Source organism: Benincasa hispida, chromosome 10, assembly GCF_009727055.1.
Source record: "Benincasa hispida cultivar B227 chromosome 10, ASM972705v1, whole genome shotgun sequence".
In the NCBI taxonomy this organism is placed as follows: Eukaryota; Viridiplantae; Streptophyta; class Magnoliopsida; order Cucurbitales; family Cucurbitaceae; genus Benincasa; species Benincasa hispida.
Window position 1 is genome coordinate 50295769 of NC_052358.1, and position 64535 is coordinate 50360303.

At 31.5% G+C, this 64535-nt stretch overlaps 1 protein-coding gene and 1 pseudogene across 1 annotated transcript; one reads left to right on the forward strand and one right to left on the reverse strand.

The window, feature by feature from the left end:
* Positions 1-6132: 6132 nt before the first annotated feature.
* LOC120089220 (epoxide hydrolase 4-like) lies at positions 6133-16004 on the forward strand. The gene is made up of 4 exons (XM_039046630.1): positions 6133-6846; positions 9842-9928; positions 14278-14345; positions 15831-16004. The coding sequence occupies exons 1-4, from the start codon at positions 6223-6225 to the stop codon at positions 15958-15960; spliced, it is 909 nt and encodes a 302-aa protein (XP_038902558.1). The 5' UTR covers positions 6133-6222; the 3' UTR covers positions 15961-16004.
* Positions 16005-32908: 16904 nt separating this feature from the next.
* On the reverse strand, positions 32909-42631 carry LOC120089131 (annotated as a pseudogene).
* Between the last annotated feature and the right edge of the window lie 21904 nt (positions 42632-64535).

Consider the following 64535-nt stretch of genomic DNA (forward strand, 5'->3'; position numbering starts at 1 on the left):
AACATGCATCGCATATCGCGTTCACGTGATTTTAGTTGTCGAGTAATTGATCTGGTCAGTCGTATAGCCGCGCTGCCCCTATTCTAGATCTGGTCAGTCCTCCACCGGATCTACATGGGCTCTCCGTAACTATCTTCTTCGTCTTCCTTTTTGTGCTCCCAACAGGAAAAGAGAGAGATAGAGAAGATAAATGGGGATTTGTTGGGGTTCTCCTGTTGATAATCATACCTCTAATACCACTAGACATCTCAGTTCAGGTAATTTCAATAGGTTTTACTTGAATCCAATTCTATTTCAAATTTGTGCTTACCATCTGCAAGTTTTGCCCAAATAATTTTTCCCCTTTAGAGTTTGGAGTTCTTTGATGGGTTTCTTTTAATTTGTATTCTGAGTTATTTATGTTGTATATTGTTTGTCAATCTTTGAAGAGGAATTACTTTCTGGAACTCTTTTCCTTTATTCTCATATAGGTAATTATTTTTTTCATGTTTGGAGTTTCCTATCTTTCTAAATGTGTTTGGTTGGTTTTTCCATGAATTTTAAGTTATATATGATATGTATTGTTTTTCAATCTTTGAGGAGGAATTACTTTTCGAAACTCTTTACCATTCTTCCCATATGGGTAATTGTTTGCATCATGTTTGGAGTTTCCTAGCTTTTTAAGTATGTGTGGTTGGTTTTTTCCATTAAATTTTTATCTGAGACTAAGGGCTAAATGTAGATAATGATTATATTTTTTATGATTTGGAAAATTTTCCCTTATTTATATGACTAAAATTTGTGGCTATGACAATGGTATCTCAGACAACCAGTTAGACAACATCATCAACTATCAGCAACATCTCCAAGAACAGTCAATTCTCTGTAGCAAGTGGAGATGAAGTTTTTCCACATGAACAGATTTTGCCATCTTCAAAATTGAGGGAGTATAGCCTGGCAGAGCTCAAAGCTACAACCAAAAACTTCAGAGCTGAAGCAATGCTTGGTGAAGGAGGTTTTGGCAAGGTTTACAAAGGTTGGCTTGAGGAGAAGGGCCTTGGTAAAGGAGGTTATGTATAGATTAAATAATGTACTTTGTTGAGAGATTACTTATTAAAAAATTTGTCACTTTTGTGTTTGTTGAAAGTTGAGTTTTGTATACAAAAGCAATAGTTGAGATTTTATTTTATGCATGTACATGAGAAAGAGAAATATTGTTATAATTTGTGAGAAGTGTTTATATGAAAGGTCATAGTTGAACATATGGATTTTTAGTGAATATATTGAGTTGATAGATCTTAAATGTATAATGTTTATTTAGTTGATGTAATTGTATTGTTGGAATACAAGGCATAAAATGACAATATTGATTGGGGCATTTAATTTTTTTTTTAAAAAGACATATACTTGACACATAAAAAACGTCAAAGAGTTATCATATATGATATGTAATCAATGTCAAGAATCAATAAACTTGACATACCATCAATGTCAAGTGTATTATCTTTCTTGATACGAAAATTGTATCAAGAAAAATTTTTCTTGACATTTTTTCGGAGTCAAGTTATCACACTACACTTGACATTCGAATACTTGACGCTTTTATAAGTGTTAAGTATACCCTTTACTTGACATTGGAAAAATGTCAAGTAATCCAATTTCTGTAGTAGTGTGAAGTTTGATCTGCAAGATGCTACCTCATCCATGAGATCAAGTCTTGTCTGCCTGACTTTGCCTTAACTGCACAATCAAGTCCAGTTTGCCTTGCTTCGCTTCAACTGCGCGATCAAGTCTAATTTACCTAACTCTACATCCGGTCTGCCAAGTTTTTCCTTATATGCAAGATCATGTCTAGTTTGCTTTGCTTCATCACATCCATAAGATCGAAGTAAATGCATCACGAAAATCAAAGCCAGTAGAGCATTGAGCTTGAAACTGATAGATCGCTCAAGACAAGAACTTAAGCCAAATCTGATGGAATCCTCAGGTCGTGCACTAAAATCAAAACCAACGAAATGTTGAAATCGAAACTAGTAGAACACTAAACTTGAAACCGAAAAACATTCAAGTCAAGGAATCAAGTCAAATCCAACAGAATCCTTAGGTCGCGCACTAAAATCGAAGCCAATGGAACGTTGAGATCAAAGCCGGTGGAGCACTGAGCTTGAAACCGACGGAACGCTCAAGCCAAAGCCGACAAAATCCTCAAGTAGCAGATTAAGATCATGCTTACAAGAGGAATGCTAAAATCAAAGCCCCGAACTACCAACCGTTCTATTCTTTCCCCACTCTCCCCCCCCCCCAAAAAAAAAAAAAAACAAAAAACAAAAAAGGAGAGGGTCACTTTCCATGTTAAAGAAAAAAAAAAAGTAGGAAAGTAATAAATTGCCTAAGTGAATAAATATATAATAAATGTGGTATAGCTAGTGACCACCTCTGCAGGCTACACAGTCACCCACATAGAGCCTGTGTCTAACAGGAGTCGGATCGTTGTTGACAAAGCTGGCGACTACCTTTGCAAGCTACACAGTCACCCATATAGAGGTTGTGTCTAGCAAGAACTAAATCATTTTTGGCGAAATTGGCGATCACCCTTACAGGCTACACAATCACCCACATAGGGCCTGTGTCTAATAAGAGTTAGATCATTGTTGGCGGAGTTGGCGACCTCCCCTGCAGGCTACATAGTCACTCACATAGGGATTGTGTTTAGCAGAAGTCAGATCGTTGTTGGTGAAATTAGTGACCACCCCTGTAAGCAGGAATCAGATTGTTGTTGGTGAAATTAGTGATCACCCCAATAGGCTACATAATCACCTGCATAGGGCCTGCATCTATCAGGAATCAGATTGTTGTTGGCAAAGCTGACCACTACCCCTACACAGGCTACACAGTCACCCACATAGGGATTGTATTTAGAAAGAGTCAAATTGTTGTTGGCGAAACTAGTCACATAATCATCCACATAAGGTTGTATCTAGAGTTTAATCGGTTATGAGCAACTTTGATGGCGATCTCATTGCAAGGAGACAAGCAAGTCAAATATTCAAGGATATATCCACAAGGGATATACAAAAAAGTATGATTCTTAAAAAAAAAAAATATGAGAAAAAAAAGATTATTAAAAGAAAAAAAAAGAAAAAGGGAAAAATGTGGAACAAGAAAAAAAGGAAAAAGGAAAAAACGTAAAAAAAAAAAAAAGAAAAGAAAAAAAAAAAGAGAGAAGAAAGAAGAAAGAAAAATAAGAAAGAAAATGAGGAGAATAGAGTAGGAGGGGAAGAGAATAAAAAAGATGTATGTGGTGAGCCCTATTTATAGAGGTCAAGATGAATTCAAATTCCAAGTGTAGGCATTCAACCAAGAGAGAATTAGGGAATCAAGTGTTAGAGATCGAACCACATCGCATCAAATCAACACAAACACAAGTTCAACTCCACGAAACAAGTTTCTCTAGAAACCTCGTGCGAAAAGCGCTACTTTTTCGATTTTCCAATTTTTCTTGATTTCAACTTTATTTTCAATCCAAAACTTTCATTTTTAATGAAATTGAATTTGAAAAAAAAAAACCCACGAAAAAGAGTCTATATTTATTTTTAATCTTATTCAAACTTTTTCCATTAAATTTTAACATCATTTCACCTCAAAATTTAATTGATGTGAGTTTTTGTTTCGTTTACCATCCAAAACTTTCATTTTCACATCATTTTACCTTAAACTATTCATAAACTTTATATTATTTTGTAATTACTTTTTCATTTCTTTTTTATATTTTTGTTCTTGCATTGACATTTACACATATTTACAATATACATCTAAATGTTGTCTTGTTTTATAGAAATAATTATTAAAAACGCTCAAGTATAGTCTAATTAGCCATAATCAAAATTTTAGTAATTAATTATAACAATTTCTATCAATTTTCATAGAATTTCCTGAAATTTCAATCGACAATGATATTTACAAAAAATCGAGACCTTGATATTTCCATAGAAATTGATAGTTTGAACTTGGGATACAACCATATTGTTAAATTTTGAGCAATATCTTGAAATATCACTTGATATTTTGATGTCAACAAGGTTGACATACCAAACCTGGAGAATTTCATTTTTCCCTCTATTTCGATGAAAACTTCGAGATTTCAATATTTTGAAAAATGTTGAACGAAATGTCAAAAATATCAAACAACATGTCAATAGATTTGTGATTATGGAAGAAATCTTGTTGGTTGTATGATTTCTATTTCGTTTTTTTTTTTTTTTTTTTTTTTTTTTATTGTTTACCACTTATACATATCCATCCTTCTATTTTCACTTTTCACACCTCAATGGAATCCTATCTTGTACTCTCAAATTCCTTCCAATTCTCTCAAGTTCTCTCTCATTTTTATCAAATTCTCTCAAAGTTACTTCTTAAACTAGGAGTTTTAGCTTCTAATTTACTTTAATTTTCACTATTTAAGTTAACATTAAAGGTTATTTTATTTTTTATGGTACATATTATAATAAATAATTTATAATTATTTTGTATACAAATATTTCAATATTTTATGTCTCCTTCAAATTTATAATTGTTCGATATTTGATATTATTTTGTAATTATTTTTGTACTTCTTTTTTAAATTTCAGGTATCCCATTGACATTTGCAAAATATATCTAACCATTGTCTTGTTTTATAAAAATGATGATTAAAAATGGTTAATTATAGTCTAATTAAGTCACAATCAAAATTTCATGAATTCATTATAAGAATTTCCATTTATTTCCATTCATGTCCATAAAGTTTCTTGAAATTTTCATCAATATTTTCATAAAATCAGACCTCGATATTTTCATCAACATCGACATTTCAAATCTTGAATACAACACGTAACTATAAGGAGTGACGACAGAGCTCTTGGTTGATCTATGAGAGGAGTTAATAGATGAGTACGCTCATCGACGGAGCCATGTAGAGGCTTTTTACCCCTTGACTTACTATCTTTTAGAAATTTGAGTGTGTTATAGCGGTAAAGGGCACAACTTTGATTGTCAAGGTAATGGGTGTTCAAATCTTGTTTATGTACATATTTTATCATAGATAAATTTTTCAACCTAAATTTTCACTCTCATATCTCGACAACATTCTATTGAAAATATATTGTTAACTTTTTTCTTTTTACTTACTTTTTAATTTGTATTACCTAGTGTATATTTATTTTAAATAATTTCAGAGTTAAACTACAAGGTAGTTTTCTCATTTCTTGATATACGAATCATACCATTCACAAATAACTTTCAAATTTTTCTTAATCTTTTTAATTTTCATACTTTTAAATCTATGTAATAAATCATATTACTTTTATCGATAACACTTTTGCAGGGTCTATATTTATGTAAAGAGATATTTTAAAAGAAAAATAATAATAAAAACCACATAGTCATCATCTTAAAAAACAAAAAACAAAAAAACTTACTTCTGATTATGATAAATCTTAAATAGAAATCAATTTAGAAGAACTACGTGTAGATCATCCTAATTTAAGAACTAAGATTTATAAATATAATGATAATATTTAAGATCAAGTTCGTAAAGCATATTTACAATAATGTCCTTATCTGCTCATAATCATATTTTTCAATTCAAGAAATTTGGACCAATTTCAAAACATGAAAACTCGTAGAAGACAGTTGTAAAATGTATTGAATTAATTTATTTATGGAGCTATAAATATTTTATTTTTTTACATTTTTCTTGCAATTTTTTTAATTAAATACTGTTCCTATACAAAATTCTTGGCTCTGCCACTAAGTAGGCTTCTTCTTTCGATTTACATAATGTGATTTGAGACACGAGCAGAGTTTACATATTTTAGTAAGATGACATCTTTTTCTTGATATCGTGGGAAATGATTCTACACTACGATAATATGAATACTACTTCCATTTAAGTGATTGTCATGTCAACATCAAATTAAAAATAAGGTGGAATCTATTACTATTAAAAGAATAATTACGATACTACTAGATACTTTTGTGCAATTTTTTTTACACACAATTGTCCAATTGTTCAATTTCATCATAGGACACCTATTTTACACGTGTCATCAAAGTTTGTTAAATGCTCAACCCAAACCATTTGTTTTCTTGACTATTTCTCTGTAGTTTCTTCCTCTTCCAAAATTCCTCATTTGAGAATTCTTTGAATACACAAGAAAAAAAAAAAAAAAAAATCAAAACTTCTGAATTCCAGAGAATTCATCCATGGTCAACATCTTCCACATCTACGACCGGGTTGTTCGCTGGGTAATGAAAGCGGCCGGAGTCAGACCGGTACAGGTCCAGATCAAACCGGGAACCACCATGAATTTCTGGGTTCCGGCCGGAAACCCAAACAAAATCCACCAAAATCATCCTCCTCTGCTTCTCCTCCACGGATTCGCCGCCAATGCCATTATGACGTGGCAATTTCAAGTCCTGAATTTGGCCAAAAAATACGCCGTTTATGTACCGGACTTCATCTTTTTCGGCGAGTCTGTGACGGATCGGCCGGACAGGTCGCCGGAGTTTCAGGCGGAGTGTGTGGCGGAGGGGCTGAGGAAGCTGGGCGTGGAGAGGGGGTGCGTTTTGGTGGGGTTTAGCTATGGGGCGATGGTGGGGTTTAGGATGGCGGAGATGTATCCGGAATTGGTGGAGGCTATGGTGGTTACGGCGGCGCCGACGGTGTTGATGGAGTCGATCAGCCGTGAGTCTCTGGAAAAAATTGGGTTTAAGAGTTGGTCGGAATATTTGATTCCGGAGTCGGCGGAGGGTGTGAAATCGCTTCTTGAAATCGCTTCCTTTAAATTTCCGCGGGTTCCACGTTGGATTTTCAAACATTATTTGGAGGTATGTATAATAATCATTTATGCCCATTTGTTTCGTCGGTTTTGAAAATGAAGCTAATAGATTTTTTTTATCTCGAATTTTTAATATTTTTTATCTACTTTTTATCAATATTATAAAATTAAACTAAATTTTAAAAATTAAAAAAAAAAAAAAAAAAAAAACCCTTTCGGCAATCAATTCTCTTTTTTTTTTTTAAAAATAAAATTTTAAAAACTATTTTTTAATTTTCAAATTTTAGTTTGGTTTTCTAAACCATTAATAAAATGTAAATAACAAATAAATAAATTTAGAAGTGAAAATGGTGCCTATGTTTTTAATTTTTTTAAAAAAATAAAAAACTAAATGGTTACCCATCGAGTCATAGTTTTTAAAAATTTATTTAATTTTTGAAATCTGACTAAGAATACTATACTTGTATTTAAGTAAGATACAAATTATGGTAAGAAACTGACAAAAAAAATAAATAATTTTTTAAAAATAAAAAATAAAAGATAAAATGGTTATGAGACGGAGTCTTAACAATTTAGGCTCTATTTGGTAACCATTTTATTTTTTATTTTTATTTTTAAAATTAAGCCTATGTACACTATTTCCACATCCAAATTTATTTTTTTGTTATCACTTTTAATCAATAGTTTAAAAAATTAGGGGGCTTTCGCCTTACACGCGGACGCTACGAATACGATGAGAATTAGAAAAGATAACTTTCAAAAAGTTGATTTTGTTTTTTAAATTTAGCCATTGTACTTAATAAATTTGTAATTTATTGTAAAAAATCTAGATAAAATAGATTTAATTTTTAAAAACAAAACCAAAACATTAAATGATTACCGAACGAGCTTATTTTTTGTTTCGGTTTTAAAAAGTTAGGCTTGGTTTTTTTTCTTTTTTTTCTCTAACTCAACGGTATTTTTTAGTGGCCGAAGAAGTTAGGTTTGTTTTCTTTTTATTTTAATGATTTTAATCCTTATGGGGAATTTTCCCTTTTTTTTTTTTCAAAAACTTTATTTTAAAAAAATTATTAAGAATTAGATGCAACAACTATTTCAATAATAAATAAACGTAAATTTAAAATGCATTTAAACATAACCGTTACAATCTTTAGAATATTTAGTAATTTGTTTATAAATATTATTAATGCTCTTAAAAAGATTGACAAAAATAAAAATGAAATGGGTTTGTAAAGAGAAATTATATATATTGAAAACAATTTTTTTTTTCTAATGTGATTTTTTTAGCAGTTACCATTTTTAAAGTTTCGATTAGCATTGTATACATTTGAAAAAAAAAATGACAATTATAAAACTTTTTAAAAAAAGGTCAAATGAATATAATTTTATTTAATGAATAAGTAAAGCAAAAATTAAATCCAACATTTGTAAACATATTGCCAAGATTTGTAAACATGTTTTATTTCTGGTATGAAAATTACTAAGATTAAAATTGAACAAATAATTACTAAAATGGTATTTTAAAATATTTTTAATAGAAATTTACTATATTTAAAAAAAATTTAATAAGCTTCTAAATTTTCAATTTTATCTAATAAATTCACAAACTTTTAAAAGTTTACGAATAACTTAGACATAAATTTGAGTTTTATGTGTCTAATAAGACCTAGACTCGTAATTTTCTATACAATAAATTGGTAACTTTTAAAAAGATGTTAATATATTAGACACTAAATTTAAAGTTCAAAATCCTATTAGGTACAAAATTAAAAGTTTATAGACTTATTAGAAACTTTCAGAAGTTAATTAAAGCAAACTTGAAAGTTGAAGAACTAAAATAGTAAATTGACCAAAAAGAAAAAAAAATTAAACACAATGTATGTCAAAATTTTGGATTCTATAACATTTCTTTTTAATTAAGTACAACAAATGGGGTAGGGGAATTCAAACTTCTAACTTTAAGAAGATAGTACATATTTATTATTATTGAATTATGTTTGCTTTGGTAAATTCACGACTTTTTAGTACTTCTACTATAATACTTTATCAAAAGAAAAAAAAAAATCTAATCTAAGACGATTGTACTTTTGATTAGTCCATTAAGATACGGTAGATTGACTTTATAATTGCTTAACAAGTATTTCAAATGAAAAATAAAGTTTTTTAAACATTAAGAAAGTCAATTCAAATTTCCCTACTATATTATTTAAAAGTTGTTTGATTAATTAATTTTGAATCGGTTAATAAATTTGGCCGTGTATGTGTTATAGGTGATAGTAATTAAGGTCTTGTTTGATAACCATTATTTTTTGTTTTTAGTTTTTGAAAAGTAAGCTTAAAAACACTCATTTCATCTCTAACTTTTTTGCTTTTGTTATCTATTTTCCATCTATATTTTAAAAAACGAAGTCAGGTTTTGAAGACTAAAAACAATAATTCTTAAAACTTTTTAGAATTTGACTAAGAATTCAACTCTTTTACTAAAAAAAGATTAGTAAAAGATGAAAATCATAGAAAGAAATTGAGAAGAAACAAGTTTAACTTTCAAAAACCAAATAGTTATCATACGAGTTCTAACCTAGGTTCCGTTTAGTAATGAATTCATTTTCAACTTTTTGTTTTTGAAATATATGCTTATATACTCATTTCACAATTATGATATGTTTTTCACCTTTATCAAAGTAACCCTTGAATAATTCTTAGCTAAATTCTAAAACTCAAAACATTGCTTGATTGTTTAAAATATAGGTAGAAAGTTAACGAGAAAAACTAGTGTTTATAAGCTTTTTACTAAACATAAAATCAAACGTTAGATTCATGACTTTTTTTATACTATAAAGATTAAATGACACGAACGTAATCCTGACTCCAAATTAACTAAAAGGTGGAGACCCATGAGGTTGCCATCCCTAGTTATTAGAGCCAGCCTCAGCACATAGATTTAAAACTTTTTTTACTATGATGGAAAAATTAATTTAATATTCATCTAAAAAAATAATTTAATAATTTTTATACTTTAAAAGAAATGATGGGTGTGATTGCAGGCCATGGTTATGCACAAAAAAGAAAGAGCAGAACTCCTTCGAGAATTGGTTGCTGCAGATGATGTTATCATCTCTCAATATCCACAGGTTTTATAAAGTTTTTATTATAGAAAATAGAAGGAAAATTATTTTTTTTTTATAACCTCATCGAAATTCTAAAAAATTTCCTTCCTTTTATTACACTAATTAAGTTTCCAAATTTTACCATTAAAGTTTTTATTATAGAAAATAGAAGGATTTTTTTTTTTTTTTTTTTTAATAACCTCATCGAAATTCTAAAAAAATTCCTTTTATTACACTAATTAAGTTTCCAAATTTTACCATTTAAATTTTTATTTAATTACAAATTTAATCGAAACCTGCTTGTTTGGATCGTAGATATTTGTTCCGTGGTACGAGTATTAAATATCTAAAATTTAAATGTCTAGATTTTAAATATCAGAGATAACTAATGTTTGTGTTTGAATATGATAATTAACTTCTTAAAGTTAAATATTTTGTTTTTATTTATTTGGGTTGTTTTCAAATATAAAAAATAAACCAAAATATTTACAAATATAGCAAATGACATCATCTATTATTGATAAATACTGATAGATTATGATATTTTACTATATTGAAAAATATTTTCAACAGTTTGACATTTAAAACAATTTTCCTATTTATTTCCTATAAAGAAACTAAAACTAAATAATTACTTAATTAAATATAAAAAAATAATTAATATAGTATATAATATATTGTTATATTAATTATGAAGGAACCCCTGTGAAGAGGACCATAGCGGAAGCAAAGCATCCCAAGTCTCAATCGTTTTTTTAAAAGAAAACAATTTTACAGTACATGCATTTGGGGAAAATTTAAATCATATATTATGCCAAAAAAGTTAAACAAGAAAGGTTTAGAAAAACTTACGAAACGTTCTTCAAACACTATCACGAATGAGTCCTCACTAGTTTCTAGTGAGAATCTAGGAGGTGTGGACTCTAGAGTATTTTGGAATTGAGGGAGAATGAATGAGCAATTTTCTTTTTGTCATTTTTTTTTTCTTTTGTCGGTTTAAGAAAGAAAGACCTCTACCACTTCTTACATGAGTGGTGGAGAGAAAAAGATGAGAAGGGAGTTGTAACTCCCTCTCCTTAATTAATTTAAAATTAAATAATTAATAAATAATTTTAATTCACAATTAAAATTATAACAAATATATATAATAACCGATTTATTATATATTATGCAATCATATGTTATATCATATATAACACATAACATATATTTTAATATTGTATCATATACAATATATAACCTATAGTTTCTTTTCTCTCCCTTATGGTATTTAATATAAATCATATTTACATTAAATTTTAATTATATGAATCTAATTCATATAATTAACATTTAAATCATATTCAAACATTTAATTCCTCTAATAAATTCTTTATATTATAATGTATCAAATATATTATAGTAATTATATCATATACAATTACAAAAACTTAATTATATCATATATAATTAATTCCCTCAATTAATTTAAACAATTCAAATTAATCCAAAATTTGATTCGTATAAAATCCGATGAGCTACCGAAGGGACCTCATGGACCTGTAACTTGAAGCTCCAATAGTTCGTGAATAATTAATTAAACTTTTTAATTAAATTATTCACCATCCTTAATTGTCAGACACTCCACTAAAGACCGACAGCTGCATTCTTTGCACTATAGAGATATTTCTGTGTCCATTGGACATAACCAATCCACAGTATGACGACCTTTCACAAATTGCTCGTAAGTACAACTAGGTCAATTTACCGTTTTTCCCCTATAGTTACATCTGACTTCTTAAGTACCATTGGTTTCTCTAATGAACAATAAATCATAGTCCCACCATGACTAACTCCTCTCAGGCTAGGAGAGGGTGTGGCGCCATTGTGTTAAGCCCGGAACAGCCCTTAGGAGAACAATTTATCTACTTTCCCCAACATTGGGAAATGAGTGAATTCCATCATATGTAGTTGTGTTCCCAGCTTCCCATAGACGAATTCCCAAAATGGTAGGCATGTTGAGTCAACGATTTGGTCACTCTCACCCATACAAATCAAAGGACTGCCTTTATAGGCAGGAGTTCACAACTCATTTAGGATTCAGATCGTGTTACCTATGGTCATCCTGATGAAAATGGAAGTTTCTATTAAGAATGATGTTATATAATGAGACTACTTATTTCGTGGTCTGGTCTTATACAAACTCATTTTATATAGAATATCTCGCTCACATGTCTCCACATAAATGATTAGAATCATATCACTTGTAGCACTTTACAATAATTGTAACATCTACAAAGCGGGTCATATTCGTAGTGTCACTAGGATAAGGTATCCAGTCTTATCCATCTACTACAGACCATTTAGGTTATCACTTAAAACATCATCCATCTATATGTGTCTACATACATGTTTAAATTACGAGATAACTATGGAACTTAGTTTATTGATTTATGATTAATACAACAAAAGTTAGAATAAAATATCATATATTTTATTAAATAAACAATGAATTTATACATGACATTTACAAACTATAGGACTTTACAAGATTTGTGGCATCAAACACAACAAATTAATTTTATGTTAAACATTAATTAAAATTAATGAAATTATTTAATTTAGTTACGAAAAATAATTAAATAAATATAAATTAATTCGAATACTAATAATTAACAATAAAATTTTATATTAACGTTAAGGTAACATAAAATATTAAGCGTAAATATATTAGTTGTGATTTATTAAGTCTAAATCATATATTTATATTTAATATTTAATTAAAATTTATAGTAATAATTAATTAATAATTAGATTGTATTTTTACTATTTATTCTTAGACATAAAAATCATACATGTACGGAGAGTATTAGAAAATTCTTGTTAAATGAGTTTTAAATTTTTATAGAAAATAATATTTTAGATTTTAAAAAGTGAAATTCGAATATTAAATGCCTGCCAAAAAATTAATGATAAAATTGGTTAAACAACTACGTCCTGAAGGTCGATTTGGTTTAAGATTTTGTAAATGTCTGAATAAAGAAATTTTGGAAATAAGATATCTAGGAATCAAAGATGACTGGGTTTGGTTGTGCATGGAAAATATTATTAGAATTTTATGAACAAAATTTATGTTTGTATATTTAATTTATGAAATTAAGTATGATAATCTTATATAATTGTAATAGAATAATTAATTAAAAAATAAATATCATTCAATATATTGATAAAAGTTAATTAATTAAAAAAATAAATTTAATGATAAGTATTTGAAAGTTAAGTAATTTATAATTAAAAATTATTATTGATTCTTAATCAATTAAAATTAATCAATAAATGAACGCCATATAATTATAATATAATACTTAATCATTTTTTATAATTAATTAAGTTCAACATTAGTAATTTTAGTTTTAATTAAATAATATAAGAAAATATATTTTAATAAATAATACATTATATAAAAAGTAAAAAATGAGATAAAATTATGGTATGTTAATAAAGAATACTAAAAAAAGTTTTATGAAATTAAATTAAAATTAATTTCAATAAATAATTGTTTGATTATTAAAAAAAAGTAATTATTATCATTGAAAATAAATGTTCATACCACCTAAATTTAATTAGTTCTAGTTTACTAATTAAATATATTTAAGGTCTTCTTAGCTAATTAATGATTTGTTTATGTAAAAATAGTAATTACATTCATTTAATAAATTTTTATGGTAAAAATAAGTTAGGTAAATATTTTGGTAGATTATCATTGATGTATTAAAATAAATATTTATATTAATTTTGTTAAATTAATACTAATTAATTAAATAATTAACTATATTCTAAATGAAATTATATAAAAAAATAAATAATAGATGGATAAGGGAAAAGAGAAAGCCCACAATTTGGAATGGAATAAAAATCTCTTGTATGTGGGAAATGAAGATGTCTCATAATAACTTATTTCAAGTAAAGTCTTGAAACATGTGAAACAAACATGGGTTTTCTATATATGTATCAATTCTCATATAGAAAATCCTCCAACCAAATGACCCCTAAATGTTTAAAATAGAGTCTAATAATCAAAACGAGCATAATTCAATTGACACATAGTTTGAATCATTCGTCTCAATTATACTAAAAAAAAATTGGTCGAATAAAATTTTAAACTTTAAAAAATGGCTGATATGTCTTCTTACATATTTAGATTTGTGTCAAATTGATGTAATCTTTATTTTGAGTCAATTAAGTATAAAATTTGTTCTGTAAGGGATTTTTTTTTATTATTATTATAATTTAGCTCTCCTTGATTTTAAACTAGATTCGATGTAACTTTTAGAATGAAATTATTATCTTCTTCATAATTCACTCCTTTTTTATTTTCACAATTTATATTACAGAAGCTGCATGTTATATGGGGGAGAAACGACAATTTGTTTGATGTGCAAATTGCTTACAATATGATAGAGTAAGTTCTTTCTTTCTCAATTCTTATTTCAGTTGTTTTTTTCTTTATTAAGTTCACCATTTTTTTAAAAATTATTTTGATCATTGAAGAAATATAATTGATTAATGGCAATTTTATCGGTTCTTCTTCGGGTGTGTTTGGTTTAACTTTTTAAGTGTTTAATTTTAAAAATAAATTATTTTGAAAAAAATGAAGTGTTTGACAACTGCTCAAAATAACTCTTGAAGTGTATTTTAACTAAGTTTTATCGAAAGTGTTTAAATAGAAATGAATATTTTATTTTTTTAATATTCATTTCTATTTAAACTCTTTCCATTAGTCAATCCAAACATATTCTTCTTTTAACATATTCAAGACAACCAAATCCATAGTGCAAAACAAATCCAACCAAACCACCTTGAGTTTACCTTTTAATTGATTAGGTTTGGTTCTTTTTTCTTTAACAAAAGTTCAATTCATAAAGCTGAATTAAAACATATTTAAATAAAGAGATGTTTTCAAATATAGAAAAATTAACAAAAATATTTATAAATTATAGCAAAATATCAGTCTATTTGTGATAGACTCAAATAAACACAGATAGTAGTCTATTGCGGTTTATCACAAATAGACTCTGATAATTTACTATTAGTTGTAAATATTTTTAGCAATTTTGTCATTTAAAATAATTTTCCTTAAATAAATTATATTTGATTACTTGTCATCTTCCAAAACTAGATTTAAATTATTTTTAGACCTAAAACATTAAATGGTTTTTAATTAATCTTTTGAATGAACTTACTTAAATCTATTTTCCATAGGATAAATTATAATCAATATTTTCAAATTTTAGTTAGTTACATATATAGCACAAAATATGAGCTAAAATGTAGCGTAATGAGACTTGACGTGAATTTAGAAAGTAAGATTATATAACATTTTGCTTGCATATACAAATATTTTATTATAAGCAAGACTAGGGAGCGAGAGCAAGAAAAATAAGCGAGGGTAAGAAGTTAAATCCAGAAAATTGAGTGCGTCGAAAGCTAGGGCGGGAAAAACAAGCGAGAGCAAGGAACTAGAGTGAGAGAAAAGGTAAGGTTAGAAAACTTGATTTTGAGAAACCGGGTTAAATCTCATTTTGATGTGATTTTCAAGGACATTCATACAAATTTCTCATAAATTATTTTTTTATTAAACATGATAAACTTCTTGCTATATTATAAATAAAAAAAAAACAATTTAATAACATGGTATTTATGTAAATACCTCAATCAAATAATTTGTTATCTTTGACTTTGATCTTCTTAGAATCTAATCTTTCAATTTTGGTTGCTCAAACAAACTTATTCAACAAGAAATTTGGTAGAAATCCAATTATATCCAACCCAAGTTTGAATATTCCTATCAATCTCATTGTTGAAAAGTAATAAATGTGATATTTTCATTAATTATTATTTGGATATATTGAACTTGAAATTATAATTTGGTGCATAAATTACAAAGGGAATTTGGAGGAAAAGCAAGATTGGATTGCATAGAAAAAGCTGGTCATATTGTACCATTGGAGCGCCCATTCATCTATAACAAATGCCTTCAAAACTTTCTTCATTCCTTGTTGGAAGGCAAACCCTAAATATGATCAAATATAAACATTCACTTATTTGTACTTCATTTATGTTCTATGCTACTTTTCTAGTCTAAATTATGTTTCCTTAAATAAATATTTTGTCTATGAACTGAATTTAGTAATGTAAATATTTCGGTTCGTTTTAAGATAATTGTATTTCTTCATTTAGGTTGTTTCATTTGTTGCCAAGTATAACAATAATGTTGATCGAATATAGTTCTTATGATTAAGGTTTATAATCATAAAAAAGTTTGAGGTTCAATTTTCAAACTTTCACCCATTTTTTTCAACTAAAAAAAGAAAATGGTAAAATACATTTTCCGTCCCAGAGTTTTGTAAATGTTATGCTTTTATTCCTGAGTTTTAAGTTTGATTTCTATTTGACTCTTAGATTTCAAAATGTTACATTTTTGTTCTTGAACTGAGTTTAGTTTCCATGTGGTTCATAGTGTTTAAGATTTTATGCTCATGTCATTAACTTTTCATTAATGTTTATCTTTAGTTAATTTTTTTATTAATTAATTGAAAACAATTAATTATATTAACAGTTTCATTATTTTTGGTCATTATTAAAATTAATTAAAAAATCCTCAGCATAATAATTTTAAATTAACCAATTGAAAATTAACCGTTTGAAATCTAAAGACCAAATGGATATTATAGTCAAAACTTAAGGGACTAAAAATGAATTTTTCCTCAAAGAAAAAGTACCAAAAGATGGTGAGAGTGCACTAAAAAAATAAAAAAACCGAAGATCCAAACTAATCCAAATGGATCCAATAATTTCTTTTGGTTTTTTAATATAAAATTAGACATATTGGTTTGTATTGGGAGAAAACAATGAAAAATCAATCAAAATCGAACCGAACTAATGATATATATATACCCTTGAAAATAAACTCTTTATTAGGAATTTTCTAATATTTTAATTATTATGGTGCATGTATATTTGATGTTTAGATAAAAGATCAATTATTATCGAACATGTATGTTCTTTTATTTAGAAAAGTGGCAAGAAGAAAAATTAAAATGTTAAATTTCAATTTATATAGTAAAAAAAAGAATAGACCCAACTTTAATTTAAAATTAGCAAAAAAGACCGATTCAAAACAAAGTGGAAATAAAAATTAAAAAAAAATGGAAGAAAAAGAGAAAATGCCAAAAATCGAGAACCAAACCGATAATAAACCAATCTAAATAAAACCAATCCATTGGTGTTGTTTTTTATTAGACATTGGTTTGATCCATTATTTATATAATAGATTGGTTAAATTTGGTTCTTGATCAATCCTAAAATCGACAAAATCGAACAGATTATCACCCTAATGCATAAGATTAATTTTTCAAACTGATTGAGAGATAACAACTACTTTTATGTATTATCTTGTGTTGATACAAAGACCCACTCCGTGGTTAAGTAGGTTATGAGATAAAGAATACAATAGAAGAGAAATAAAGAGAGAGATTGCAAATACATAACCTAAGGTTTTAAAAGCTAAACTAATAATAGGAATGAAACAGGGAAAATATAAAATAACATAGAAAAGACTCATAAGATTTATGTCTTATTAGCCCCCCTCAAACAGGATTTTGGTATAAAAGGGCTGAGTGTATCACATTGATGATGACTTAGTGATAACGATTTTCAAAGACAATCAACAATGTGATGAATCTCTAGATGATAAGCGAGGATCTGATCACAAATGAAATAGGGATCTACTTCGATATGTTTTGTGCGAGCATAGAAGATGGAGATGGTACACAATGATGGCGGTACTAATTTTGTCATGCCATGTAGTCAATATGAATTTGAGAGGAAAACGTACAGTGCTCAGCAAATAGAGATCGAAGACAAATCATTTCGCACGCTACATGGGATAGAGCACGATACTCGGATTTAGTGCTAGAGCGAGCGACAACAACACGTTTCTTCAAAGACCAGGAAACCGACAAATGTCTGAGAAAGAAACAAACACCACCAACTAATTTGCAATCATTAGAATAAGATGCCCAATCAACATTCTAATAGCTTGTGATAGTGAGTTGTGAAGGAGGTTGAATAATAATACCAAGAGAATGAGTGTCCTGGAGGTACTTGGAGGATATGTTGGAGGGCTTGCGGCCAATGATTTATTGTGAGAGCTTGTCTTGAATTGATTCAGTTTGTTGACAATAAAGACAATGACTCGGCGAGCTAGTATGGAGCATACTGAGGAAGTTGCAATAGACGATTAGCCAATAGAGAACTGCCATTAAGGTGCAATTATTTGCTAGAAACCACATGCGAGGCAGTGGCATGGCATGGTTGAGATGCTGCAAATGAAGGTGAGTGGGAAGATCTTAAACATACTTGGAATGTGACAGAATAAGACTCGTGGAGGTGTGATGAACCTGGAGGCCAAGGAAGTGTCATGAGAGGTATGTTTCAGTCATAAAGGGTGAAATTAAGGTGATTCGTTAAACAAAATAGGAATATTTCATAGATAGTCCTGGCAATCACAAGAAATAATAAATAAAGCACCAACAACTAATTGAACAAATAACACACAGATGATACCTTAGGCTCTTCCTAGGGTCAAGGATTTCTTCTCAAGATTGATTAAAAAATCACCCAATAACAACAAGACAATATGCTGCTGAACACAGATTAAACTTCTTGCAATACGAACTCTTGAATCTCAGAGATTTTGTTGTTCGGCACACTACACAATCGTACTTCACCTTTTCACAAAAGCGGTGACCCTAGTAAGACAACATCTTACTCTTAAATAGACACATCAGAAGGAAGGAAAATAATCTTATTTAAATTTTAATAGATCATAAATAAGGAAAACATCCCAAAGAAATAATAGTGCAAAATATTTCAGATAAGAAAAAAATAATCTACAGAATCAGCATCTTGAGAGACATCTCTTGAGACAAATTCTGAGACAATCAACAAGATAGATATAACAACAACATGAACCAAGCAACCTTAAACAAAAAAATCAATTCCAAATTCCTAATAAAAGAGTTTTATTAAGTTTGAAGACATGATAAGGATGAACAAGATCAACATATCCTTGGGTCAAGCAATGAACACGTCTTCACATAGAGTTCCAATGAAGGAACATGTTATTTTGACATCAAACTGATAACATTTCTAGTTAATTATAAGAGTAAGAACCACAAAGATGGATGGTGGTTTAATGACGGGGGTTGAAAGTTATGCCATCATCCATACTAGGTTGTTGAAGGTATCTGATACAAAAACGCTAGCGATTTAGAATTTTGGGATGGGAACCCCTAATTCTCAATCACTAAAACTCCCCATTCAACTCGATTTCAACACTAGGGATTAGGTTAGACATGGATTGCATTAAGATCAAAGCTCTCAAGACAAAGAACAAGTTCTTTGACCCAAGATAGGATAATCAATCTTAGTTGAATGATTTTGGCATGCAACCCAATATATGAATTGTAAAAATTCAAAAAGCTCTCTTGGCTAATCTTGAAAGAAGCACAAAGGCCAAACTTAGTACGTCGTAAATTGCTAAAATAACCTAAAGGCAAGACTTTAATAGCCTTCCAAAGAAAACCCTAATGCCACATCATAGTTCATAATAAAATGACAACAACACCCTACTTAAAATATCATAGAAAGAATAAAATTGTAAAATATAAAAATTACATCCAAGTTATAAAATAGAATATAAATAATAATTTGATGCCTTGGACGATTCATATCATCCTTTCCTTTTTTCAAAGGATTCGTCCTTGAATCCAAATTGAAGCCTTGTAAAGCAGTTTTAAATTCATGAGAAGGAAATGATGTAACTTTTTTTGGACTTCTCTTGGATGATCTCCTTTGTAAAACAACGTTGTAGTCACGAGAAGTCAAAGATTGACATTGTCTTACATTTTTTCTAGTTTGGAAAGAACATCGACCTTTCAATAATCCTCATTCAATTTGTGACCATTAAGAGAGCTAGAGTCAATCTTTGAACTTTGCTTTGAAGTCAATGCTTTAACATCCTACAAAAATTCAGAACAAAAACTAGACAAACATGGTTGAAGCTCACCCATTCGAAAATAATCTCTTTAGCTAAAAAGATCTTGAATGTTTTGGTTTGAAAACAAGAAAGATCTAACCTCACAACTTTTCGAACTCATATTCTTGGCTTTTCTTTCATTTTTATCTATAGACTGACATTACTCATATGTTTTTGTCCCGATCTCATACCCTTTGCTTTCTAACTCACATACATCACATTATAATTATCTTGGAAGCAATGAAACTGTGGACAATGTATTTTTGCCAAGATATATTGTACCAAAAAGTATGGGATATAAATACAGTATCAAGAGACTAAAAATAGATTCTAGAAAGACTCAACCAACCTAAAGACTCTCTAACTACATAGACTAAGTATGTGTATACATTAACAGATACAGAGCAGGACCAATTGCTACTTTGAGATCTAATAGACTAGCAATATTAACACGAAGTATCCTAGTTTTAAGGTCACTACCATTTACTTTCGCTATCCCACCACTACACACACGTGCTTTTTTTTTAGGAAAAAGTGGTTCAATAGTGTAGTAAGATTACAATCATGTGATTCCTTACTATTTGATGACCTACTAGGCAAAACTCCATTTTTATGCATAGGTACAACATTGACAAGTTTCTTTTCACTACTTTTTATCTTATCAAATTGCTCATATATGGTAGATGAATTAATTTTTTCCACTAATTTATTGGCATTGGAATTGGGCTTAGATTTAGTGTACCATGAAGATCTTCTTTGGAATTGCCTTTTTATCTTGATGGCAATGCGTACATTTCTTCCAAATCCTCACAAGGTCGAGTCTCTTCTCAAATCAGCAAGCATATCGATAATCTTCTCATTAAGTTTGTTGTAGAATCGATCCATGATAGCTTCTCCATTCTCACACATATTAATCTTCAGTAACAAAAGCTTCTTTTCACAGTATTTTTCTATACTTTTGGTTCCTTGTCTCAAAGTTTCCAATCCGTGAAAAGACTTAGGAACAAAATGTTTCCTCATAAGAAGTTTAATTTCTTTTCATGAGGACATTTCTTGATTTTTATTCTTCCTTTTCTATAACATATTATTCCACCATGTTAGTGCATAATCTTCAAGTATAGGAACAATAGGTTTTATCTTTCCTTTTTCACTATAGTAATGTGATCAAATGTGTAACCAATTTCCTCCTCCCAAAGAAGATTTTCCTTTGGATTTGAAAAACTACCCAAGAATAATAGTGGCATGTTTTGGTCAACATTCATTTTTTGGAGCTCTTCTTTGTATCTACATGGCTACAAAAAAGAAAAAAGGTAGCATAAAGAAGAATTGTACCTTACAATCACTTCCTTACGTATTTCACTCAAAGATGTAACACTCCTTCACAAATATGAAAACTCTCTTAGAAAAGTATCTAAGAGTTTGCTATGTCAAGTGCTCACTACAACAGATCTGTCTTTCTATAACATTTTATTATAGCATTTCTATAATAATGCTATGAATGAAATCCAAAAGAGTTTGCTATGTCAAGTGCCCACTTTCCTCCCTCTCTCTCTTCTCATTTTTCTTTTTCCTCTCTTCTCCAGATTTTCCCCATCATTTTTCTTCTCTAATTTTTCTTTCCCCTCATTTCTCCTCACTTTTATTTTCTTTCTTTCTCCAGCTTCACCCCGTCACTTTTCCCTCTCATTTTCTCTGCATTCTTTTTCAATTCTTCCCCCATAGACGTGCATACAACCTCTAAACAACAATGTGGGTAGCTTCTCCATTAGCGACAGTAGAGATGATACTCAGCGAAAAAATGTAAGCACCAATCTTTTATACACATAGCCACAGGTTGACGAGTTCTTGAACAACAACAGTGTCAGGTCCCTCTTATTCTTTGACCTCTTTCTTCCCATTCATCCCACCATCCTCATTCTCTCATGAACTGTCATTGGGATTTTAGGGTTCATGACCTACACAGTTCCTTCCTAATCATCGTAAACTCCAAATTTCCCTGCTATGTTTTGATATTCAGATCCAACTGATTTCACTTTCTTTTGCGCTATTGATAGATTCTTCAAAATGACATCGATTAGCTCAATCCTTCAGCTGCACCTAAGAAGAGAAGGCACAAGCTTAAGCATCTCATACAGTTGCCCAACTCATTCTTCATGGTATGTCAATTCGTGTTAATCCTTTACCGTTGTTTGATTTGATCTTTTCTATAATAATGGTGTTTGAGTCGTTCTGTGAATTCCGAATGGAAGACGTGAAATGTCAGGGTTTCTTTAACATGTAAGTCTTCATCTTTTTTCATCTAGTATGGTTACTTGGCCTTTGATTTTTCCTTAAAAGCGTGGATGTTTGGTTGTTTTAAATGAGTGATGACATAAAATTCTTAGAAATGATAAACAGAACCATTGTATTCAGTCATTCACAAGCAGTCGTGGTATGTGGGATGGGTTGGTTTGAATTTAGATATTGCAATTGAGCATATTTGTCCTTATGTTGGGTTTTTTTACATTTTAGTTGATTATTCAATCTTGATTGAGAATAAGAGCATTTTGGCACCCCTGTTGCAGTATGTCAATTTTAACGTTGTCAATGAAACAAAGTTCAGTCTTTTTTGAAGTTTTTTTTTTTTTTTTTTTTTTTAAAAAAAGAATATATCTTTTTTATTTTTATATATATATATGAGTAACTAATATTTAATTCTTAAAGTATGTTAATAAACTTTCAATCCTTCAATAACAATTCTTAAAAGTGAATATTTACTAAAATTTCGTTCTTTAAGCTATTAGGGTTATTTAAAATTTCAATCCAATAACAATTCTCCAAGTCGAGATGGAAAAATCAGGTTAACCATTTGAATTCTACTCTTCTACTTCTTAAATTGGTTTGTTGATTTGAGAGCAACACTGAGGTTTTGATGTACTTTTGAGGTGAATTTCATTTCTATAGTTGATTTGAAATAGGATCTTGATGTTGATAGAAAATTTGAGATCCATGTTTGCTATTTTGCTTCCCATAAATCTTTTAAGCTAAATCTTCACACAATTTCATAACTACAAGTTGTTATGAATATTCAATCAATATTGATATTTGAATCAGATTTACCTTTGTTAGTGGTACATGATTGACTATGAGCTAGATCACCACTTGAACTAGTACTGATTATTCTTTTGTTGTCTGGTATGTCCATTAGTGTCACCTTTGTTCTCTTTTATCTCTTTCTAATTGAATTAAAATTTGAAACTAGATGTTATTTATCATGTTTTTTGAGTTATGAATTAAATAAGTAGTTGTTATGTTGGCTTGAATAATTTTATTTCAAATAGTCGTTTTGAATTCAAGTAATTAAACGTATTTGAGGTCTTTGATCTTGGTCATGAACTTCATTTTACCTAGTTTTGGTTTTCATAAACTTGATATTCTTCTTTATCAAATGAATAATCATCAATTCACAATCCATGTTCCTTTGTGCCCATTAAATTATTTAATAGAGTGGATTGGAAAATTGGAAAATTATTAAGATTAGGAAATAGTCCAAAAATCATCAATTCACAATCCATGTGTCAATAAAAAAAGATGAAATCAACTTCAAAGTTTGTTGATTCAGTTATACATAGAACTGTCTATAAATATTTTTGTAATCTTTACTTGTGTACTCAGAAAAATACATAAAAAAGAACAAAAGAAAAGATGCTCATATGTAAAGTAAAAAAAAAAAAACTCTCAATCTCTTAATGATCAGCTTCTCTTCGTGGATGTAGGCTATTTTGGGCCGAACCACGTTAATCCTTGGTGTCTTTGCTTTTCTCTTCATCTACTTCATCTTCTTGCACTAGTACTTCAACTCAATCTCCATTCTTGAGCATTTCGGCAGCTCCTCCTCTTTTTTCTTTTTCTCTTTCGTTTTGCATCTAAAAGAAAAGAGTAAACTTTTGTTAGTCATTCAAATGAATTCATTTTCAGTGAGTGCTGGTAATTAAATCCGATCGTCAACATGTAAGGTCAAGACCTTCCTTAACGTAGATTGTGCTTTTAGCACAAGGTCTTAGCTTCCAACTGCAGTAAGTGGTTTTCCTCTTCGGGTCTATTTTTTCTTTTGCAAAGCCCAAATCAATCCATTGTTCTTTAGTAATTTCAAAGCCCATCAGAGTAACACCATGCTCTTACTAAATGTTGTTAATTTGCACTTTCTTATCATCGTATTGCTATGTTGTTGATTCGCCAAAGTTTGTGGAAATATAGGCTATGTTTAACATATCAAAGTTTGTGGTATTTAGTTTTAAGTCAAGTAATAGAGAGCAGGAGAGGTGTTTGTATTGATTTCCCTCTGTATTTATTAATTTTGCTTCAAGAGTGTTGTTTGAATTGAGTATGTCTTGATCAATGGGACTTTTCTAAGAATATACTATTGGTTAAGTTTTTAGACATTCTTTGGTAGTGTCTCTTTATTTGCTGCCCTTGGGTTATTAGCACCAACTTTGGTTTCTCTATTCATTTATGATCTACATATATGTAAATAATTGTTTTTTTAGCGTGGAGAAGTAAGAGAAAATGTATATGTTTATTGGTTATAAAACATATATTATAAGGGAAGTTTGTGAAATCAAATCGAAATGCATTTTTATGGAAACTTGATTGCTCCTTTATATATATCTATTCCTGTGAACATTATGCACTTCTAACGTGGTTTGCATTTCTTTAGTTGAGGAGTAATTTTGTTAGCAGCTACTGTGTTTTAGTGGTAGATGTGCCAGATACAATATTTATATTAGGGAAGCTACATATGTCTGAGTAAAAATCCATTTGCCTATAGATTTAATCAAGGTATGAAAGATAAATTGTCTACTTAGTGTTACCTAGAGAAGTTAATTCTTTCATTTTTGAAGAACTTAAGTTCTTTTGATGTTGCTTGATACTGGTCTTTGAAATTTAGTATGTTACTAGTTAACTTTAAGATCTCCAATATAACATAGGTCAAAGGAACAAGGGAGTCACAACAAAGTTAAGGCAAAAGGTATTGATCTGATGACAAATTTATTCTCAACTTGTTGCCATGGTGAGAAATTTAATACTGAGTGTTTTTTTTATTTTTGTTATTAGAGTGTTGCTTTTCTAAGATAAATTTGTCATGAAGCTAAGTTTGAAGGTGATTAGCTTCAATTTTTCAAACTTATTAAGAAATCATACTTGTAGTTTATTATAATGCTTTGTCTTCTATATTGAAGATGAAGCAAATATTCGTTCTTTTCTTTTTGACAGATAGCTAAATTCTATACTAAGAATTGTTTCTTGCTGTTCTATATAAGTTAGTTAAAAGTTATTACTTTAGCTGATCTTGAGGGAATATGTATGACACCCATGTAAGTTACAACGTAAGCTTCTTGTTGTGCTTTGTTGAACATACTCATGTAGATTCTAGTGCAACTAGGTTCGGTTTGTTCTTTCAATTTCTTTAACTCTTTACCTATCTTAATTGATCAGCTATACATGACATCTTAGGTTTTATTACTCTATGTTATCTTCTCGTTATCTGATAACTCTCATATTTGACACTCTATAATATCTTCTATACCATGTTTCAAAAATGTTTCAAGTTTGGTGTCTAGATGATTTTCATGGCCATCTCTTGTTCTTGAGACTATACCTTATTTTGAATGCCTAAATCAAGTTCACATTATTGGTGCGTGTATTATTGAAGATGTCATCAAGAGGTAAAAAAATCTAAACCTTGCTCAAGCAATTGATACAGATTATTGTAATGGGTGGATTATTGGAAGATTATTGTGGCATTTCTTCCTCAAATCTTGATCAAGAAACTGGTAAAGATTATTGCAAAATTCATAATATTTTTTCTCAATTTGACTCTCACATTCTTTATTAGTATGTGAACATTGTTCCTAATCTTGTGCATGTTCCCCTTTCATTCCTTGTTTAATTTTGCTTGAGTTCTTCCTTTGTGCAAATTCATATAGTTCCAAAGTCAAGCTTCATCAGTTTAGCTAGATACAAAGCTCTGAATTCAATTCACTCTCTTATCTATTATTTTAATTCATTTTATTAAAAATAAAAAACCTATTATTTTGATTCAGCAAGCAAAGTACCCAAGTAAATTTAATTCGCAAGTTAGAATGAATTTCAATGTTTGATTTAGCAAGTTAGAATGATTTGAGGAACCAAAGGGAGCCGAAGCCCAGAAACTATCATCGTTGGAATTTAGGTGTGCTTCCTTTTTGGCTTCATTTTCATGAGATACCTCTAGTTTGTTTCTCCAGGAACAAGGCAACCTCAAAGAGTAAACACTAAACTTATTAGAATTAGATGGTTTATTAGCTGTAGTATAGAAAAGACTTACACTAAACTTGTTTAGAATTAGATGGTTTATTAGTTGTAGTGTAGAAAACACTTATATTGACTATAAATTAGTTATAAAACATTCTTGGGATTCAATGAATTAGATCAACTAGCTCTGCAATGAGAGAGGAGGGTGGGCTATCTTTTTGGACCCACCTGCCTTTCATTGCCCAAACCATAAGACCAATGTTGGAAAACTAGCTTCCTCACCCTCTTCCAAATCTAACATCCTATCCTGATTTATTTGGTCATTTTTTAAAGTAGATTATTCTATTGTATCAAGTGAGCTACTCTTTATAAATTTCATGCCTAACTTCTTCAACACATATTCATAATGCATTTTCTTACTAAAATTTTGAGCTTCATATTGCTAGTAGATGAAGTATAACAACTCCTTATTTCTAATTCAGCCAAGGCAAGCTGGAAAACCACATATGTAAGGTATTAATTTCAATTTGAGTTTCTTTTTCCATATCTACCTTTTTCGATTACTTGCTTGATGTTTGCTTGTTTTATGAAAAAATAAAAATGGTTAACTAGATGCTCTTGTTTATTTCGAAACACTTGGAACTTAAATTTGTAGTTAACATACTTAATGTAAGTTTTGTAATTTGTGATTTTTTTTTTTATCAAATTTAATCTTTATAATCTCTAGACCTTACCTTCTAGAGGTAAGAAGTTTTGGACTTGCACTTTGTTCTTTTCAGTCTATATGTAATTTTAATCATTGTCAGATTGGTGTTTGAATGTTCTTTTTAGTTTTTTTTTTTGTGTGTATATAGAATGCCAATCCTTTGAATCCTTGATATTATAGGTTTTTTTAATCGAAGGGGAAGCTTATGATATCTCTATTTTTTAACTTTGTATATGGTATCTCTTTAGTTGATTGCAGTATTTTTTTTCCCACATTTATGTTCTACATTTTTAGTTTTGCATCATGTTCAATTGTACACTATTTTTTAGAAAAATATTGTCCCATTTGATGAATGAGTTTTAAGGTGAATTTGATGGTAAATATGTTTTCCATTTTGCAGCAAGCAAGGATAAGAAATTTGTTAGATTTTTGGACGGGAATATTAAAGGATGCATCACTTTAAAAGGTGAATACTAAATAATGATATTTATTTGTATTAAGGAAATTAGAAAGTGAAGGTTGTCTTTCTTTTTTCCCCTCATTTGTCATAATGTAATTTGGATAACATGGCAACCCTACAAAAAATATATGTGGTTATTTATGTATGTAGAATGTTGTAATGATTGAAGCATTTCATAACAAGCAATGTTTATACTATTGAATATTTATTTTGATGAAAATGTACTTGAATATAATATTAAAGGTTTATATTATTACAATGATTTTATAGTTACATTTGTAATAATTTGTTACGGGTATAAAGTGTTACACAAATGACATACAACTTAATCAAAATCGACCATCACGATGAAAATAAAAATGTAATATGATTTTTATAGTATTTTTCTTTTACTATGATAAAAATTGCTATCAAAATCAATAATAGCATTTCTCTATTGCTATGAAAAGTTTTCATAACATTGAAATTATGCAATAAAAAATAAACTTTTTATAATTTTTTTACAACATTAAAAAAGCGCTATAGAAAGTCAAAGACTTTTAATAACATCGACTACAACATCATCTTAAAAATGCTATAGAAAGTCTTTTATAACATTTTTTTTATCTCTATAAAAAAGTTATAAAAGACATTTTATAACATTTTTTTGCTAACATTATGGAAAATTTTCATGACATAAATATATGCTATCAAAAGTTGATATTTTATAGCGTTAATAAAATGCTATGGAAAGTAGAGGATTTTCAATAACATGGTCTACTATAGCATTCCGAGAACGCTATGGAAAGTCAATGATAGTGTTTATTTTATGCTATCGATATTTGTTATAATGGCTTAAGGAGCAAATTTGAACACGAAAGTGAGATTGATGTGAAGTATTGAAACTCAAGCAAAGAAAATAAGTATAACCAACAAAAATAAGAAAATTAATAATCAAGAACTTAACAAGATCGAACAATTAGAATCATGAAAAATAGAAATAAGACTCAATAATTTAAGATTCAAGATTTATAGAATTATATGAGATGAACAAAGAAAGGGCAAAGAACTAAAACAATATTGATAATAAAAAAGCAAAAACCTAAACATAAATTTAGTTCAAACCCCAAATTGAAATCTCAATGATCTTGAAGAGTTTAATCTTAGAAAATTAATCCTATTAAAATGACTTTAAAGAATTTTTTAGAGTAAACTTTAGCTGCTTATAATTCATTAAAAAATCAGTCCCTTAAATTCCCCTGCTTGCTTAACGTAGCAGACACAGAATAATGTTTACATTTTTTTTTAAAAAATTCCTTTTCGATTCCACGTGCACGACCTTTTCTTTTGCTTTTTTTCCATGTTTTTTGCTGCAAGGATTTCTTTTCCCTTCGGTTTTTTCCCCACCGACTGGATACCGGTCTTCTACCCTGCGCGGCGGGCCGGGGCGGCTTAAATAAAGTGAAACTCAACGTGCAACCAAAACAAGAAAAATCAAAGATTTGAAAGCAACTTAAGCAATTTTTTTCCTTTTCAAAACAACCGCGCAAAAAAAAAAAAAAAATCCGTTGGATAACTATTTGATTTTTTGTGTTTATTTTTTAAAATGAAGTCTATTTTATCAACATTTCTACAATTATTTGCATTTTTTTTAAGTACAATGGTTGAATTCTTAGCCAAATTCCAAAAACAAAAACAGCTATTTGAAAGCTACTTTTTTAGTTCTTAAAATTTGGCTTGATTTTTTAAACCATCGGTGAAAAAGTAGATAACAAAGGAAAATATTTAGAGGTGGAAGTAATGTCCATAGACTTAATTTTCAAAAACAAAAATTAAAAATAAAATGGTTACCAAACGAAGCCTAAATTTCTAAACTCAATCTAATAGAGATGATACTCTCGGGATATCCAATCTTAGAGTGCCTAGGCTTTGATACCAAATGATATAAAAATGCTAGGAAATTGGGATTAGAAATTCTTTTGGGATGAGAACCCCTAACGTTCAATCACGAAAACCCCCTCAAATCAATCCGATTTCAATTTTAAGGATTGAATTAAACACGAATTGTCTTAAGATCAAAGTTTTTGAGACAATAAATAGTTCTTTGGCCTAAGATTCGAATACTTTATAAGATAGGATGAATAATCCCAGTTGAATGTTTTTGCCATGCAACACAATACATGAATTGCAAAAAATTCAAGAAACTCTCTACAGCCAAACTCAATTCCTTGCAAAGTGTGAAAATAAATTATAGGCAAGGCTTTAATAACCTCCCAACAAAAATCTAATGCCCCATCATAATTCATAATAAAAATGACAAAAATATCACTGCATAAAATATCATAAGTGAATAAAATTAGAAAATATTAAATTACATCAAAATTATTAAATAAAATATAAATAATAATTTGATGCTTTGGATGGTTGATATTAGAATCTATGACAGATTGAACAAAGGCAATTTCAGCGTAATTTTAGGGCTCTATTGTAACAGTTCTAGATTACAAAATTAGGCTAATTTTGGACTAACCTTTAAACCTACCTTGGTTAATTAAATTTAGATTAACCGAACTTAGTTGCTTATGGATACTGATTCTGAAAATTAGACGTTCAGTCCATTCCCATAGATTAGCCAAATTAAATTTTTTAAAATGTTGGGAAAAGAGGTTTTTTAATCAAATCTTTAAAAGTAGACATTTTGGAGTTTAATTTAGAATTTTTAAAATGTCTAATTCAGGAATTCAAAATTTATATTATATTAAATTTTTCTCCAATTTTTTTAGGCCTTTGTTTGGAGTGTTACTTTTGGAAAAGAGAATTTATATTTGGAAAATTAAGTAAAATATCCATGTCCATGTCGAACTCATAGAAATGTGAAAATACTAATGAAAATGTCGACATGTTGACAAAATTTTAATACCATTGTTCGCCTTTGGCATTTATATTTGGATTGGGGGATTTATCTTAAGTTTTCTTTTAAATTGTTGGCTTCAGTGTTTTAAAATGTCGTTGTTGACGAAAATTACAATATCTCAAATTCATGAAAATGTAGATGAAAATATCGATAAAATGTTATTGTCACACTAGATATTTAAAAAAAAATTATAAAAACAAATAATTTCAAAAAATTATTTAAATTACTACATAATCAGTTTACGTTTTTCAAAAAAGATTTTTTTTAGAATATGTCTTTTAAATAAGTTAGCATTTTTATTGTTTATATATTATATTTACATTAGTAACATTTTATTTCTTAGAAGGTGTTCGGCTCACCAACATGAGTTAGGTTGAGTTAGTAATACATTTGCTAGCTCACCAAAGAAAAAGATAAATTTTAATGTTTAGTCCTAAAGCTAGCAAATGTATTAAATTTAAAATTCTTGTATTTTGAGTTCCATTCTATTATAGTTCTTTTAGAATAAAAATATGGAAACAATTTGGATCTTAAGCACTCTAAATTTTATTAATTTTAAAGACAAAACATGCATGCAAATAACTTTAAAATTAGGGTTTGAGTTACAACCTTTGTAGCTCCAAATTGACCTACCAATTCCACTCCAATTTCCTCACGAATCGGCTGTGAGCCACCACGAGAGTCTTCCCGACTACTTTCCAGTCTTAGAATGGGATGGTGGAATCCAATGAGTGACTTTGTAGGGATGAATTTCGTATAGAACTTGAGAAAGAATTGAGGACTTAATTTCTAAAACTCTTTTAGAATCTTTAAGTTGCCAAGAAGAATTTATTTTTCAACTAACTTGAAATTCACAAAATGGCCAAGAAGAATTAATCTCTATCAAAGCATCCTATTTATAGAGCAATTACATGCAATTCATGCAAAATTGAGTTAACAAAATTTTGACACTTCAAAATGCACTCAATTTAGTGGGATAAGTGGCATTGTGTGGAATCAACACTTTGCAAAATGAATTACTCACTAATTCACTAAAAGATTGGATTTTTTCACTAAAAAACATTCTTGCATCTTTCCATTAAGTAAAGTCAACATTTTGACTTTGACTATTTTAAATTCAACATTTGACTTTAATCAAATTTTAATTAAATACGATTTTAATTCATAATTAATTCAAAGCTAATTTTGGAATTTTCCACTTAGTGAAGTCAACTTTTGACCTTTGACCTTCAAGGCTTGGTGAAGTCAAAATTAATTCAAATTTGACCTTCAAAATTTGACCTTCAACTTTTGACATTTGACTTTGACCAACTTTGATTAATTTCATTTAATTCAAAATTAAAACAAATAACTAATTTTAAATCAAATTAATATTAAATAATTCATTAAACAATTTAACTAATTTAATTTAATATTCAATTATTTAATCCAACACTAATCCCGAGTAATCCTTATTCATAGTTTTGATATTTAAATCTTATTTAAATATCTCTAACTCTCTCTTTATCATTCAATTCCCAATTGAATGATACGTCATTAAATATATTGCATATATTTAACACTTGTTTCCTAATTCGAATATGAACACTTCAAACTCACTCGTCACACTATTCACTAGAAGAATTTTGGGCTTTAATGTCGGTTTTAAACTGACATTAAAGATAGTGTTATTAAAGCCCTTTAATATCGATTGTCTTTAATGTCGGTTTTAAACCGACATTAAAGGGCTTTAATAACACTGTCTTTAATGTCGGTTGCAAATTTCATTAAAGCCATTTATTGTCGATTGCAACTGAAGCCCAAGAATCAAATGAAGCCCTTTAAACCGACATTGGAGCCCGAAATCTGTCCCTTTTATCAATTATTGTCCCTTTTTTTTAAATTCCGTTGCCGAATCCATTTTTTGGGTCAAAAAGTATAACATGACACATCATCATCGACAATTGTGGCTATGACATATTATTTATGTATGGATTACAAATCTATTACATTTAATCCGCAAATTCTGCTATAAAATTATAATTTAAAAGGTCGTACAATAATTGAGCCCTTGAAAACACAAATTACATGTAATATAAACATTATGAGTTTACTGTCCCTCTCCACTTGGTAAGTATAGATCCCTTCATAATTCTTCTTGAACAGACCCCTCCAGATTTAGCAGTGTCTGGTTATAGGCATCTTTGTCTGACCATTGTTGTTCAAAGGATCATAAACAAAAAAGGTTTAAGACAAAGGATTGAAAGTGAAAATGTGATCAGAATTCATATTCAACTAACCGTGTTTATTGGGAATATGTATAAATGGTACATTCAAGGAAAAATTCTTGTAGTGAATATTTGGATCTAGAGTTCCCCAAAAGCATAAAAGAGGTTGTTGTATACCAAATCTTTACTCCTTTGTTGCACCTGCAAAAACAAGAAAACTCAATAGTTGAATAAATGAGAGAATCTTATTTTTTCAAGATCTTGAAGAAGAGAAGCTTGGTTACCTAGATATGAGATACGAAGACGATGGAAAATTTTCGGCAGCATAGACGTATTTCAGAGTGATTTTGAAAATGACAAAATTGATTAAGCACTCTTATTAGTTCACCTTTCACTGGGGAAAAACTCGAGAGTTTTTATGAATGTACCCAGATGTAGCCTTTTACTCATATGACTAACCTCCATTTTCTTTACTTCAGCCACACATACGTCCCCATCCTTGCTTCCTCTAGAATGAAAATTTATCACACTTAGAAAGAACATTGTTATCGTAAAACACATTGAAATGCGCAACAAAAACGTAAAATTAGAAACTTGGTATACAGAAAAGACAGAAGAGAAAGACTATTGAACTGTTTCAAATGATCTTGCTAACTTGGTGCCACTGATATCATCAAACTTGAGGTAGACACTTGGTATACAGAAAAGACAGAAAAAAAAGACTATTGAACTGTTTCAAATTATCTTGCTAATTTGTTGCCACTGATATCATCGTACTTGAGGTATTAGGCAGTAATTTATTGATTGTTCTAACATAAATTACAGAATCATGATTAAAAATAGACAATAATAATCAATTTGATAATGAGATGGACGTACAAAGCCAAATATTTTCCATCTCGACTGATGTACATTATGCAAGTAGGCTTTCTCAACAACCTCTTATACTCAGTTCTTTTCCAATTACTGATGTCCCAAACGGCGGTGACAACCTTCTCACCTGTTCCAAGAATACAACGAGCCATTCAATTGGATTATTGAAGCTTGATAATATGAGTTTTGAAAAGAGTCATACCTTTTCGGATGGTACAAAATAAAAATGGTTTAGTCTCATCCTTAGGAAATCGATAGAGCTCAATTTTTTCATCCTGAACAATCCAAATAAACATGTTACTAATTATGAGGAAAATGCAATAAACACAAAATAACATGTAAAAATATCTACCATACCGCACTCCAAGTCAAAGTAGTTATAGGAACACCATCGTCAGTCTTCCAAACTCTTGCTGATCCATCATTGGAAGTAGAAGCCAAGAACTCTTAGTCTAGGCTGGAACAAGATTAAACTAAGCGTTTAAGTCATTAATCCGAGAGAGAAAAGAAAAGCCAACAAATACTTGCAAAATTTTCATCCACCATAATCAGAGTCACAAATAACAAATTTAATTGATGTTTTATGGGTTATTTATGTAGTTCTGCTAGCAATAGGAGAATGTCAAATGGTCTACACAACATTCCATGCCATCATGCTTTATGCATAGATCTGAAGATGTTATGAACACTTTCCTAACAACAATTTCAAAAGATCAAGATAAGAACTGTGTTCATGAAGCAACCCATTAAATATGAACACACAAATTTTATTGTACGAAAAGATGTCCTAATAGCAATATTTGTATAGATACTGTGTGAGGAAATAAACAAACAGACATGTTGCCATACGTTAAGAATACACCAGCAATAGACAACTTCATGGCTCACCTAAAGTTCATATCCCTTACAGATTTATGCGCACTTGGTTCATCTAAAATGGGGCGCAAGCTTGGCCACTCCAAGATTCTGAGATGTCCATTCTGTAGGTAATTTGATGTCAAAATAAATCCACCGTGTTTTTTAGAAAGACAAGAATAAAAAAGAACTATGAATTCCATGAACTAGATAATAGATTTGTCCTTACCACCCCACCAGTAGCAAGTTTAGAACCATCAACACTGAAAATGAGGCAAGTCTGAGGACCAACATCTTTCAGTGGAGGCAATTCTTTTATCAACAGCTTCACGTTTAATTCTTGACCACATAGCTCAAATAATCTACAAGATGAACCAGGAGAGCATTAAATCTTCAAATCTTCAAATTTTATCACAGAAACTGCCAGTTATAAATTTATAAAGATATTACGAGAAAAGGAATTTCCAGAGCATCAGGCAAACATCCACTCACTCAAACTGCAGGGGGAAAAAATCTACTAGATCTACTGCTGCCCATGATCAAAAATTCGTCGAAGAAATTAAACGGAATCGAAAGGGGAAAGGGGCGTAAAATTTAATACCGTCTCGTCGGAAACCAGACAAAGGCAAATTAATCATTAGAGATGAAAATGGAAGGAAGAAGAACGAGTTTCAACTTCCATATGAAAAGAGGTTGATGGCTAGGCGAATGCACCTGATCCATTGACGGAACGAACAACGAACGATGACGTAACGAACGATGAACGACGGCGGCAGATTTGGCGAATGACGATGATGGAAGATCTGGCGAATGACGGTGGTAGATCTGGCAAATGATGGTAGCAGATCTGGAGACACGTGAATGAAACGAACGACAGATCTGTAGACACGCGAACGACAACGAAATGAGTAGCAGATCCGGCGGAACGACCAGCAAATCCACTTTGGAAGAGAAAAGTGAGAGGAGTGAGAAAGAATAAGGTCTGAAGAAGGAAGTGTGAGAATGAGAAGAAAAAAGAAAATAGAGGGAGAGTGAAGAGGAAAATTAAAAAAATGGCGAAAAAAAGAAAATTAGAGGAAAAAGTGAAGTGGATCTTTAATGTCGATTTAAAACCGATATTGTGGGTACCAAAACCGACATTATACATCCAATTTCACTTTTTCCAATCGACATTAAAGCCCAAAATTCATGTAGTGATTCTAAGGTTTAGTCTGATATGAGCTAGTAGGGGGACCAAATGGACCTACAATTCATGAGCTCCAACGATTTGAGATTAACTGGCTAAACTCTTTAATCTAATTAACCAACATTTGTTAACTACTAGGACACTTCACTAAAGCCACTTCACTAAAACCAATAGTTGCACTCTTCTCACTATAGATATATTTCTATCCACATGATTTAACCATGTTTAGTAAGTCAATCATTCATAGGTTGTTCGTAATTACAACTGGGTCAAAATTATCATTTTACCTCTATAAAACATATTGCTCTTTAAGTCTCCACTGATTCACTAATGAACAATTAATTTATGGTCCTACCAGTAAACCGAGTCCCTCTCAGTCATAGAGAGGGTTGAGCCTTTTGTTCAAGACTAGGAGTCAGTACTTAAGGGAACAATCAATCTACTAACCTTGAAATCGGGTAGGAGTGAGTTACATCTTGGAGGACTATGTCCCCAACTATCTACCTAGTCTTACCCCTAAAATGAAAGGCTTATTGAATCGGCGAAGGACATCATTGTCGCTGCTTCTAGAGTAGCAGCAGTTTTCAGTTGTCCAGATTTGTTCTATTACATATCTTCATATGAAAAATTATAGTATGACCAGTTTCTCCACCGCATGTGTGAAGATTTCTATGTGACAGTTGAAGGAAATCAGATTTGAGATTTCCACGAGCAGCGGAAGAAAGATTATCCCAAATCACAATCATGAATGAATAATATATTTACAGTCGACTTCAAACAAACGGTTATACAATTAAAATGCAAAAATTACAGCATGAAAAACAAATGATCAAGGAAGAACTCTACGAACATTTGTCGCCTCGTCTTCACATTCCTTGCTCACGAACACTCGAACAACAACAACCTCGAATGCTCGATCTACACGACCGCAACACAGCACGAACACTTCACGCTCATCCTCAATGATCGCCTTGGTCACGAACTTCAGAGCACCACGAACGGCCTCCTGAAAACCTCGATGGTGTCAAGTTGAGTCTGAAACCACCAACAAGGCTACCTTGGTATTCTCGATGTGAGAATTCAGAGGGTGGGCTCTGTTCGAACTTGGTATGAGGCAGACAAAGGAGGAAATATCGATCGTGTACACGACTGGGCAACTGGGAGATGGCGAAGACCTATCGTATAGGTCGATGCCTAATCATTTAGATAAAGCTAAGCGATCGTCTAGCAAAAGCTATGTGATCGTTTAGCTCGGTCTGTCACCTACAGACTCTGCACAATCGTTTACTTTGGGCAAGCGATTGTTTAGCAAAACTATGCAATCGTTTAGTAAATACTGCACGATCATTTAGCTCACCCAGTCATCGTTTAGTAAATCCATATTTACTGGACAACTCCGTGAGTTTCTTTTACGCCGAGAGAAAAATCTCAAAAACTTTTTCAATCGTTTGTAAAACCTCTTTTCAAAATAGGAAAACCATTTTTCTTTTAAACTCACGGTTACCATGATTCCAATAACCACCCACTCACTTGGTTATTAAAGAAAAAGAATTAGTTACCAATAATTAATATAATTATAAATATAAATGATAGCTAACTTATCATACTATATTTATAACCCATAATTTTAATATTTCATCTCATGAAACATATAAACCATAGTTCTTTTTCTATTCTATGGTACTTAATGTAAATCTCATTTACATCAATCCTTCATTAGATGTGTCTCACACATCATACCGATTATAACATATATAATCAAAATACCTCTTTTCAATTTGAACATTTCAAATCAACACCAAGAACTGATCCTCAACTGAATCCATTGAGCTATCAAGGGGACCTCATGGACCTATAGCTCAAAGATCCAACGATACGTGAATAACTGACTAAACTCTTTAGTCACAGGATCCATCATCCGTTAATTGCCAAGCACTTCATTAAAGACCGACAACTGCACTCTCCTTACCACAGATATATTATGTGTCCATCTTAACCAATGAACAGTACGATAACCCTTCATAGATCGCTCGTAAGTACAGCTAGCCAATAACCGTTATGCCCTTGTAGTTACATCTGTCTCTTTAAGTACCACTGATCCCTCTAATGAACATATGTCATAGTCCTACTATGACTGAGTCTTCTCTTCCAAAGAGAAGTTATGACCACTATGTTCAAGCCCCGGAATCAGCCCTTAAGGGAGCAATCTCTCTACCTATCTCTACTTCGGGAAAGGAGTGAATTCCATCTTATGGATTGAGTTTCCAGCTCCCAGATCAGAAAAGTCCCTAAAAAGGTAGGTATGTTGAGTTGGCAATCTGGCCACTCTCACCCATACTAATCAAAGGACCGCCCTCAAAGGCAGGAGTTTTCAAAAGACTCAGGATTGAGGTCGTGTCACCTATGGTCGTTTAGGTGTGATGTAAGTCTCTAGTATCAACGATGTTATATACAGAATCTAGTCATCTCGTGGTCCAGGTCTTATACAAACTCTTTGTATAGGACACCCCTGCTCGCACGTCTCACATAAATGGTCAGGATCTACCATCTGTAGTAGTTTACAACACTTGCAAACCTCTACAAAGCGGGCCGTATCCGTAGTGTCACAAGGATCGGTGTCCCACCTTAATCCTTATACTACAGACCTCTTTAGGTTATCACTTAAGGCATGATTCACTTGTATATCACATATACATGCTTAAGTTCACATAAGATAACCAAGAAGCTTTGTTTATTGGATATGAGTAAATCTAGAATTAAATAACAATTATTTTATTCATCAAACAATGTGTATCTTTACAAAAAACGAGACTCCGAGAGAATTAGGACACAATCCCAACACAGGTATGCTTGCCAAAATGTGAAGTTGAGCCATCGAATTAGTCTTCATTCACACCTCATATGCATTACGTGTTGGGTTCTATGTCCTAAAAACTCGCAGTTTGTAAAATAATAAACATTTTCTATAATCAATAAACTTGTATTGATTTCATAAATTGTATAAAAGTCTAAATCCAATAAACTAAGACTCATGACTATTGTATGAGTACTTGAACTTTATGTGGAGACATAAGAGTGGATCAGGTTCAAAATTATCTATAATACATGAATGAGGTTGGGTACCTTATTCTGGTAACACCATTGGATGCGGCCTACTCTGTAGTTGTTACGAAGTGTTGTAAAGTGCTACATATAATGTGATCCTAATTCGTACATGTTATGACATGAGGAGTGGGGGCGTCCTATGCAATGAGTTTGCATAAGATCAGGACCAAGAAATAAGTCATTTTTACTTTATAACGTTGTTTACTGTATAAGACTGACTATTTCACCTAGATGACCTAGGTAACTCGATCTTAATCCTGAGTTAACTATGAACTCCTGTTTATTCGGGATTGCTCTTAGATTTGTATAGTTGAGGGTTGGCTCAATAGCGCCGACTCAATAAGTCTCCCATTTCAGGGGTAAGACCGGATAGATAGCTAGGGACATAGAGTGCAAGACGAAGTTCACGCCTACCCAATTTAGGGATAGGAGAAAGGTTGTTCTCTCAAGTACTGAATCCAGGTCTTGAACAAGGGGCCCCACCCTATCACTAGGCTGAGAGAGTTTGGTTTAGTGATTGGATCACAAACCAGTTGTTCATTAGAGGATCAGTAGGGACTTGAGGAATTAAACATAATCTCGGAGGTAAAATAGATATTTGACCTAGCCATTATTACGAACAACCTGTGAAGGGTCAACTTGCTGATTATGGTTAAATCATGTGGACATAATATATTTACAGTGAGGGGAGTGCAACTATGGGCTTTAGTGGAGTGACCCATTAGTTAACGAATGAAGATTAATTTGGTCTAGTGAGTTTAGCCAATTAATCTCGGATCGTTGGAGCCCATGATCTGTAGGTCCACGAGGTCCCCCTACTAGCTCGTAACGGACTAGCTCTAGAATAGCATGATAAGTTAATTTGAAACGTTCAAATTAGAATTAAGGGAATTAGTAATTATATGAGATATAATTACATGTTTAATTTTAGAATTAAACGGAATAGGAGAATTTATATATTTAAATATGATTTAAATTATAAAGATGGATATGTGTTAAAATTAATTTAATATTTGATATTAAATTAATTAAGTTTTATTTAATAATTATTTATGAAATTAATTTAAAAAATTATTTTTTAAAATCAAATTTTGATTTTATGATAAAAATGGGAAAGTAAAAAGGAAAACACTAAAATGGAAAAGATAGATTTTCCATTATCTATCTTTGAAGTAGCTCACACATAATGCATCTTCTTGGCTTTGTCTTCTCCAAGCATGAGCTGTAACTCATGCAACTCACTCCTTTGCATGATGCAATCTATAGAGATTTTGAGAGAAAATTTGGACTGAAAAAAGAGTTCTTCAGCTAGTTTTCTGCAGTGAGCATATCTCATTCTTCCCTTGATTCAAGCTTGTTTTGAGTCCCACAACTCAATCAAGAGCACTAAGAGAATAGTGAGGGAAGATCTTGAGGTGGTCTACAACAAGATTTGGAGAAGATAGCAACTGGTGAAGAAGCTTTGAAGAATTTCTACAAGAGGTATGTCTTGAAACTCACTTGTTTCTGCAAAAGCATGCTTTATATTTTGTCAAAATTAGTGAATTTGAGTGCTTAGATGATCCTTGTGCTTCCGCTGTTATTGATACAATCCTATATTACGAACATTTCGTGGTGCGTCAGGGTTTGAGACTTGAGGACAATCCTCAAACATGACAAAATCTACGTCAATTACCACAAAATATGATTTAATAGACTCTTTCCAATGCATGTAATCAATCAAAGAAGAAAAGGCAACTAATGGAAAATCAAACATTGACATGTTGCTGAAAAAAGAAACATATTAATCTATGTTAGATTTTAACATTACTCCTTAGAACCAATCAGGTTTAGCAAAATCTAAACGAACCCCGTAATACATCTAGTTTTGCAATGACACTTCAGAGGTTTAGGACAAAAGCCATCGAAGGGTAGTCAATTTATCCCTCCTATGAATTGAGACACTCTTAACTAACCATTACACCCGAATAACTCTTATTCCTATAACGATTAGCCATCATTCATTTGGTCAAGAAATCATTAACTTACTTAATAATTTTTCGTAAGTGTGACCCTTCATTTTAGATCCTAGAGTTCCGCCCCAAGCAGCCAACCGAAGGGAAAAACCAATTGGAGCAAAAACTAAAGCGACCCTATCCATTTCTGGAGTTTGCCTTAATATTGATCAATTGCACAACCATCCAAAGGGGGACGCTCCCAAGGTGCCTCGAGGACATGCAAGAAGGTCTCACGATGCAAACCAATGAAGGAGACCGCAGGACATGTTGACACACATCCTTCTTCCACTTACTATAAATACTCTCTCCATTCACCTTGATATTGACCCATGCAAACACCATCCGAAAGGGGACGCTCCCAGGGCACCACGTGGCCAAGTATGAATCTCACGGTGTGAACATTAAGGGAGAAACGTGAGTGGAATTGACATATCATATATATCTTTTTCTCCCACTGAGTATTTTAACAACCTAGGGTTTAATTCACTTGGAAAAACACGGCTAATTATTTTTACTAAGTGTCTGTTTAATTTTTCCCAAAAGTAACACTTATTTTGGAAAGTTAAACAACTTTTGATCAAGATTCATTAAACTCTTTAACGAACATTAATCAGTTGTTGCCTGCTTATAGCAAATCTATCTAATTCACCTTTCCAAGTAGGTTCCCAGGTAGGGTATTCCGTTTTCGTTAACTTAAATATCCCAGCCTAGCCAGAACCCGCCTTAAACAAAATGTCCCTTATAGATAGATTTATTACAAATTTAATCTTTTATTCAAATCAATTTAATCCTATTAAACAAAATGTCCCTTATAGATAAATTAAACTTAGTTATCTAATCTTATTAGAACCATGATCTTAGGTCTATCTCAATCAAATTTTAAAACTCTTTTAGAAAATGATTTTACCTAACTTTGCATGCAACTCTTTCTTATTGATTTTAATTCTAATTTCAGTAATTATAACTCTTACAAAAAATGAAACAATCAAAATCAACCACATTGCTAAGCTAGACATCGATAAGGCATTTATAAGTTAACTCTTATAAATAAACCTAAGTGGCATGTTTCATGCAATGTTCATTCATTACTACTTTATATAACTCTTATATAACAAAGTAATGAACTAAGCATACATGCTCTCATACACCCTTATACTATAACACTTATAATATAAAGATGATGTATGGATATACTTAATGCATGCACATATTATAACTATTATATTATATGATGCATGAGCATGCTTTAAAGTAATTTAATCATGCAAACTACTATATTATAACACTTGTAATATAAAGATGATGCATGAATAAATGCATAACCTATTGTGGGTTTTAAATCTATATGTCATAAATTATGGCATATAAACAAACATACATCTCATGTACATTAAATAAAATTAATGGACCCGGATAATATGCCTAAAAAATTAGAAAGAAAAGTTAACTATCACAAAGAGCATCGAGTCAACCGGTTCAAACAGACAAACTGGATCTTGAACCGCCCGGGCAAAGTCTCTTCAGTTGATCGTGTAGCATGTCCTTCAGATAGTCCAGTAACGCTGATCGAGTATAAACGATCATGTAGCGTGGATCGAGTGCCTTTGAACTATGTGATGAGCATGAAGGTCACGCGATCGTGCAGCGCACATCGAGCAACACATGCCTAAATGATCAAGTAGACAACGACTATACGATGAAGCATGATCGTCTAAACGATCGAGGAGCAAGCGTCGAATATCTCATGTCGAGTGATCGAGTACCCAGTAACTATGCGATGAGCATGCTAGTCTACACGATCGTTTAGTACGCGCGCCATGCGTCAAGTATCATATACTCTATGTGTTCGTTTACCCCGAGCGTCTACGCGATCGAGTAGCCAACGCAACACGATCGAGTAAACTTTTTACTCAATCGCGTAGCATTAGCTATGCGATCATTTAGCAAATACTACACAATCGAGTAGAACTTTTATACACGATCGCATAGCCAAATCTAAATGATCGTTTAGCCTGGGCTACATGATGCGACCAACCTTTGGCCTTCTTCCTCGAAGAGAACAGCATCTCTATGCGTCTGAAGCTTCATCATGAACGACTCAAACAAAAACCAAAACTTGAATACATACTCGATTGCTTGTTCATTATGCCCAAAAAATGCAGGGGCCCTTACAAATTAACACTTGTAAATGTAAAGAAAGCTTTAAACAGAAGCAATTATCCCGAAATTATCCATCAACAACAGCATCCACAATCACACTTAACACTTAAATGCATTGTAGAAAGCTTAAAACCCACAAAGACTGGAAATGAAATTCAATACAGCAATGGAATTTGGAATATCAGAACAACCTGGCTCTGATACCAATTGAAGGAACTCTAGATTAAAGAACTAGTGAGCGGAAGCAGATCGTTTCAAACTCCATTGAGAAAGAACACATACATTTACAGTCTAACAGAAACGATTATGCACAAAGACTAAATCACAGCATGCTTCTTAAAGAACAAATAAGGGATCGAGTAAACAATACATTTGAAGAACCCTTTCTTCACGTATCCCTCGATCAAACTCGAACACGTCCAAATAGCACAAATACAACGAGCAATTCAGCAAACAGCAATAGGAAGATCCTCAATCACCAGTAAGTGAAACTCGATCCTCGATCACCAGCGAATAAACAAGATATCACCACAAAAGTTACCTTAGTATTCTCGGTGTAAGAATCCAGACGTTGGGCTCTGTATGATTTTGGATAGAGGAAAGGAGAAAGCTAAACGATTGAGTAGACAATCGTGTATGTGATCAAACGATCGTGTAGAAGAAGAAGTCTATCGTATAGACTTGATACTCGATCGTGTAGCAATAAGTAACTATCATATAGTAAACTCGATACTTGATCGTTTAGGCTCTAAAACTATCGTTTTAGTAAAACTAGTTTTTACTCGATAGTGTTTTTTTTGTGAGATGTACGATTGAATGATTTTGAAAAAACAAATTTTCCTTTTATCTCACAGTTACCATAAAACCGCAAATAACCTCCTACTCAAGTCGGTTATAGAGAAAAAGAATTATTAATTATCATATAATTAATAAATTATAAATAAATCATCGTTATAAATCATCATATGCATCATATGCAACATATAAATCGTCGTTATTTTTCTATTTTATGGCATTTAATATAAATCATATTTATATTAATTTCTCCAACCAAATAATGTACCAAATATACTATATCAATTATATGACATATAATTGAATCGATTTAATTATATCATATATAATCAAATTTTCTCTTGTTAATTTGAACACTTCAAACTAACCCAAAATCTGATTCTCAACTTGAACCCATTGAGCTACCAAGGGGACTTTATGGACCTGTAGCTTGAAGCTCCAACGGTACATGACCAACGGTATAGTTCATAATAGAGATTTACATCACCAGGAAGACCATAGGTAACATGACCTGAATTCTGAGTGAGTTGTGAACTCCTATCTATGAGGGCGGTCCTTTGATTTGCATGGGTGAAAGTGGCCAGATCGCCGACTCAATAAGCCTACCATTTTGGGGATTCGTCTAATTAGGGAGTTAGGAATGCAGCTACACAAGAAGGAATTCACTCCTTCCCAAGATTGGGGTAAGTAGATAAATTGCTTCCTTAAGGACTGATTCTGGGGCTTGAACAATGTGGTGCCATACCCTCTCCTGGCCCGAGTGGGGTCTAGTCATAGTTGGACTATGATCTATTGTCATTAGAGAAATCAGTGGTACTTAAGAAGTTAGATGGAACTATTGGGGTAAAACGGTAATTTTGACCAAGCTATACTTACAAGCAATTTATGAAGGGTCATCGTACTATTGATTGGTTATATTCAATGGACACAGAAATATATTTATAGTGCGAAGAGTACAGTTATCGATCTTTAGTGGAGTGCCCGACAATTAACGGATGATGAATAATTTAATTAAAGAGTTTGATTAATTATTCACATACCGTTGGAGCTTCAAGCTACAAGTCTATAAGGTCCTCTTGGTAGCTCAATAAGACTAAATGAGAATCTGTTTTTTGGATTAGTTTGAATTGTTCAAATTAATTGAGGAAATATATGATATAATTGTTATAATGTATTTGATACATTGTATTATTTACGAGAGGAAATAAATATTTGAATATGATTCAAATATTCATTATGTGAATTGGATTCATGTAATTGAATTTAATGTAAATGTGATTTATATTAAATACCATTTATGAAAGGAAATAAATATTTGAATATGATTCAAATATTAATTAAATGAATTGCATTCATATAATTGAAGTTAATGTAAATGTGATTTATATTAAATACCATTTGTGAGAGAAAAGAAACTATAGGTTATATTGTATAAGATATAACATATAATTATATATATATAATAAATTAATTATTATATATATAATAAATTAAATTAATTTTTTGTTTATTAATTTGAATTAATGAGAGGGAATTAACTTCCCTTCCCACTTTTCTCTCCACTCATGTATAATGTGGGTGGTTGGCAAATGTTGATCTTTTTCTTCTTTATCATCATGACAAAGCACAGAATTGTTCTGGGACTTCTCAGAGAAAAAGAAAAATTTAAATTGCTCTCATCCCTTTCTTTCTCTCAATCACCTCCATTCTCTCACCAAAATCAACAGAGCCCACATCTCCTAGGTTCTCAGTTTGGGAATACCAAAGACTCCTTCGTAGTAGTACCCAATTCTAGTTTGAGGGTTTTCAATCGAAGATCGGTCTTCAAAGGTAAGAGTATTCTTAAACCCTAAGTTTTATGTTAGTGAGCATGTTGTAATTTTGTAAACACATAAAACTGTATTTCTTTTCTGTAAAATTTAGTTCTGTGTAAAAATGGGATTTGTGACGATCCCAATTTTGCTCAAGATTTCCCTTCAATGGGATCCTTCAGATAGGTCATATATACAATCCCTAGGCATAGTAGATGATGTTTTCTTAAGAGTTAGAGAATAATATTTCCTATTGATTTTGTTAAAGTTGGAGAATTAATCTTTCCTATTGATTTTTACATTTTAAAAATGGATAAACCATACTCTACTTCTTCTAATATTTTTCTTGGTAGACCCTTCATGAAAACTGCAAAAACTAGAATTGATGTAGATAAAGGATCTTTATCATTATAATTTGATGAAGAGGTAAAATCCTTCAACATTTATGACACCATGAAATTTCCAGAGGAATATTAGTCTTTTTGTTCCATAGATACATGCGACATGTTTAATGAATTGTTGTTTTCTATTGATGAAATTTTGGATTGTTTGGTTTCCCCCTCCATTGATCTTGATGATGATGACCCTCTAATTGACTCTATCTTTACTTCTAATGATTTTGATTTAAATGATAATTCTTCCAATAATGATGTTGTGGAATCTCAAGTATAAAGGATTAAGCTCAAGCCTCTCCCTTCTCACCTCAAGTATGTTTTCTTAAGAGAAGAAAAAGTCTTTTCTGTGATCATATCTAGAGAACTCACATCTTCTCCGGAATGCTCACTAGTCAAAACATTGAAGGACCACAAGAAAGCGATTGGTTGGACTTTGGATGATATCAAAGGGGTAAGCCCTTCCCTTTGCATGCACAGAATTGTTCTAGAGGACAGAGCCAAGGCAACCATTCAGCCTTAAAGAAAACTAAATCCAACCATGAAAGAAATTTTTCACAAGGAAATACTCAAGCTACTTGAAGCCGAAAAAATATACCTAGTCCCAAATAGCCAATGGGTAAGTCCGATACACGTGGTACCGAAGAAAACCAAGATGACAATTGTGAAAGATCAAAAAGGTGGAATGATCCCAATGAGAGTGGTTGGAGAATGTGTATAGACTTTAGAAAACTCAATGAGGTAACAAAAAAGGATAACTTTCCTATACCTTTTATTGACCAAATGGTCGCAGCCGAGAAACCATATTTTTGTTTTCTTGATGGTTTTCTAGATTTTATCAAATACCAATAGTACATAAATATCAAGAAAAGACTACTTTTACTTGCACTTATGGTACATATGCATTTAGGAGAATGACATTTAGGCTATGTAACGCCCTAGATACGTTTCAATGAAGCATGATGAGCATTTTCTCCGACTTCGTAAAAAAGTGCATAAAATTTTCATGGAAGACTTCACTGTGCATGATAATTCTTTTGAAGATTGTTTGCACAATTTGAGTTTGATTTTGAAAACATGTATAGAAACAAATTTGGTTTCGAATTATGAAAAAAGTCACTTCATGGCTTCACACGGGATAGTTTTAAGAGACCTTGTATCTTTTAAAGGCATAGAGGTTGATAAAGCAAAAATAAATGTTATAGCTAACCTTCCTATCCTAAAAACATTAGAGAAGTGCACTCTTTTCTTGGTAGTGTAGGGTTCTACAGGAGGTTCATTAAGGACTTTTAAGATTGCACTCCCTTTTTGAAGCCTACTTCATAAAGGTGCCACATTTGATTTCAATAAGGAATGCAAGGAAGCCTTTGACACACTCAAAGAGAAGTTGACATCAACTCTAATCCTTCAACCACCCTGATGGGACTTACCATTTGAGATCATGTGCGATGCTAGCAACCTAGCAGTAGGGGCGATATTAGGATAAAGAGTTGAGAAGAAGTGTCATGTGATCTGTTTTGCATCTAGAATGCTCAATTCATCTCAAATCAATTATTCAACAGTAGAAAAATAATTTATTTCTATAGTTTTTGCTTTGGATAAATTTGGATCTTACATTACCGGTTTTCCAATAATTGTTTACACTAACCACGCTGCTCTTAGGTACGTCATGATGAAGAAAGAATCAAAACCCAGACTTATCAGATGGATCCTTCTTCTGCAGGAGTTTAACTTGACTATGAAAGATAGAAAAGGATCCGAGAATTCAGTGGTCGACCACCTAAGTCGAATCATGCAAGAAGAAGAGTTAATTCCAATTAGAGAAGACTTTCCTGATGAACATCTTTTCAAGGTAACTGTTTTCCTATCGTGGTACGCCGACATGGCTAATTACCTTGTGATAGGTAAGTTTCCCTTTAACATGTCTTCATCTAGAATTTCTAAACTAAAAAGTGACTCTAAATACTTTGTATGGGATCATCCTTATTTATGGAAATTTTGTTCTAATCAAATCATTAGGAGATGTGTCCCTAACAAAGAATTTGAGTCTGTCTTGTCATTTTGTCATGAACATGCATGTGGAGGTCATTTTAGTCTAAAATGAACTACTGGATAGATTTAGGAATATTTTGGGATTCATTTTTGTCGATTCGTATACATATTGCAAAACTTGTGAAAAGTTTCAAAAATATAGATCTTTGTCTAAAAGAAATGAAATGTCTCTCAATTCTATTCTTGTTTGTGAAATATTTGATGTGTGGGACTTAGATTTCATGAGTCCATTTTCTTCTTCGTTTGGTTATCTGTACATTTTTCTTGGAGTAGATTATGTTTCCAAGTGGGTTGAGGCAATCCCCACTAGAAAAAATGATTCTTCTATTGTTTCAAAATCCCTAAAAATAACATCTTTTTTAGATTTGGAATTCCTAGGGCCATCATAAGTGACCAAGGAACACATTTTTGCAATAGGAGTATAGAGACATTATTAAGAAAATACGGAGTTCACCACCATGTTGCAACCCCCTATCATCTTTAAACAAATGGCCAAGCGGAAATTTCAAATAGAGATGAAAAATATTTTAGAAAAGACTGTAAACCTGAAAAAAAATTATTGGAGTTCTAAACTTAATGATGTGTTTTGGGCTTACAAAACTACTTTTAAGATGCCCATAGGAACAACCTCGTACATAATTGTATATGGCAAGACATGCCATCTTCCAGTAGAGGTTGAACACAAAGCATATTGGACGATAAAACAATGTAATTTGAATCTAGCCCACGCCAAAAAGGAAAGACTCCTAGAGTTACAACAATTAGAAGAACTAAGACAAGATGCTTATGAAAATTAAAAAAATTATAAAGAAAAAACCAAAATTTTTTATGACAAAGGCTTAATAAAAGAGGACTTCAAAATTGGACAAAAAGTTTTGCTTTACAATTCTAGATTATAATTGATGCTTGGAAAACTCAAGTCCAAGTGGCTAGGTCATTTTGAAATTACTAATGTTTTCTCTTATGGCGCAGTCGAAATAAAAAGTCTTGAAACAAGAAAAATCTTCAAGGTGTATGGGCACAGACTCAAAATTTACAATGAAGAGCATGTAAACCAATTCTAGTTGGACTTGTGTTTGACTAATCCCTCATACATATGACACCCCTCTTCACCAACGTTGAGCAAATGACACTAAAAAATTTGTAAAGATATGACAAATTTTCTTCTTTCTTTTTCCTTTTTCTTTTCTCTTTCTTTCTTTCTTATTTTTGCATATCATTTACTAATAAATAGAATAATGATTCTTTTTCTTTTCTTTGTAGGTGATTCCAAAAAAAAAAAAAAAAAAAAAGAGAAGCTCTCGAGGAAAAACAAAACAAAAGCAATGAATTCTCTCTCAAGCAAATAAATGATCAACAACTAAAACCAGGGAAGTTTCTCTCTACATCCCTTCATTTTTGTTTCTTCAATTCATTTGCTTATTCTAAACATTGAGGACAATTTCCATCTTTAAGTTGGGGGTGGGAAACATTGCATGTTTTTTGTATTCTTCATGGCATTCTTTGCTTTGTAAAAATGAGCCTCACTGGAATTTTTTTCTTTATAATGATCTATATAGAATCATAAATGCATGTCTGGAACCCTTGAGCATCTGAGCTCGGGTTAATAGATTGTTGATTAGTTAGACTGATTACATAGATTCTACGACTCTGATCTGACATATCTGAATAAATTTGAGGCTCTGATTCATCTTGATAGCGTAATTTTGATTCTTTGAAAAATATGACTATTGAATTCTTTATGCTCCAAAAGATCATTTTCCTTGAATATAATAAATTCATGAATGATTGAATACATGTTTGCCTGTTCAAGAATCTCATTCACTTTGTTCTATGTATCATTTGTTTTACATAATCTCTCGATTCTTATCAATGAAACTTTGATGACGCACTCTTTAAGTAAGGATACAAATAAAATTTTAGACCTCTTAAAATTTTCTAACAAAATTTTGAAACTCATTTTTTCAAAAGAAACTTTCTTTTCCTTTATTTTCATAAAAAAATCGAATAATTAGCCTTTTAGATTTATTTAGAATCTTAAAACTCTTAGAATCATCATATCTACTTAACTTTCTTTGTTACCTCGGTAGGACAATCTTTGTTCTAAGAACAATCATCTTATTAGAGTAGCAAGTCTAGATAAAGAGGAATAAAAAGGGCCTAGTGTTCTAAAAAAAAAAGTTGCTAGCATAAAAAAAAATAAAGCAAGCTTGCTAAATTAACAGAACCTTCACTAACGTGTGTGTGTGTGTGTGCATGAATAGTGGTGAAAAGAGCTACCTTTATCGTGTCTAGTCAAGCCTGCGAGAAAAGGGCATTATGTTCCCGATGGTTTAAGTGTGAAAGTTATCCCTCTGGGTAAAAGAAATGTCAATTATATTTTGTATGTGTGAGCATAAAAAGGCACCCTTATATTAGAATTTCCTTTCTCCAATGCAAGTTAGGTATATCTTAAACTAATAACCGAGTCAGTATAGGGCGAAGAGGAATTGAGAGTTAGATGTCTCCTTTCTATTAATTTAGGCCTTTAAGTAAACTAAAACTAGGTAGTCTTTTCTTTTATGATTTTGCAAGAAAAATACCTTTTCTTTTCAAAGTAAGCTTCAACCTTTTGTTAGCAAAATTTTAAATTTTTAAATGCTTGCTTATATCCTTACTTCCTTGATTGTTGAGAAAAGAGATGAGAATCAATTCATTGTGTAAGATACTTGAATGTATAGACCATTTGAATGTGAGGATGAAAATGTGCCAACATGAATAAGTCAATTTTGAATAAATGAATGAAACTTTGAATAAACAATCAAACAATTCATATTTTGCTTGAATGTATACATACTTCTATTTTTTACTTGTTCTGGACGACCAAGAGCTAAGTTGAGGGTATTTTGATAGGTCTTGTAAAGAGCTATGTTTTATATACTAATTCCCTCAATTTTACTTCAATTCTTTGCTTAAAATGTCTATTTTGATAGGTAAATTCCAATCTCGATACAAATGGAGTTATTTCGAAGAATTTGGAGCTAAATCAAGTCAAACGATATCAAAGAATCACTTAAGAAGAAGAATATTTGTAATACATAGTAGAATAAGAGAAAAAATATAAAAATATATTACATCTTGTAATACATAGTAGAATAAGAGAAAAAATATAAAAATATATTACATGTTTAAAATATTTACAAATAAGGATGAGTTGACTAGTAAACCTTTGATTTTTTTTTTAATTTTCAATTTTGTCCTCCCTTGTCTTATCTTGTTGTCTACCTTTTTTTTTAATCTTTTTATTTTCTTTCTCTTCTTCAATTTCTGCTTCTTCCCTCCCTTTTTTCATTTTTTCATTTTATTTTATTTCTCAGTATTTGCTTCTTCCTTTTTTTTTATTTTATTCTTTCCTTTATCCGATTTTTACTCATTTCTTTTATTTTTTATTTTCTTTCATTTCCTTCTTCTCTTATCTTTTTTTATTATTTTATTTTATTTTATTTTTTCGATTTTTTGCTTCTTCCCTTTCTTTTTCTTTTTCTTTTTTTAGTTGTTCTTTCATTTGTCCGGTTTTTTGCTTCTTTTTTTTTTATTTAATTTTCTTTCCTTTTTTTTCAATTTTTGCTTCTTCTCTTTCTCTTATTTATAAAATTTTTCTTTTCTTTATTTGAATTTTTTCTTCTTCCCCTTTTTTTTTTCACAAGAATTATGAGGTTGAGTTCCGTACGCAGGACTTAAAAGTACTCAATTCATAAGTAACTTAACACCAACAAGCCAATCATCAAGTTTGATTATTATAACAAATAATAAATATAAACAGCAAATGAAAGTATCAGTGATAACTACTAATATTTTCTATCATTGATAGCTTAATCTTTTATTATATTTTCGTAGTTAATAGCCACTTAAAAAGATCTATCATTGATAGCCAACTTAGTGAATTTAATTAATAAAGTTGAATCTCAATCTAAAATGTAAGTGGAATGCCTAGAAGTTATCACTAATAGTATGTTTATTAGTGGTAGAAGCTATCATCGAAAAGAAAAGGGACTTATAAATGTTTGGGAAGGACAAGAAAGGGGCAAAAAGGTGTTCAGTGGCTATGATTGATAGAAGCTACTACTGATAGCATGTTACCAGTGATAGAAGCTAATATTAATAGCATGTTATCGATGATAAAAGCTACCTGATAACACATTATCGGTGATAGAAGCTACCACTGATAGCACGTTATCGGTGATAGATAACTATTACTGATAGCATGATATCAGTGAGATCATTGATAGTATCTTATTAGTGATCTTATCAGTGAAAGAAGGTATCACCGATAACCATAATATGAGTGATGTCAGTGATATCAGTGATAAAACTTAGGTGATATCTATATATCGAGTTTCTTTCAAAGGTGATAACCAATTATAGAAGTCTATCATTGATAGCCTTAAGTGTTAATATTTCAAGGTTGATTCTAATTAATGAAAGTCTATCAATGATAACGATTGATAGCTGCTATCAGTGGTAGCCAGGATAACAGATTATTAGTGATAACTACTATGGTAATCAAAGTTGTTGGTCTTCTTTCAAAGTTGATCACTATTTATAAATCTATCATTGATAGCCACTGATAGCCATAAGTAGTAATATTTCAACGTTGATTCCAATTGATGAAAGTGAATCAATAATAGCTACTAATAATTGATAGCAAATTCAAAGCTCATATTTCAAGATTGTATTAATTTTTCTAAAATTAAAAGTTATCGCTGATAGCAACTATCATCGATAGCAATTGATAGAAGCCATCAGCAATAGTAGCTGATAGCAATTATGAGTGGTTATCCCTGATAGTTGCTATCAGTGATAGCTTTTAATTTGAGAAAACCGAGAAGAAGTGAAAAAAAATGGTGGCTAGGCATGGGTTTTCTTAGTCTTTTACCATTTTTTGATCTATATATGCAATTATTTTATCCTTGTACTACATATTCTATTATTTTGGGCTTGAATTCAATGTATGCAACTAGTCCTAAGAAGAATAGCCAAGACAAATTACCACTTTACCCCTCAAAAGGAACAAGTCAACACACTTCAGCAATGCTTGCAACATAGAAACGCTCCCTACAACACTAAGTCTGATGCTAGCTCGACGCTGGAGGACAGATTGCACCATTTTGCTGTAAAACAGTGCAGCATTGCAATGCTTCAGAAATTGATGGAAAAATAAAAACATGTGCGCCTGTCCAACACAGTGTTGGACTTCTTTAGGGCAGCGTTGCGACATTGCGACCTTCTTCAGAACAAAAAATCTTCGATTCATACTTCAAAGGGAGGAGAAAAATCTTTATTTTTTTCTTTATAGAGAAAGGTTAGATTGAGATTAGAGAGAAAATTGCACAATTTTGTGTTTGTATTGAGAAATTTTTTGCAATTTTGACAATTCTGTAGTGAATTACTTCATGGATTTCATCATATTTTCAAAGATATCTTCAAGACTACTCAAATTCTATGGCTAGGTAATTCTATTTCTTGAGAAATCTTAATTCTAGGTTTAAATTCTTGGGTTCTTTTGTATATTTCTTTGAATTTTCAGAATCCTTGAATGTTCTTGGGCTGAATTTGAATAGAAGTTAATGGAGGATAATTGACACTTTGGTTCCATTGAATTCTTGTATGTAATTCTTGCTTGGCATTATTGCATAATGGTGAGATAGGTTACAAAATTAAGTTTTCTTGTGTTAATTAGGACTTTTACCGAATTTAACTCTTGAATTTCTTAATTAGAACATTCATTCAACCATTCCTGAAATTTACTTTAACGTGTTTCTTGAATGTCATAATCATGATAACTCTTGTCTTTAAAGCAATCTAAGAAAAGAACATGATAAATGCTATATAGAAGTGTTTTTTACTTAGATTAGGGCTAATTAATACGATTCGTGTTAATTGGTTATATGGGTCTTTAAGGATCTTCCCTTATTGGACTATGGGGTGTTGAGTTTTCAAGTAATTGTTCAAGAACAATGACAGGATTAAACTTGGTAACAAGATTTTCTATCAATTCTCTTCTAACAAAAATAGTAAGTTTGTGTTACAATTTGCCTTTATCTTCATTTTAGTTAGCTTTTAATTTCATTACAAACAACTCCCCCCCACCCCTCTCCACCCAAATTACTATCTTTTTAATTTGAGGGTTATTTTTGGCCAATTAATAGAGGTTCTCTTGGGATCGACCTCCTATTTCCACTTTAACTATATGTTAATTTTAGTAATTATTGAGCATTATAAATTTCATTTTCTTGGGTAAGATATATTCAAAAAAAAAAAAAAAAGAAAGAAAGAAAAAATTCGAAAAAAATTTGATAAGAGATTTGAAATTTTTTGATTATTTTGGATAAAGATTTGAAAATAAAGAAAAGGAAAAAATTAGGATTTTGGAAATTAAAAGGAATTTGAAATTTAAGAAGGAAATGGGACATTTTGGTTCTAAATTTTATCCTCTTTAATTTTGGAGTTTGAATCTAAATTAGAGAAGATAATTAATTTAAATTGAGTTGATAAAAGAAATTTGGATTTAATCTAAATTAATTAGGTGATGGATTTTCTAATTAGAGAAAATGTCTTATTAAAAAAGGAAATCTAATCTGTCTTACTACTTCAAGTTATGGAATCCAAAATAATTTAGGAGTATTTTTCCTCAATAAATACAACCATCCACTTCATTCTAAACCATTCACTTCCTTCCAAAGGGAGGTCGTTGAGAGAAAAATCCTTGTTACTTTTATATATTTTTTTAAATGTTCGTTGTTGTGCGTCCATAGGATATGTTGACACATTTCCTTCACCCACTTACTATGAAATAATTTCCTTATTCACCTTGTTATTGACCTATACAAACACTTTTCGAATGGAGTAGTCATGATAAAAGCGACATGAAACCGAGCATGGATCTCATGGTGTGAACTCTTAGGGACGTGAGAGCTAAAAACAATATATCATATATATTATTAATCTCCCATTGAAGTGTTCTGTTTGTTTGGGTATATTCTATACTTAGGTATATTCCATCTAAAAATATCCTAAGTCTAGGTGATTATCCAAGTATAACGATTATATTTGGATTTAACCTACGATGTTTAAGTGATAAAACCATTTTGTTACCTCACACTACTCACGCATGCTCATAAAATCAGAATAAAAATGCTCAATAATTCGGCTATAATCCCTAGGTAACAGGTGTTCCATAAACTGTCAACTTAAATACCTCCAGCCTTAGATATGATTATAGTCTGGTTGAGTTTGTAACCATAGTTTTGCAAAAAAAATGACCTATTTTAACTATTAAAACAAGGTATTATTTGTCAACACTAAGTGAGCATGCATCTTATCTTTGTTATAGATTATAAATATCTAATTCATTTTATAACACTTTATAAAACAATAGACATGCTATAACGACCACCAAACATTCCATAATTTAATATAACAATTATATTAAATATATGAAACCTTAAACCATGCATACTATATATTATCACATATTATAATATACTTTCAATGCATGATACATGCTTCCTATGGTGGGACTTTAAATCTATTTGACATACTTTATGCACATACAAGATTTAATTTAATTAAACATACATGCAAAATGCATAAATAATTAAACATACTGAAATGGACTGGTTTTGGCATCATAAACAAGTAAAATCCTAAAAATATTACAAAAATAACTTGATGCAAGTCTTGAACTACGCGAACCGACCACGACTAGCTTCAAACGACCTAAACCGAACCTCCAAGAAAGAAATTTGAGTTGAACCGGACCTCTAAGACCAGAACTGGCCAACACGGTTCAATTGAACCGTCGGTCGCTTCGCGTGTGCGTGTACTGGGCTGGGATGAACAGCATTGCAATGCTTCATCTCAGCATTGCAATGCCATGGGAAAAAACCTCCTTTTCTGAGCTGGCTGGAGAACAACATTGCAATGCTCCAAGGGCAGCGTTGCAATGCTATAAGGCAGTAGTTTCACCTGCTGCTTTTTGTTGCTGAGGATGCTTTGAATCTTTATCAATTACATCCTAATTGCAACTCCATTGAATCTAACAAATTTATAGACTCTTAATCACACATTAAGGCCTATAAACAAAGAGCCAATTACAACAATTATTTCATAATTGAAGAGAAATCTAAAGCCAAACCATAAAATATCCATTTCAGCACCCATTTCATGCAACTCATAAAAAACCTACCAAACGAAAATTAATGTGAATTGAGTGCTTAAAACAGTCTCTAATACCAATTGATGGAGTTGACATTCAACATACGGAAGCTATTAAGATCCTAAGCACTCTAAATACATCAGTTTTGAGAGTTGGAGTGAAACAAAGTTTTTCAAAAATTTTCCTCTTGAAAATCAGATTGCATGAACAAATTCCATTCAGAAGAATCTTTATTTATCCAAATCTATCATGCAACCATGTTAAAAAGGGAGATTGACACTCAATCTTTCACTTAATTGAGTGGATTAGGTGTAGGATCAAAATGGAAAAGTGGGAAAACCCCACCTTCTATTTTAAAACTTTTTTATTCTTAATTCAATTTTTTATTTTCAATTAAAATTATATTACAATAAAATTTAAAAAAAAAAAAACAAATTCTGAATTTGAAAATTCATATTCAAAAATCATTTAAAATACTTTATTTTAAATAAATAAATTTAATTACTTGATTAAATAATTTTATATAAAATATTAAATTAATTAAAAACCTAATCCAAAACATGAGTCCTTATTCATGTAATTTTTAAATCTCATTAAAATGTTTCCAACTCTCCGGCACATTTAATTCGATAATTAAACGTTTGATTATATCGAACATAATAATCCAAACCCTAAACTGAATTTGAACATTTCAAATTCACTCAACACGCTATTCTAAGTTTTTAATCCTTTTACGAACTAGTAGAGGGATCTAATAGACCTACAGATCATGAGCTTTAACGATTTGAGATTAATTAGTTAAACTCTTTAAACTGAATTAATCAATATTCATTAACTACCAAGACACTCTACTATAGCTCAATAGTTGCACTCTCTTCACTATAGATATATTTTTGTTCACTTGTTTTAACCATAATCAGTAAGTCGATCCTTCACAGGTTGTTCGTATTTACAGCTAGGTCAAAATTATAGTTTCTCCTATAATACATCTTGCTCCTTAAGTCTCCACTGATCCTCTAATGAACAATTGGCTAGTGGTCTACTAATGAATCAAATCCCTCTCAGCCATGAGAGGGTGAAGCCCCTTTGTTCAAGCTCAAGAGTCAGTACTTAAAGGAACAACCTATCGGCTAACCCTAAAATGGGTAGGAGTGCATTTTGTCTTGCAGGACTATGTCCCCAGCTATTTATCTGATCTTACCCCTAAAATGGGAGGCTTTTGAACGGAAATGTTGAGCCACTCTCACCCATACAGATTAAAGGATAATCCCCAATAAACAAAAGTTCATAGTTAGTTTAGGATTGAGATCGAGTTACCTTAGATCATTGAATTGAAAAAGTCAGTTGTAACAGTAAACAGTCGTTATAAAGAAAAGTGACTATTTTGTGGTTCGGTCTTATGCAAACATCTTTTACATAGGATGCTTCCCTTCACATGAACGATTTTGGGATCACATCATTTGTATCAATATATAAAACGGGTCGCATCCATAGTGTCTCCAGGATAAGGTACCCAACTCTATCCATATAGTTATAGACCGTTGTGGCTATATACTTAAACATGATCTTTTTTATGTCTCTACATAAAGTTTAAGTATTCATGTTATAGCCATGGGTTCGTTATTTTATTGGATTTAGGAATTTATAAATGCAATTTACAAATTCAATAATAACTTTATTGGAAAAGATGTTTAATGTTTACAAGCTGCAAGTTTTAGGACATATAACCCAACAAACTCCCACTTGGACTAAAAATTCAATGGGTTTAAATATATACAAATATACAATATTGAGTATAAGAGAATAAATACGATAAATTAGGCCATCTAATATACTTAGGAATTCTGACACTTGCCCTAGATTTATGAAGCTCCTAATCCTAGTCCGACTAGGTGACCTTCGAACATTTTAACCGTAGGAACCTTTGTAAACGAATCAACTAGATTGCCTTCTTAGGCTATCTGCTTGACGATCACATCTCCTCGGTGTACTATCTCCTGGATGAAATGGTACTTGCACTCGATGTGCTTTCCACGCTTATGGCTTTTTAGTTCTTTTGACTGCAACTGCTCCACTGTTATCATAATGGAAGGTGATTGGCAGATGCATATTTGAAACCACTTCCAAATCGGTCAAGAACTTTCTAAGCCATACTACTTCTTTAGCTGCTTCACATGCAGCTACATATTTCGCTTCCATGATGGAGTCAGCAATACAACTTTGCTTAATATTCTTTTAGTCTACAGTTCTTCTATTCAGAGTGAATACTGATCCTGAAGTAAATTTTCTGGAATCCACATCGGTCTGAAAATCAGAATCAGTATATTCAGTAAGGATTAAATCCTTATAGTCATACACGAGAACATGGTCCTTTGTTCTCCGAAGATACTTGAGAATGTTCTTAACGGCAGTCTAATGACCATATCTAGGATTAGACTGAAATCTGCTGACTATTCAACTGTAAAGTATATGTATGGATATGTACACAACATGGCATATATCAAACTCCCGATTGCTGATGCATAAGGAATTCTTTTCATATTCTCAACTTCTTGAGGTGTCTTAGGACACTGTGCCTTAGACAGATGAATTCCATGTCTAAAAGGTAATAAACCTCTTTTGGAATTTTGCATTTTATATCTGGACAAAATCAAGATGCTTGAGATAGTGTTAGCTTATGTTCTTGAGATTCCAAATTATTTGGATTCCAAGAACATACTGTGTATCTCCTAAATCTTTCATTTGAAATTTCAATGCTAGCCATCTCTTGACATCAGCAATGAATCCTATCTCATTCCTAATTAGTAGGATATCATCAGCATATAGTACTAAAAGAGCAACAATTTTGTTGACAATTTTCTTGTAAACACAAGGTTCATCAATGTTCTATTCAAAGCCATAAGATTTGATCGCAGTGTCAAATTTTATATTCCAGGATCGAGATGCTTGTTTTAACCCATAAATGGATCTTTTAAGCTTGTAAATATTTTTCTCTTGACCTTGTTCAATGAACCCTTCTGGTTGAGACATGTAGATACTTTCTTAAAGATAGTCATTTAGAAAGGTTGTCTTTGAAAGATCTCAAATTGAGAATTCCATGAGCGGGTTTAGATCACTCTGATTTCACAGTGACCGGAATATAAACGATATACATTCTATACTAACAGTTATGAATAATAAACTTATCAACAGCATGCTTAGAGTACGATAAAATACAGAGAAAGGGGTTCATACCAGAGGAAGACGATCTTCTTTTGTTTGAACCCACAGCAGTGGAAAACTCCACCGATCTACCAGCACCCGATGAATCTCTCGACTGTTACTGCACGATCCGAACATACACAAACAAGGATTTGGGGACAACACCACCACCAGGGAAACCCAGGTATCCTCGGCGTCAAAAACCCAAAGTGTGGGCTCTAGTGAGTTTGGAAGAGGATGGAGGAGAAGACGTCATGTAGACGATAAGCAAGTGGGAGATGAAACTCTACTAACGTATAGCAGAAATGCTTATCATATAGAGGAGCTACACGATCGTGTAGGATTTTCTGAACGATCGTTTAGCTAAATCGGCATACTATACGATCGTTTAGAGAAGCTATCCGATCGTATAGGCAACAGTGTGCGATCATTTAGGTGCGAGGTATACGATCGTTTAGACGGAGAGCGCTATCGTATAGGCTCTAAAGCAATCGTTTTGAACCACTAACGCGCGCTTCACGAAATATTTTGGGCAATTGAACCACTATGCAAAAATGAAAATATTTTTCATTTTAACCCATCGGTTACCATAACCAACGCTGCCCACTTCCCACATCCGAACGTGGATAAATTCGTTAATTATCATATAATTAATAAATTAATTTAATTAATAAATATAATCATATTATATTTATATCCTATAGTTTGATATCATATATCTACTATAGTATTTTTCCTCTACTTGATATAAATCATATTTATATCTAATTTCCTCCAAAATAATGTATTTCATACATTTAGCTAATTATATCATATATAATTAACCAGTCAAATTATATCATATATAATTGAACTTCCTCTTATCAATTTAAACATTTCAAATTAACCCAAACACTGGTTCTCAACTTTATCCAAGCTACCCAGGTAACCTAATAGACATGTGGCTCGAAGCTCCAACGGTACGTGAATTGCTGACTAAACTCGTTAGCCATGAGATCCACCATCCGTTAATTATCAGTGGACCAACAGCTAAACTCTTCTTACCACAGATATATTTCTGTGTCCATCGGATATAACCAACCATGAGTACGATGACCCTTCACAGATGCTCGTAAGTACAGTTGGGCCAATTTACCATTTTGTCCCTGTAGTTACATCTCACTCCTTAAGTACTACTGATTCCTCTAATGAACAATACAACATAGTCTAACTATGTGTGTACACCTCTCAGGCTAGGAGAAGGTGTGTGGCGCCACATTGTTCAAACCCCGGAATTAGCCCTTAAAGGAGCCATCTATCTACTTACCCCTGTCCTGGGGAAAAAGTGAATTCCATCTTGTGTAGCTGAGTTCCCAGCTCCCAAATCAGACGAATCCCCAAAATGGTAGGTTTGAATCAACAACTTGGCCATTCGCACCCATATAAATCAAAGGACCGCCCTTAATGGTAGGAATTCCCAACTCACTCAGGATTGAGGTCATGTTACCTATGGTCATCCTAGTGAAGTGAAGTCTTTGTCATGAACGGTGTTATATAACGAGACATTAACACTTCGTGGTCAGGTCTTATACAAATTCTTTATATAATACGTCCCCGCTCGTATGTCCCCAACACGAATGATCAGGATCAAATCATCTGTGGCAAGTCACAACACTTGTGACCATTCCACAAAGCGGGTCGCGTTCGTAGCATTACTAGGATAAGGTTTCCCTCCTTTATCCATATACTACAGACCATTTTGGCTATCACTCAAGACATGATCCACTTGTATGTCACCACATACATGCTTGAGTCACATATAGATAACCAGGGATTTTAGTTTATTGATTTGTGGTAAAGTAAATAAAACACGTAAATGAGCAAAATAACAAGATGTGAAGTAAATATCATATATTAACAATCACAAGTGTTCATATATACTATTTACAAACTATAGAACACGAGACTTTAAGGCATTAACCCCAACAGTCTTAACATCCATTTATCATATTTCATAATCATAAAAGGCGGCAATGGATAAAAGTATTCTAATAGACTTGATCATGGCAACAAAAGAGAAGGTTTCTTCATAGTCTACCCCCCTCTTTGTGTAAATTCTTTTGCCACGAGCCTAGCTTTGTAGGTCTGTACCTTACTAACTTGGTCTTGTTTTCTCTTCTAGATCCACTTACATGCAATAGATTTTACCCCATCTAGTTGATCTACAAATTCCCAAACTGAATTGAAGTAATAGACTCTATTTCAAGGTCCATGGCTTTTATCCATTGGTTTCTATCTACATCCTCCATTTCCTGTTTAAAGGTTAATGGATCCTTTAAGTTATCATCAAGTATGACGACCTAAGTTTCAGTTAAACCCATATATCGGTCAGGTTATGGAACAATCCTCCCACTACGTCGAGGCATTCTCAATTCTTGAGAAGGATGTGATGGACCAGTTTCATCAACATTTTTTGTTGAAGGAACAGCCTGATCAACAACTTTTGTTGATTTGTATGTAGTTTCTCTGGACATCTCATTTAATACTAGTTTATTGCGAGGTTGATAATTTCTTATATGGTATTCCTCTAAGAATTTAGCATTTTTTTATACAAACACTTTGTGATCTTGAGGATCATAAAAAATATCACCTTTTGTTTTTTTAGGGTATCCTACAATTGGCATACTTTTGAACGTTGTTCCAGTTTCTTTGAGTTTTGCACCAACACATATGTTGGGCATCCTCAAATTCTGAAGTGATGTAAACTACTTTTACGCCCTCTTCATAACTCGTATGATATTTCTAAAACACTTTTTGAGGGAACCATGTTCAAAATAAATATTTCAGTTTGTACTACATATCCCCAAAAAGACTGGGGTAATTGGATGTAACTCATCATCGAACGAACCATGTCTAACAGGGTTCTATCTCTCATTTTTTCTACACCATTTTGTTGTAGTGTACCAGGTGCAGTATGTTGGGATTGAATTCCATGTTCTATCAAATAGTTCTGGAATTCTAAATCCATATACCCATTACCTCAGTCTAATCGAAGTGTTTAATCTTTTTACCTAATAAGTTTTCAACTTCTGCCTTATACTTTTGAATTTTTCAAGAGTTTTAGACTTATGACGCATCAGGTAAACATAAACCATATCTTGAATAGACAACAATAAAATTGATGAAATATTCAGATCCTCCTCGAGTTCTAATATTCATCAGACCACAGAGATCGGAGTGCACATGCTTTAGAGATTATTTGGCTCTTAGACCTTTTCCTGTAAAAGATCTTTTGGTCATTTTACCATCAAGTCATGATTCACATGGGGTAGAGAATTTTCTTCTAACTTGTTTAGAAGTCCATTTTTTTATTAATCTCTCAATCCTGTTGAGATTTATGTGTTCAAGTCTTAAGTGCCAAAGATAGATGTTAGGAGAAATTTGTCGTTTTTTATGTTTCATTTGAGTTGTTTTAAAAATCTCTATATTTAAAATAGCTTTTGCCTCATTTGGTTTTAACACATATAAGTTATTTTTAAGTTTAGCATAACATATTTGAACACCTCTTGAGCTAATGAATACTTCATTGATACCAAAAGTAACTTTATATATATGTTCTAATAAACAAAAGAATGAATTTAAATTCATTTTCATGTCTGGTACATAATATACATTTTCCAACAAAATGTAAGCATCCAAAAAAAATAAAAACTTTAGATCTCCCACTACACGAGTCGAAAAGACTTCACCTATTTCCACCATGAAAGTCATCTCGTTCTCTATCAGCTGTCTCCAGGAATTAGTTTCCTGAATGAAAGTGTAAATATGGTTAGTGTTGCCTGAATCTAGTATCCAGGTCAAATGAGAACTTTCCACTAAATATGTTTCAATTACAAGTAAATCAAATTTACCTTGGCTTGCTTTTTCAGCCTTCTTTTCAGCAAGATATTTAGGGCAATTTCTTTTCCAATGCCCATCCTTATTATAAGGGAGACATATTCCTTTTGCAACTTTCGTCTTGCTATTATTTGCAAGAGTCTTTTTTTTTTTTTCATTTTTCTTTCTTCTTCATTTGGATACTCTTATCCTTAGAAGGTCCAGGCTTTTTTTCAGAAGGTTTCGTCCCAGATGTGGAAGCCTTCTAAAATTTTCTTTGGGTTACAACATTTGCTTCCCCTTCCTGATTCTTATTTTTCATCAGGGATTGGTAAGTTTGAAGCTCATTCAAGAGAGTAGTCAGATTATATTCTATTTTATTCATGAAGGAACTCTTATTCAAGAGTACCTATGAGTGGAAGTGGATCTTTCCAATTCATTGTGACAGAATTTCCACATATACATTCAAACATACTAAAATGCATTCATAATGCTAAAATATTGACATGCTCAAAAGAACAGTAAATAAGAGATCGAGAGATCATACCAATTGAAGACTTCTTCTTCACAGCAAATCTCGCTTTGCTGAGACGGTAAACTATTGCTCAGCAAAACCCAATTGTCTACCTCGAACAGTCTCCACACGAATAGAAGGAAACGAAGATGATACCACCACTCAGAGCCCTCAGTATTCTTAGAGTGAGAATCCAAAGGGTGGGCTTTGGTCGGATTTGGTAGAAAGAAGGAGGAAGAAAGATCGTATATAACGATCAAGAAAGTGAGAGATAGGCTCGTCTATCATATAGAAAAAATGCTTGATCATTTAGGTGAAGTATACGATCGTGTAGGAAAAAGGTAAACGATCGTCTAAACAATCGTGTAGGAAAAGGTAAGTGATCGTTTAAACGATCATGTAGAAAAACTAAACGATAGTTTATATGATCGTTTAGTAAATATCGGGCGCTAAACGATCGCTAAGGAAAAGGTAAACAATCATTTAGTAAATGTTAGGAGCTAAACGATCGCTTAAGAAAAGGTAAACGATCGTTTAATAAATAACGCACGCCGGTGTAATCATTAAGCGATCACTCAGCAACTATCGTATAGGTAAGCGATCGTTTAGGCACTATCGTATAGGCACATATTTTCTAAGCGATGACACTCTTCAACACAATATCCGCGCATCCATTGCTTAATACACTGTGAGCTATTTATGTGTCTCAAAGTGATCTTTCAACTTACTCATCCATTATTAAAACAAAAGAGACGTCGTCCCAGTACCCTTTTAACCACCAATTAATAGACAATGAATATGATCACATCATATTCATAACTTATGAATTAATATCATATATTAATCATAGTATTTTTTTCTCCACAGATATAAATCATATTTATATCCAATTTTCTTCAAATTAATGTATCTCATACATAAAGTTAATTATATGATATATAATTAACTAGTTCAATTATATCATATATAATTAAACTCCCTCTTGTCAATTTGAACATTTCAAACTGACCAAAAAAAC

Excerpts from the sequence above, each read along its gene's own strand:
- LOC120089220 (XM_039046630.1), top strand. The coding sequence starts at position 6,223 with ATGGTCAACATCTTCCACATCTACGACCGGGTTGTTCGCTGGGTAATG. Across the intron at positions 6,847-9,841 it reads TTTTCAAACATTATTTGGAG|GCCATGGTTATGCACAAAAA; the intron begins GTATGTATAATA and ends GTGTGATTGCAG. Across the intron at positions 9,929-14,277 it reads TCATCTCTCAATATCCACAG|AAGCTGCATGTTATATGGGG; the intron begins GTTTTATAAAGT and ends TTTATATTACAG.